General features: G+C 37.1%; 1 protein-coding gene across 1 annotated transcript; it reads left to right on the top strand.

Annotated features, from left to right (window-relative positions):
* Positions 1-24,512: 24,512 nt before the first annotated feature.
* Positions 24,513-71,355, top strand: ZFAND3 (zinc finger, AN1-type domain 3). The gene is made up of 4 exons (XM_010006160.1): positions 24,513-24,720; positions 34,864-34,929; positions 53,085-53,255; positions 70,962-71,355. The coding sequence occupies exons 1-4, from the start codon at positions 24,513-24,515 to the stop codon at positions 71,114-71,116; spliced, it is 600 nt and encodes a 199-aa protein (XP_010004462.1). The 3' UTR covers positions 71,117-71,355.
* The last annotated feature ends 734 nt before the right edge of the window (positions 71,356-72,089 follow it).

Genomic DNA, 72,089 nt, shown 5'->3' with positions numbered 1-72,089 from the left:
AAAGTTTTCTTCCAGAAAACATAGTGTATAACTTGAATGACAGCCAGCTTAGGACTTATTAATTATCACACTAAAACAATGCATGTGGTCAAGAGATTATCTTGTTTTCATCACTAGCTGCTAATTCTCTCACTTCTCATATGTCTTCTTGCGCCTTTGCCTTGCTCTTGCATGCTGTGAGTATTTTGAGAGTAGGAATGACTTTCCAGTTATGGAGCTATGATGTATCTTGACTTCTGCTGTAGTCTACACAGTCCTTATAGTCTGCCATAATTGTTTAAAAATGCTTTTTCTTGACCATATCTGTTAGATTTTGCATTGTTAACTGGGATGCATGCTTTAATTCTTTAAATTCTGACTTCTATCCATACATGTAGTCAGGATTGCATGATGAGCTCAGATTAAAAAAAAAATAAATAGTTGAAATAACAGAAATACTGCAGTATACCCAGTGAAAACATGCTTGCATATCCCAGATTGTTCTTCAGGCAGTGAAAAAGGAATGCAGCTGTGGCTTATAGCCAAAAACAGAGGGAGGTGATTCTCACTGTTCTGGATGTAAGAAAAATAAAAACCCCCAGATATTTACTATAGTGCTTCTAAATCTAAATAAATAAGTTTTATTCAGAATAATTTTATATTTGTGACTTAATTTTTAGAACAGTGGGTAACACTGTCTAAATTATCCAAAACAATAGGGTACTTTTGAGAAATATAACCTAAATAACTGGCCTTGTACATGATATATAGTTCTGAAGTTTCACTTACACAAGTTTGTATTTATTAATTTTCAATATGATAAATTAGAGGGCAAATAGTAGAGACTTCTATTGTGGGTTTTGTGGACAAGCAAATAGGAATAATGGAAAAATAAGCTGGTTTTCCTGCTTAGCATTCATTTAGACTGTCTTTCCATTACAGAACTACTTCAGCTGATATTTGGTTATTAGTGTGCTCAGCCAGCCATGTATTCAGTGCTTTTGAAATACAGTCTGAAAGCTTGATCTGCTTAGTTCCACTATATCAGTGTTCTTGGTTTTGAAAACAGTGAACTGCCTCTCTTCACTTTGTGCGTACAGGGATTCAAGATGAATTCTGAAATGTGATATTTATTCTTAAAGCTTTTTCTGTTCTCTCTCGACAGTGCAGAAGCTCTAGGAGGAAAACAAAATTCTGTATCTTTGTAGCTATCGCCTAACCTGAAGGCAAGAACAGAAAATCACATAACCTCTCAGAAACTGTGGAGCTCACTGTGCTCAGATTTCTCCTCCTGTTGTCCTTTTGAGTTGAACAGACGAAGGGATAGAGGTTTCTCAGGAGACAGTGACGTGACACTATGATGTGTTAGATTTTTTATCTCAGAGTTAAAGCCATCCTCTAGAGACGTAATGCTGTGTTTTATGTTGCCACTTTTTCTGTAAATCACTTGCAAAAAGCTTACACTCTCTGCTGGTTTTATCTGGTATCTTGCTACTCTGAACTGTTTTCCTGATTTTGTATTAATTCTGGGCATATCGTCTGCTGTGTAGAATTAAACAAATGGTGCTATAGATTGCTTTGTTAGATGTTTATGTATTTCATTGCTCTTCCCTCTCTTACCTGCCAAACAATGACAGCGCCTCAAAGAAGGCCTTAAGCTCTCAAATTGTCCAGTTTGCTCTTATATTGTCCCCTTTGGTTTTATTTTGTCGAGTTCATCAATAGTTGGACCAATCTGCCTCCCCCAACCTCAGCAGATGGTTGAAGGCAGAGTGCTGAAAAGTTTCATCTGAAGCTGTATGTGATGAAAGCTTTCTGTCTTTAGATTAATGAAATCAAGGTAGCTCAAATTTAAATAAAAAATTAAGTTGTACTTTATAGAGGTCCACCAGCGATATGAACTGGTAGATGTAAACCAAATTACAAAGCCTGACTTGCTGTTTTTCCTCTGCTAGTGTGGCTGTTTTGGCCACACAGGAAACTGGGGGAAAAATGACTCATCAGAATGCAAACACCTGGATGAGTTGTGGGTTTCAGTGTATTTTACCACCTCACAAATAACTTTGAGACCACAATGGATGGGGTAATTACACATGGGTTAGAATGGATGAGTAGTGTAAATTAATAAGCTAATTACAGACTAAGGTTATATTGTCAAATTATCTGAAAGTCAATTTAGTAGTAACTAGAGATGTCTTGATTTTGTCATGTCTGCATCCTAGGAAAAAGGAGCCAATGCTTATGACACGTTCTAACACGTTTTGGACAGGTTAATGCTTAGAGTTGCCTTCCAACCAAATTAATGCAGTAGTGAAGACCAGAAGATAAAAATAAATTCACAAATCCCCTTAATTATTTCTGAGAGAAAGTCAGGAAGATTGTGAAAATTACTGCACTGAGTCGGGTTGGATTCAGAACTTTGTCTGAAGTGGGAGGTATCCATGACTTTACTAAGAAAAGGAGCAAAAATATTATCTAAAACACAAAATGCACAACCATCTAACAACTAGTAGCAAAAGGAGGTTTGTTTTTGACTTTTATTGGCAACTGATTTCCCTCTGGAGCAGGAGGGTTTAGTTTGTAATTTAATTAATCTTTTAGATAGAAGAATTGTGAATGTTGCCTCTTTTAAATTGTTCTAAAACACTGGCTCCCATGTTACCTCTGGCAAAGACACATATGGTTACAAAGAAAGGAATTTTGTCCTTTTGCTAAAAAAATGGAAGAAGTGCTATTTGTGGAAGATGTGTGATTGGTTTTATAATGTTTGTTACTAATACTTAACTGTGTCAGAGAGACAGTAATGCTTGCTTACGGTTTGTAGAGTTACTTCTAAATGAAAAGTATATATATGTGAGTCTTATCTGAGACTGTCATACCAAAGGATAAAGAAACATAATCTTAAGTTTTGCTATTAGAAAGGTGATTAAACTGCATGGAGAGAGGTGGGAAAAGGTGAAGGATGTTGACATACTATGTCCAAATTGTAGCACAATTCCTGTATGTTAAAATATGTATGCCTCTATGTGAAGAAGGTGTCATTTAAGAAAACTTTACCATAAAGCTACTGAAGGAAAGACAACTGAAGTTTTTGCGAATGACTTCAAACACTCAAACATGACCACTCTGAAAATTCTGTCTCTACTTACTCTACAGATATGTGAAACTAGAGTCAGGATTTGATGTTTCTTCTACAGTTGGCAAAGTTTCAAGGACTTTGTTTTTTGCACCCTCCTCAGTGTTGCTTCCCCAGTTCTGTTGTGTAGCTGGATTAGGACTATGTGATGCTGACCAGAGTAAAAAAACATTGAAGACAAAAATGTGCTTGTTCTGTTGTGTTAGGTTCTTTGGGATGAGAGGATGTAGGGGGTTTTTTCCAACTTCAGATTAGTGTGGTACATCACACCATAATATTGCTACAGCTGAAGGTGCAGTGCAGGATGGTTGGCTGAGGATCATGCAGGGAAAGCTGCTGCAGCTGTTACAAGAAATGTTTTCTGAACTGTGGTGTGTTTCTCGATTCAGGATGAGATATTTAAATGATACAGTCATCTTTTTTGGGATACATTTTGGATAAAGAGTGCTTAGAGTATTTTGCATTGGATGAACTTTCAGAGTTTTGGCTTGTGTCAACAGTTGGGATAGAATAGCTTTAGAGGTGTATTTTTTTCCAGTTGGAGGAATAAAATATTCCTCAATTAGAGCTGAGGTGAAATGTATTTTAAAATTATTTCTAAAAAGTGAAGCGGGGGTACTTCTTGCTAAGTGTAAAAACTTTTTTTTCATCACTGCAGCATATAAAATATTTTTCTTTTTCTTAATGTTATGTAAGAAGGGAGAATGGCAAAGCTTACCATTAGCTACGTAATTCTAAAAGTTCAGGGAATGCTGGCTTTTTATACCATGAAAATATTTTGGGAGTTTATAGACTTCTTTCCTAGCTTCTTGGTATGCAAATAGTTCAAAGAGAAGGTCTTGACGAAGAGAGCACATAGTGGGTTTACAGTTCACTTCAGCAATGTGTGTTCTATGTTGGGAAATGTCAGATTTCAGAAAACAGACAGCCTGACATTTTTCTCATTTTAATTACTTCAGAGGGTTCATGGGCTTGAAATTTCATTACTCTTCAAGAGGAATCATGCTCTCAGTGCCACAGAAAGTTGCTTAAAAATGCTAATCAACAGGATGATTACCCTTTATACTGTATCATAAACCGGAGTAATTTAGTCTTTTATTTTAGTCATCACAAAGATGGAGTCCCACAGAAAGGCTACAGAAGACTTTGAACTTGTAAATTTACTACAATATTTGAAGTACACTGTCATATCCCAGACAGACCTTTTGCAGCCTTGCCTCTGCATGTTCTCTTTGGTTGAGATAATACTTGATGGTTATTCCTGTAGCATGGCTAGATAAAGAATTTTTTTTTCTTAGTTAAGTGTGTAGTAAGTTTTTTTTTGTTTTGGTTTTTAATCCTTGTTGGTAGTTCCTTCTCTATTTCCCAATGCTAGTAGTTGGTCATATGTCAATATGCTGGTTTTCTGTCAGTAATTACAATAGGTCTGACAGGAGTTGAGGTTTCAGTTTTGAAATCGTCATAATGTGAGAGACTCTAATTTCTATTACAGCCACGTTCTGAAGTGTCTGGAGAAAACATGATACGGTGGCAGTGTTATTAACATGAAAATCTCCTTTTACTTCAAGCAAGTCTATGACATGCTCTATCCAGGGAGCTAACAGATCTGTACAAAACCATTCGCTTTGCAAAGCAGAGGAGATGGTTTGTGTGCTGAAGCAACAAGGCTAAACAAAATGACTTGTGAAATTAAAGACTCCTGTCTCCTTGAAGAAATGCATCTTCTCATTTTCTCTCTCCCAGCCTTTACAGTCTTGTATTGTCCAGATTGCTGTTGGTCTCTTTGCTAAATGAGCTTTGTGTCTCTCAGTTAATTTTCTGCCAGCATCACTTTAGGCTGACGACTGTGCGTGTTTGTGTATCCATTAAGCATGCTGCCAGGACATATCCACGACTTGCCACCTCTCCCATTAAACAGCTGTCAGCAGGTTTACAAGAGCTGCTTTCTTGCTTTGCATTAATTGCTGCAACTCACTAGATGGAGCGAAAAGGACCTACAAAGAGAGAGTGCAGAGTTTACCTTGAAATCTCTAAAGGTAAATAGAAATGCCATCAGCAGTTAGGTCGGATTTCATATATAGTCGTATCAATATGATTAGCAGGAAAGAAGTGGCAATTCTTTTTAATTTTATTTTTTTTTCAACTACCCATTCTCCTTGAGTTCCCACCCGCTTAACAGCAGTACTGCAAATCTAAACAAGTGCATATCAGCAGATTCTTGGATGAGACTGTTTCATTGAAGTTGTATATAATCCCATGCTGAGATTTACAATTGGTTCTGAAATGAGAATCTGTTAGAATTAGATCAAGCATTATCCTAGCTGAGCTAAGCGGTGTGGGGAAGATTAATGATTTGCCCATGAAAGTCAGTATATGGTAGGGTTATTGCCATAAGGCTTTCCAACAGGCATACTAACATGGTGCTAGGTTAATTTGGTGGGCTGCAGCTAGTTCATTGCATATTAATATGGTGTATTTCTGTGGAATACAAAATTCTGATTCTAGTTCTTAAGACAAAAAAGGGTTTATTTATTTATGTAGTACTACTTGGGGCAGTAAAAGCCGTAATAAACAATTACATAATAATTTAGTACATCCTGGCCTGTATTGAAATGTTCAGTGTCAAAAAATGCATAGAAGGCCAACTCAAAGACATGGGAAAACTCAAGTGGTGTGAAGGTGAATCTGAAGATTTGGTGTGTCTGAGAAATTTTTGTGAGGGTTTACTATACTTAGCCTTATGCTCAGTGACTTCACACTTTTAGTTCATTTTAATTTGAGTTAACTTTTTAGGTTAATTCTGAGAGCAACTCATTTCACTGATGAGTTTCAAGCTAATTTGACAAGATCAGCATATGGAAAAAGGGAGAAGAGAGTCAGCTGAAGTGACTTGTGCAACATCATCCAGAAAATCAGTGTTGGAGAGCAGAATAGTTCCTACGTGCTTTGATACAAATAGGAATCTTCTGTACTGGGCAGTGCAGCCTTTTGAAAATTACTCCAATGAATGTTATTCTGTTAATTCTATTCCACTTTCTCTGTCTTCTCAAACTGCAGCACCATGAAGTTTTCACTCAGTGATGCTCCCTTCAGAATGTGTTCTTTATACTCCTTGCTGAGTATCACTGAATTGGTCTTTTGAAGGCTGTTCAGTGTTGCTTTTCAAGCAGCCACCTAAGGGTACTATTGAATGATCAGGGACTTACCTCTCCTGCCATACCTGCTGGGGGTAAGCTTTCTTCCACTGGTCACAGCATATTGGTGAATAAGCAATTTTTAAAGATGATTAAGATCTTTAATACCTTCTCTCACAGTAGTTGTGTTGTGTTTCATCCCCGTGCAGTATTTCTTTCTACCCAACATCTCTATGTTGCATATAAATACAGATATATATATACAACTAATCCTGGTGTAGGACTGAAATCTGCCTTGTCTCACCAGACGTGTTCTATTCTTAGTAGTTTCTAGGGCTCTTCAAGATGCCAGTATAAAACCATGTTCATTAACTCACTTAAATATTTTTAATTCATTTCTGCTCTTTAGTAATCATTGCATTTTTCCTTTCAGAAAGTTTTGATGAAAATACACACAGTTGCCCTCACTGTGCTGCAAGATGCATTTAATTTCCAGGGTCATAGTCACTTTCAGAGAGAAAAAGAAAAAAATCCACTGCTTTTTAAGGACATAGTATCTCAATAAAATAAAATCTGGTATCTCCTTTTTCCATCTACTCCTCTCATTCTAGTGGGACTTCCTTTCTTAACCAAAAATAAATACTGTATTTTGGGTATTCTGTAGTTTTCGTAACTATTCTTGGTGATTTACCTATTAAAAATGGCTGCTAATTTGTTTCTAGCCTCTGAGGAGGGTTGTAGTTTCATGACTGAAACATGATAAGTAATGATGAAAAGTGTTTTGTTGCATGCACCCGTTTTGAGATATAGATCTTATAAATGTTATGTACTCAGATTTTGAGAATAATAAAAAATATTCACGCAAGTTTCTGAAGTTTTCTGGACAGGCTTAAAAATTCTGTTGTGCTCTATGCTCATATGATTGGGGAAAAAAACCACCAAACAAAAACATCAACAAACAAGCAACAAAAACCTTGAAAAAATGATAAATTTCAGTTTTCCCATTTTCTACTTGAAATTTTCCTGTAATCTGATATTGCATAAACTTTTCTGTGATATATATTGCCTCTAAAAATCTTGGCAGGGGGCCTACCACTCCATCTTATCCAGCATTAGTTAGAATTCTATCAGCTCTGAGGCACATTTATATGACATTTTGTTATACAGGCTTCTTTACCATGCATCATTGTACATTTTGAGCATTTTCCAACAGTGTTGAAAAAGTGTTATATTTTCGCAACGACAACTCCCTAGTCCTTTTGCCTGGGGTAAAATCATGCACAGACAATGTGCTTTTTGTTTGAAGGGTTCTAAGGAAGGGATAGTACTGGGCAGGTGAAAGGGTATATAGATGTATGTTAAAATGGATAGAAAACATAGTTTGCATATATCACGGAATAGAGTGAGTTGGTAGTCATGCCTTATTCCTGAGGGAGTTCATTGTGGATTTTGATGAACAATTTCTGTGCTCCATTTCACCTATCAGATTTTCACTGTTAAAAAGTATTCTGTTACTCCAGATATTTGTCAGCCACTGTGTTAGTGCCATCTCTCATGGAGCACCTTTAAAACTGGGCTTTTTGAATATGATCTAAGCAGGTTTGGAAGCTATTTGAAGAATAAAGATGGATTTAATCCCACAACACCCTCTGGTTTATGAGCAAATATGCCTATGCGTATCTGTGCATCTGTGTTTCAGTGTATGCAGAGAACACACATGCAATAAAAACAAGGAATGTTATCCACTGAGATGGGAAAAAGCCTTTTAGCCAGTAGAAAATGACAGCCACAGTAACTGTTGTTTCCCATTTGTAAAGTACTTTAAAGATGAAAACAAAGCTCTTTTAAATGCAACCAAACTCCATTAGGAATAGAAAAGTCACCTTTTCAAAAGTGACATTTGAATCTCTTTACATTAAAGATGGTAGGATGCGCAAGTTTATAGTTATTTATGATCTGGGTTTTTTTCTGCTTTTAATGTGGAGATACATGGATATATGTTTATTTGTGCATTCACTAATTAGGGTTTTATATAGGCACTTAAGTCTATAAAGTGATGTTAAACTGTACAGTAGAAGAAACAAACAGAAGTAGGAAAAGAAAAGAATCCACACATGGGATTAGTTTGAGATTTCCCACAAATTACTTGACTGCTTTGAACAAAGTTATTTTTCTACTTATGTCTCATTTTTAAAATGTGTATTATGAGAAATTGGTGCCATTTAAGTATCTGAGATAGAAATTCAGGTCAGAATGACTTGTAAACACAGCAGCCATTGTAACATTATACTGGCTAGAGGACCCAGTAATTGTTACCTTCTTGCTCAGTAAAACCCTAATTAGGGTGAATAAGCATGGAAAATAGATACTAAAATACAGTAGATAAAGGTAATACTGTGCCACAAGAGAAAAGCTTTCTTCATTGTGACCAAATTCTGGCATATTAAAAATATTAAGAGGATTAGATGGGTGAATTAAATAGTTCTGATCTCATGCACCATTTACATTTGAAAAGGAGGACTGTGGTAGAGTTTAGTCATGACACTTCCCGGCCTACTCAAAGTGACTGCTGGGACACAGGGATGAGAATGGACTTACTGGATTTCCTCACAAAAATTTTGCTTGCCAGATCGTTTTTAGAAGAGAAGCAGATATGCATAAGCTTCATTAAATTTAAGAAAGACTTATTGATGCCTTTTGCTTTAAAGTGAACTAACCAAACTAAATGGCTTTTTTGGGTAGTTTAGTGAGAGCTTGGCACATATATATATACACTTCAATAATTTTGAATATTAATTAATCTAGATCTACTTAGTGCTTTCCTAAAGATGAAAAATTATTATTTTCTAAATAAAAGTGGTATGTATTTAGCATGTATTTACCTATTTAGCATGCTGTTATTGCAGTGTTTAATTGTGATGCCTGTTCTGATTTTTAATTTCTGATAGTTTTTTTCAGGTACATGATACCTCAGGAGTATCTTTTCTCTCTTGGTATAGCTAATTACTCTCTTAATTCTCTCTACTCTCATTAAATTTAGCTGCTGAATGGCATTTTAAAGAAATACAATGTTTAGGTTGCACTCTACAGTTTTAGTTGGAAAAAAATGCTTGAAGTTACTATCGTATGGTTGCTTTCTAATTGCATCTACAGTTTTCTAATATATGAATAATTATGGAGTAATCTGTTATTTTTAAAGAAACTTCACAAGGTATTGGATGTTTTGAAAAATGAGTCACTGTTCTTAAGTAGATACATATATATTCTAGTGTTCTTCATTTTTCTGGTGTGACTTACTTAGCTTAGATACTATTTTCAAAAATCTGGGGTTTTTTTATGTGGCTGCACACAGAATAAGTGTCTTTATCCTAAGCAAAGCATGTGTCCTCTGTTTAAAAATTTCTGAAATTCCCAGTTGTGGACTTCCTGCTTCTGACTCCTTCTGGAAAACTGGCCAAGCACAGGAGCTTGGAGGCATCAGTGCTAGTTCTGCTACATAACCCACCTTAGACGACTCTTGTGAAAAATTGTGATGTAAAAATAACTTGTAACTTTATCAGTGCAACAAAAATCTGCTAAGTAGTTGTAGCTTAGCAGTTTTGGATCAGTTCTGTTTGAACTTCAGTCAGGCAGTCAGTTCTTATAGATTTAGAGATCTATGCTTCCGACTAATACTTTTAAAAACACGTTTTTGAAGATATTTTGGTACTAATCAGGCATTGAGATGGTAAGCTACAGCTTTCTGTTCTTCACCACATGAGATTTGATTAAAGCCTTTCAGTCTGCTGTCATTGAACAGGTGATGAAGATATTAGAAACTGCTTTTTCAGCATCAGAATAGCAGGCTAATATTTGTTTCCTAAAGGAAACAATGAAAATAAGTTCAAAATAGCAGAGGGATAGCTCTATGCCTCTATTGAACTTCCAGATCTTCCTAAGCACGCTCCTGTGAGGAAACTCTGCTTTTGACAAGATTAAGGTGCTTTGGAACTGCATTGCATTTGACTAGTACTTGTTTGTTTCACTAGCAAAGCATCTTAAGAGCTTTTACTCACTCATAGCCTTGTTGGTTTTGTTTCTTTTGGTTTTTTTCTTACTGTGCTTGATAGCAGAAAAGAATGACTAAGAAAAAGTAAATTATATTCACATGAGAAGACAATACAAGTATGACCAACAATAGTCTTAACTCCCTTTTTGTACAATAAGTTATTGTTTGTTCTACATACTATCAAAAAGGAGAACGATACTTCCTGCAACTTGTCTTATCTATCGATGTAAGATCTGATACTGGCTCCCTAAAAATAAATCATGAAAAGAAGAGATGTAGCAGTAAAATACCTTTTACAACAACTGAAAGAAGTCTGGCAGGCAGGGGGGTAATGCAGCAAATTACAAACCTGAGTCTTAAATCTAGAAGCTGGTGACACATCATTTGTGGGCATGTACAACTACTACTTTCCCCTGACCAATGCCTGTCTCAGTCTTCAGCATGAATTAAACAGAAAGCTTGAGAATTTAGCATTGCAATGAATTTGACAGACAAGCCTATTCCTATTTCTTGTGAATGTAATGCTTTTTTAAAAAAAGTCATTACTTTTCTGCTAGTTAATTTGGATGTAGAAACTAGTCTGAAAATTCTTGAATAGTGTCATGTCTTTAACATGAGGGACTGCTGCAGATTTACAGACTGATGCAGTTATTCTTACGGTGTTGAAAGTCAATATTATTGTGCCATTGTCTTGTAAAGTAAGTTTGATGGGAAATACAGAGTCTTTAAATTGACCAGAAAACACAAGTTTCAAGGTCAGTATGATTAAGCAAGATAACATGGCAAGCCTCACCATTTTACAAGCCAAATGGCTGTTATCAGAATACTCATATTAATTGGTTTGTGGCATTGAGTTCTTCACACAGTATACTCCTAACACTATTCTTCCTTTGCTGGTTTCTGTTCTGCTTTCCTCAGCTTCATTCTTTTTACAGTGTTTCTTGCTCTTTTAAAACTGCTTCCTGAACAGAAGTGAACAATTCCAAACAATACTCGAAATTGAATAAAAGAATGTCTGTACTAGGCCAGCCAAAGCTATGACTCGCCAGGACCCTGTCACCAATTTTGGCCAAGGGTTCCAGCCTACAGGAAAATGGGGCAAGCTGGTCTCAAAACTTCTGAACTTCTAAGAATATTCAGAAAAAAAAAAAACCTTCCAAAATTTGAAATGAATGTAGGCTTCCTGACTTTGTCATGCATCTCCAGCATGAAATTGGGCAAGGAGCTTAATTTTCTTCATCCACAGCTTTTTCCTGTCTCTAAAGGCAGTTAGATATGCTTACAAAATGGTTATGAAAATGTAACAGCATTCAAAGTGTATTTGCAAACATTGTAAAAAATCAACAGTAAACACAAACTTTGCCTTCAAACATTCAATATGGGGCATTTTTCACTCAAAATGGTGTATGGGTAAACGTATAGCAGGTTGAAATAATCAAGTTGAACATAGCTACAGATGGTTGGATTTCATCTGTCTCCTCTGCCATCGTGGTGTCTTTTGGGGAACTGACGGTCTCTTGGGGCACTGATTTGTTTGTCTTTGGTTTTCAAAAGTTCTTTTAAATATGCCAATTTATATCTGCTGTTTCAAGCAGCTTCACAACCAGGACTAGGTTTCGTGGCAGTTTAATAAAGTAGAATTTAACTCAGGACAAACTAGGCCAGCAGCAGTAGCACAGCTAATATAAGTGTCTACAAAGCATAAAATAGTGTTCTTCTTAAAATTAAATATGAGGTAGTGAAATCTTGTAATTTAAAGCTGAGCCTCTGTAACAGTACTGTATATGTCAGATGCAGCTGATGTGTTCTGATATAGCCTGGGAAACTTAGAAATGAGGGACAAGCAGGAAGCCACACCAGTGTTGTGGTCAAGAGTGAATTCTATTCTGAACTGGGAACTGGAGGAGATTGCAGATTGAAGTCCTGAAGTGGTGTGAGAGGTCACAAATTAATTTAGTTCTAGGAAAAATACCTCAAACATTAGGCTGTGGACTGATGTAATCACCTGAAATACCCTCACTTTACTCCTGTTTTCAGTTGAGCTGCCACTATTATTTGCCATGAATCTTAATGTATTAATGTTTACAGAAACCTTGGACAAGTAAGAGCAGACATGTTCCCTAAAGTTGACTTTATTAATATCTACTAAGGCCCATTTTTTATTTAAGTAAATCTATAACACACCTTTGTGTGGAAGTAGAATTTCTGAAGATAATTCAAGTCCATAATATGAAAAAAAACAAGTCTTCCTTTTCCATATAGGAAAAAAAAATCCTTTTTCTTCCATTTTGACCTGTGCTAAAAGTATTTCATTGGTTGAAGTTTATTTTTTATATAGACATAAAAATGTATCTGTTGTCATATCTGTCACTATGGTCTTATTATATGATTATGAGAATAAAATCCATCCTTCTGAAGAACAACTTTTGAAGTTGATTGCCTTAGAGATATTTTAATGTACAGACAATTATGCATCATTAAAATGTTATATTACAGCATTTTAGATGAGGAAGAGCAGTGGAAAGTCAGCTGGAATACTACCTGTTAGATTTACTGTTGCTGTTTCAAGCAAAACCAATTTAATAGGGAAAACTTTATTCCCCTTTATTTTAATAAGATATATTTCTGCTTCTGCAGCAACATCAAATTTAACATTGGAGAGTCCCCTTGATATAAGCTACCATCTAACATGCATACAGTGAAGAACTGGTTGACTTTAATTAGAAATAACCAGTGAGGTGGATGACAGATTTTTTTTTTTTTTTCCTGAAGACTGGAGTTGGTGTATCCTGTATTTGAAGTGATACAGAAAAGAATATCTAATGCTCTCATTACCATCTCTATTTTATTTTGCTGTTGGTTTGAGTCTTGCAGGTGTTAGCTGTTAAGCTCTGTAGGAAGCATGTAACAGGGAAACCTATTCAAACACAAGAGGTTTGGTTTTGTTCCTTATATGTACAGAACAGGTGGAACCATTGTCAAGCAAGATGGCTAGCTGCTGGGATGTTGGTTTTTTAAACCATCCATAACTGAGTTACCCACTGTAGCTAACAGAGGCAAGTATTTCAAGAGAATGATTTAGGTACTTGATATTGCAGTAGTTTTTCTTCTTGTGTGAACACTCTGAATCTTTTTTTCCAGAGATGTCTGCCTCTGTCTACTCACTCTTGTGCAGAAATTAAATGCTTGCAGTTGACATTGTCGGCATCACTCCTTTGTCTTTTAGGAAACTGTATTATTGGTTATTCCCACAGATTTATTCAGCAGAATTTACTGAAGATCAAATGACATCTGTCTTTCTTCTTCTTCTGTTTTAATGTTTCAAATTTGATGATTTGCTGAATTCATTCATGCAAGATAGCAAGGTGATGCCACGTCACGCGTTTATGGGGTTTTTTTCTTCATTTCTTTGTTTATTTAGCTTATGATCCTAAAGTACCAATATATAAATAATGAATACTTGAAAAACACACTGTTAAGCTGGAGGAACTACCTAGAGGAATTGTAGAGAAGTTGCATCTATAACAAAATGCAGGATGCTAGGCAGAGCTCTGCCTGCTAGAAGTGTGTGGCATGCACAGCACAATAAGGCTGTTACTAGTAACGTGATAACTTGTTCTATATAAGGGATCTGCAAAATCCAAAATACCTTGGATAGTGAGGTCTGCTGCTGAAGTCACAGTTTCTATTTTGGAAAAAAATTTCTAATCATCCCTGCTCATATGGAATATGAGCATTTCTATTGTCTTTGTCTTGCGGGCCAGAAAGAGAGGATAGAGGGCAGGCTTTTTATTGATAATTTGAGATGGAAATTATGGATCAGTTACCAAATTGCTTCTGTTAAATAGAAAATCAAATTTACCATAGCAGTAATTAGTCCAAAGCGAAGAGGGGGACTCTTCAAAGTGTGTTTACAGAACGAAGGAAGCATGTTCCCCACTGATTATTAAATGGAATAGAAATCAATATGCAGGGAGGGAACTTTTTGGTAAGTGCAGTATAATAGAACATCTCCCTCTGGTGGTAGATATTGCATAGTTTAATCTGCTGAATCACACATTAAAACCGTGGGGGTTGCCTCTTAAACTGCTCCTGAAGAATAAGTAGAACTTTTCAAAAAGATAATTGAATTGCATGTAGGGTTTCCTGCCACTCCAGCTCTTTGAGTATGATGGGGGAGGTTTGGGCTGCTTGACTCCATTTATTCTGAGTTTGTCAGTTAATTAAATTTTTCTGCTGCCCTCCCCTTTTGCTGCTGGGTTCAGTTGCATTTTGCCTTCTTTGCTGGGCTCTGAGGGTAGGCTCTATGGATGTTTGTGCTTCAAGCAGGTAGAACAGCATGCTCAAAACTGCGAATAGCTTCTGTTTTCTAAAGTAATACCTGTAATTACTTGAAACACAATTAGCTACCCTAACTAGAGGAGAAAGGTGGGTAAGAACTGTTTATCTTGGAGTTTGTTAATGCCAGGAAACAGATTTCTAAGTTTTTCTCTATTAGCTTTTCAGGGATGGATTCAGTCTATAGAATGTGAGCCCCTAAAGAGGCTATACAATTGCTATTTCTAGTTCTGTTTTAGCATAACAAAGAATGCTTGAAAGAATTCTTTCAAATGCTTCTTGAAAGCATATTTTAGTTCCTTGCTTTTCATGGCCATTACACTTCAGAAAGTGTAGAAGAGTAGCTGAATGTGCAAAAATAACATTTTTCATCCTTGTTTTCCTTTCTGTTTAGTAAGCATTTTAGGATTATTTTTCCTGTTGTTCTTTCTGAGCATAACAAAAGTGTTTTTCTCCCCCCTGGCTCAAAATAATTTTTGCTTTTTTTGTATGTCACTAATAGAAGAACCTGCAAAACCTTGTAAATCTTCCCAAGGCTGTAGATGAAAAGTTTAACAGCTGAGGCTGTTTGGAACATGGAGGGCTAGCCCCAGAATCGTATCTTCATGTGCAGTATTCCAGCATTACCAGCATTTAATTAATGTATTGTTGAAGGTCAGCACATCACTACTTTCATTTAGAGATTTGTGGTTTGCTAGTGAATATTTCCATTAAATGGATTCAAAATCTATTATGCTCGGTAACGACCATTTGCACCCAGACCTTTGTCAACAGCACTGGTGAAAGGCAAACTTTCTCATCTCCATTAACCTGCAAGTGGTCACATCAAATCACAGATCATGGATGTGAGAAGCAAAAAGTTCTTTTTGTTCTCATGCTTTTTTGTTTATTTCACTTTTTCTTAATATCTGTATTAAGACATAGACAAGAGTGTGTGTTTTAACAAGTTTCAGCATTGATCCACCAGCACTAACAGGCAGATGGATCACTCCATCATCACAAGAGGTGCTTTAAGTTCATGAGTACTTGCTATATAAAAATAAGTGAACTGAGAAGAGTATTTATCCATCTTTTCCACTGGGGGGACAGGAATGCATCATTCTGAGGAGAGTAATTTTTCCACTCCTTTTTCCTTTTTTACACTTATTTTGATGTAAAGAAACCAAAGAAGCATCTAAATATTAAAATAGTCATCATTTATAAGAAAAAAAAATACATAAACTTTAAATATTAACTCACTAGATGGCTTCTTTTTGAAGCTATTATATACTGATTTAAAATTTTGTCAAGTGCTCCACCTATTTTCTTCAGGATTAATTGGCTAAGAATGAAAATGTGTTGTCATTGACTTGACTTCAGCATTTCTACTATCTTCTTCTAGAAGACTATTTTAATATGTAGGAATAAAAAAAAATAAAAATCTTTTATTAACTCAAAACTTGCACAGTCCTGAGCAATGTTTGCTTTATATAGGCAAGTATTTATTTCTTTATATTTGTTTATATTTATGCTTTTGCTCCTAAAATACAGGAAAAGAAACATATATATTTCAAATTTACTGAAAATAAATACCAGTGCTTAAGTTGGTGTTGGATTTCTGAGCCATAGTCATTCATAGTCAGAATGTGAGGTAATGCTGTGCTTTGCTCCACCTTCTCTTCCAGAACTACCTTTAACTCTGCCTGTGGGCTGTTCAAAGGAGATAAGGGAGGAGAGGCTGATAAATGAGTAATTCTGAGGGATGGTTTGGAAGTTTCATAATGGTAGTTATTAAGGTGCTTTAACTAGAGATGAGAGAGAGAGAACTGATGAGGGTTTTGTAGGTTAGTACTGGAAACCTTTAACTTATTGTAGAGCCTTTTTTTCCCTAGTGAAAATCCTGATGCTTTATAGTATAGTCAGATATTTGGAAATGCTTGAACTATAAATGTGACTGCTATTGACAGAAAATAAGGCAAACCTTTACTTTAATTGGAACCCTATAAACTAAACTGAAGGAATTAATTAAAAAGTAGTAGACATGCATTTTCAAATTGGAGGTTTCCCTCTAGGTATTAGAAAGGGCATGATAAGGTGACTTAACAGATAGGTCCAGTACAAGAAAAGTTAATTGAGACATTTCTTTTACTAAAACAATATTAGTTCCTGCATGCCTGGTGAACAAAGCATCCAGAGCACATGTGAATGGTAATTGAGTTTTATTTCTATCAGTTAACAGCCCCGTTTTCAAGATGTCTTGTTATTACAAAATCACCTTGAGAAGTTAACTTCATTTACATCATATTACTTGCTGCTGTTGCAAAGTGCTTGGTTTATAGATCAGATACTTCTTATCAAAATTGTTTCTCCCCCTTTAGGAGCATAGATTTTGATAGCATGACTCTGCACATTTAATTTGAAATAGGATATTTCTTATTAATTTGTTTAATTTCATAATGGGGTACTAATACTAGAAGAATTTTAGAGACAAAGATACAGAGGTTTAGGGGAATGATAGAGCTGTGGGTTTTTTGTAGTTTGTATGCTGCTCTTACTCAATTCCAGGCTTACACTTTTGATCACTTTGTAGAGTTTTGTCTTGTGTGTTTTTAAATGCTCATCTTGTATGTTTTCAAAGTCATCTTTAAGAATAAATCCTGTAAATCACAGCTGCTTAGATGTTTATTCTAGGTACTTTTTTTTATTTTTAAGCTCTTCTATATTTAATTCTGTTATATCTTCTCTGTTGTATTACTGTCAGATCATGTTAAATGATCATTCTCCTTAAGTGGCAAATGGATCCTTCAAATGACTGCTGCCAGTTAGTATTACAAGCTATTTCGAGAACCTTACGTCAGTTTACTTTTCCTGGCTGTTGGGTTCTTTTCTTGTTTCTTGCTAGAGTTGGTAAAATTACTGTCATTGCCATCTCTTGGAGAGAGTTGTCCATTTTGATAGATGTTCTGCCTAATATTCTTCTATATATTATTGAAAAATAAAATGTTTATTGCAGTCTTGCTCAAGAAATGGTCACATTGTTTTCTGTAGTTTGTTTAAAGCTCATTATTTCCCTTTGGATTGGTTTGTTACCAAAATTCATGGATACAGATTGAAGAATCCATACAGTCTCAATTAGTTGGATAATAAATTGTCTTAATTTCCTAGCTCCACTGTCAGATGCAGGTGCTATAGATAGTCCCTCATTGGCTTTAGGTTTTGCCATGTTATAGTACCTTTATGTAGTACTTTCTCACCATACATGGTTTGTAATGAATTAAAATACAAAGGCTAACTGCAGATATGGGGGATTCTCTTAACAGGAATTGTGAAGTGGGTTCTTAAAATAATAGTTTATTCTTCATAGCTTGAGTACTTTGGATCCTGTGATGACAGGCAATAATATTTATTCTTCTTTATGTTGGTGAATTTTATAGAATAATGAAATTTTAGTTGGGAGTAATGTAGGCATACCACTATAAGTAACAATATGGAATGGGACACAAGGATTTTTAAACTGTTATTAAACTGTTTTTAAACTGTTATTTGCAGAGGTTGTCAGTGACCTTCTTCCTGGTCACTACTGACTTAGCTACAGTAAGCAAATTGTCATTATCAGGCACAGCAAGGAATGTTTTTTCTGTGGGGAAGCTGCTATCAAAGGATACTTTTGTAGATTATAATTAAATATCTTTTTCATCAATTCAGGATTTAATAACTACTTTGGAAATGGTGGGATCACATGCTATAAAAATGGCAGTTTTTTAAATGGCAGTCATGTAAGGTGTTACAAGCCTGGCTGATATGATTAGTGTAGATTCTTCTACTCATCTTTACAAAAAACTGCATTTCTCTTCCATAAAAAGATATCTGCATTTATATTTATTAATTACTTGGATTTTACGTTGAAGGCTATCTGTAATAACGATATGCTTGTTATTTTGCTAGCCTTTTCTTATTAGGTAATCATTAATGTTCTTGCTAAATAGTAGGCAAAATCTGGAGCTTCCTGTGTAGCTTTAGGGGACAGTCATTTTATAGAGCCAGAAGAGAGAAGGCCTATCATGGAAGGTCATTGTTAAGCAGACAGTGTGTTTTTTAGGAGAGAAAAACACCTCAGAACACAATGTCATCAGACTTCTTGAAAAATAAATTTAAAAACCCAAATAACCAACCCAAAACAAACTAAATAACAAAAAAAACTGTTCGTATTGAACATCCTAGTAATTTTGGGAGTAATTACCCTAGTAGTGTGGGTCTTATTCTATAACTTGATCCCAATTCCTGAATTACAAATACATGTAATTTCAGCCATGTTCTCATTGTCCATTTTATCTCTCTTGCCGATCAGTGTTCTTAATTTTTTTGGTTTATTTTGCCTTTTTTAGTATTTTTCTGCTTTTTTGAAAAGAATAGGGGATGTATATGAAAAGCTCTATATAGGTAATGTGCAAATCACTATATTATTTGAACCTCTTATTAATAATATTTTGCCATTTTTAAAAGTGTGGCAGTCATGAAGGATAACTGAGCATAAAGAACTCCTTTGTGTTTCTCCTCATAAATAGAAATAAAAACTGAAAAACAAAAAAAAACCGGGAGGTTGTATTTTTAATAAAAACTCTAAAAGCTGAATGGTTTTCCTGTACCACATCCTTGCAATTCTAAATAAATTTCAGTTGTATAGGTAATCATCCTTCTAATATTTTTGCTTATTTTTAGCTCTCCATGTTCTTGGTGCTTAACTGGGAAAGTGATGAACTGTGCTGATAGCTCGTACAGGAATATACTGTAATAGTTATTTTCTGCTCTCCAGTCTAATATTCAGTTCATCCACCTATTGTTGCTATTATTATTGTGGATGTATTAAGAAATACCTCTTGATATATGTGTGTATGTTGTATATTGTTTATATATAAACATATATAAATATAATTTTGTACACTGCTTACTTTTGATTATTCTGTTTTATGACTTTGATTGTTTTCTAATACAAATGCTGGTGCAAACTCCATGGTGCATTCCCCTGAGTGTAGGATATCTGTGTTTATTCTGCAAGTGGACTAGTGCATCTTTTGTGTGTTATTTAAAAGGGAAAGTAAAATAATCTCCTCCCAAGTGGAGTTTCATTGCCAGTCCATTACTGGAGCTTTAGATTGCATTCAGACATCTACTAAAAAGAAATGTTTTATCAGTTTCACACTAATTTATGGTAGTTTTATATTAATAAAATCCTTTATGACATGCTGATATTGCTCATATTCACCTCTACCTCAGGTTTCAACTGATAGTAGTCAGAGAAGTAGCTGAAGGGTTATTCCCTGCTTAGTGACAGACCCCTTACAGCAAAAGTTGAGAACTCAGTATTTACCTAGGTATTTTGTTGGATATTGTTCAATAAACTAAATACTGGAACTGGGACCACTTTCTTTTTTTGTTTCACAGAATTGGGAGTATTTTTGATGATGGAAGAGGTTGAATGCTCTAAATACTTAGTAGTTTGATCTTGACATAATGATGGGTGAAATGAAAATATTGGGAATAGAATCATAGAATCGTAGAATGGTAAAGGTTGGAAGATCATAGGTTCCAATCTCCCAGCAATGAGCAGGGACACCTCACACTAGACCAGGCTGTATGAGGCCTCATCCAGCCTGGCCTTTAACACCTCCAGGTAGGGGGCTTCCACAACTTCCTTGGGAAACCTATTCCAGTGCCTTACTACCCTCATGGTGAAGAATTTCCTCCTAATATCTAACCTAAAGCTGCCCTTTTTCAGTTTAAAGCCATTACCCCTTGTTCTATCACTACCCTCTCTGGTGAAAAGCCCCTTCCCAGCTTTTCTGTAGGCCCTTCAGGTACTGAAAGGTGCTATAAGGTCTCCCTGGAGCCTCCTCTACTCCAGGCTGAACAGCCTCAACTCCCTCAGCCTGTCTTCATAGCAGAGGTGCTCCAGCCCCTTGATCGTCTTCATGGCCCTTGACTGGATCCTCTCCAACAGGTCTATGTCTTTCTTGTGCAGAGGGTTCCAGAGCTGTACACAGTACTCCAGGTGCTGCCTGACCAGACCAGTGCACAGGATAAGTTTTAATCTGTGCAAAAGATGTGATTTTATGTGACACCTCTGGTTTTATGGGTTAGAATCAGAAGCTGTAAAGGTAATGGTTTTCACTATCAATGTTATTTTATGAATATGAATGGACAAAAGATTGTCTTGCAAAGGATTTTGTCTTCTGAAGTATGGAAACAAATCTGGCTTCTTGCTGTTCTCTTAGTCTAAACTATTTGGATTGATTATACGTGTAGAATAGGAAATGTTTGTATCATGACTGTATGTGCACATAGCTGTTGGTTTGTTTACAAAGAAATCCTAAGTAACAAAACAAAAATAACACTATTAATATCCAGCACATGACAGCCCTGCCTGAGAATTTCTTCTTCTGCTCCGCTAGCTGAGGTGCTTGGTGCATCTCTTAAACTCAACAAAGCAGAAGAATTTTGGAGCTTATTATTGCTCCTGCTTACAACTAGCAGCTTATCTACCATGCATCAATTGTTTATTGGATGTATTTTATGTTTTTTATTGATAGTTCTTTCCTTCTGTTATTATAGAATTACAGAATCGTTAAGATTGGAAGGGATCTTAAAGATCATCTAGTTCCAACCCCCCTACCATAAGCAGGGAACCCTACCACTAGACCAGGTTGCACAAAACCAACCTGGCCTTAAAAACTCTAGGGATGGGACATCAGCATATTCACGCATGCAGATTTTCACATCTTGTTTTGGTGCTCGCTCCACCTTGTAACTATAGCAGGGATATCTTGCACTTGCACATATCTTGCATATCTTGCACAACAAACAACAGAAGAGCCACTACCACTGAAAAAAAAAACAAACCAAAAAACAAACAAACCTGAAGGCAGTAGAGAAAAGGGGAGAATGTTGAGAATAAAAGATAAAAGAATAAACATGTTTTCTGACAAATGGCTAAAGTTCACTTCTGCTAAAGCTTAGTACCAGTTGAAGTTTCTGTAACAGGTTGAAGTTGCACTTCATCAGCTAGGAGGGGAGAATGTGGATTTGATGGATTTTTGGTCTGTCATTGTGCATTTTGGCAAAGGTTTTGCTAGCATAGTGAAAGTCTCAGTAAAACTTAAGAATCATTTAAATGACTGTTGTTTGCATACATCTGTAGTTGAAAAGAAACTTCTGGAAATTATTATTAATGTCTTGCCAACTCTTGTTCTGTTTTTTCCTTTCTGAGACTATTATGGGAGGTCATTGTTCTGTCAACAGAATTACGTTACTACTCCAATCAGTATAAAGCCTTCCCTTCAAAACTTGCCAGGGTGTTCCCTGTATTGTGTATGTATTTTTGTTTTCGTTTATTTGTTAAGCAGTTACAGCTTAACTGAATTTATTCAGACACAGCTCTCCTGTAATCATTGCCAGCTCCAATTGTGCCTGGGGAGAGATCAAGGTGATCTGCAACTTGCTTATGTTGATGAGAGTCGTGGGTAACCTGCTATGGTGGATTTTGCTTCTGTCTGGCACCTCTGAACTGTTTCATTAGTAAGCTGGTCAGGAAATACTGTCACTGAATAGCCATTTTTGACAGCTTTTTGTGCTGTCTTTGAAGTTGGAGAAGTTATCAATAGGTTCAAAAGTGAACAGTTTTTCAGGAAAAAAGCAACCAGCCCCACCTTGGTCAATGTGTTCTTAAACTTGCAGATTTGGGAACAACAGTTTAGCATTAGTACTTACCATACTATCATGAAAGGGCTGTCAGGACTTCTATTATATACACAATTTTGTAAAAATAGTTTGGATTTCTTTGTAAATGCCTTTTGTGTATGACACTGAACTAGTGCAGCCTGAGTGAAGTATTTGCAGCTATCTAGCAAAAAATAATAGAACAGTAGCTGAGAATTTCTAACTGGCTGAATTTTAGTATATCTTATAGTGTGTTTTGCTCTTCTATACTACATGCTTTCTATTTTAATGCATTTTATAGATTGCTCCCAGTATATGATATTGAGCATAACCATTATTTTTGCTGCACTCCTTGAAGATGGGTTTGCTCCCATTTCTGATACATGCACATACCACAGGCTTATTCTGTGCACTGCCATGGATGCTGTATCATGTAACACACAGGTTTTGTAACCACCTTTATATTTGCAAGCAACATGTTAGATTAATTTATTTTCTGTACCAGTTATTTGGGTTTCAGAACATCTCCAGCTGTGAGCTTCCCTTCTGCCTCAGTAGAGACATAAAGAGCTGGGTATCTTCTGTGGTGGTGACCCTAGTTATAATCTGATTGTGGCTGGTGAATAATCCCAAGTGCTTGAAGCTTTCTTCATTACACAAACACATTAATAATATCCAGGAGCCCAACCTGGGTGAAACTTCATTGATAACTTGTGAGGGCCTGGGTAGGACGTCTTCCTGGCTCAAGGACTCATCCTTGACAAAGAGCATCCCACCAGTTTTTCAGATCTGGGTTGTGAAGGTGGGTGATTTCCTGTGTGCTGCCTCCTTCCTCTTCCTCTTTGGGTCTGAGCTTGTTCCTCTCCAAGCTGGACTTCTGGCTCAGTCTTCCAGAGCAAAAGTTTCTATAGTTCTTCCTAATCCCAGTGAGTCATGTTGACCTGTATTTCTAATGCATCATCTGCAAATATTTATGGACTATTCTGTTTTCCTCTCTGTCAGGACATAACAATGAGCACCCGCTACTGTCATGTTAGTGTTTGCGTAATGAATAAATTGTGCCTTTGTATGTAGTTTTTTAAGAAGATGTGTTTATGAATACCAAGAGTTCAGCTGTCTCTTTACAAGGAAGATGTGCCTTTGCATTGTGAGAGCAACTGAATCTTAGGCAAGCCAAAATTCAGTTGTCTGTGAGGAGTGTTCTCTGGGGGCATCCAGTGGCAGAGCTGTGCCGAGCTGAAATCCAGTAGTGTAGCTGGGAGGAACTGAGACTGATGCTATAGTTAATCAGGTATCAGGACTGTGGGTTTGGGAAAGCCCTTGATTTGCAAAAGGAAGAGAGTGTTTCCTTCAAACCTGAATCTGGTTTGGAGGCAAGGTAAGCATGAGGATGGCACCTATCAAAGACATAGAGTTTGGACTGTGAGGACAGTTTTGAGACTTAGCATGACTTGGTTCTTGCTGAACAAAAGGAAAACTTTGAATTCAAATAGTTTGTCCATAACTTTAGTGTGTTGTTATGATTTACTTCCCATATCTAGCTCTATGGTCTTAGATCAATGAGCAACTTTTAATACTAGTGTTGGAGTAAGCAAAGGAGAGAGAAGGAAAAAACCCATATGCACACACAACCCCCACACACCAAATCTCCGTCAAACAAATGTTGCAATTCCTTCATGCTAACCTGGAATCATAGCTGTTTACATTAGTTTCATAAAAACTGTTTCAAGTGCAGTTTTATAAAACAGCAGTGAGAAGTGTTTAAAGAAGTGTAGCTATTTCTTATACTTGTATTACATGCTTAGTCCTTCCCCTGCTCAGATGTTTGCTATTTTATGCTTTTGTACATGCTTTGTGTGAACTATTTTTAAAATGTAGCTATGTGCTGTATACTGATACACAGTGGTAAGCTTTGGATGCTCTTGAACAGCTGTGGAGACAAGAACTTTGTGTAGTTCTTCCCAGAATCACAGTCACAGAATATTAAGGGTTGTAAGGGTCCTCTGAAGATCATCTAGTCCAACCCCAAACAACCCAAATACAAGAACAAATAACTTTAAAGATACTTTAAATCTGAAATAATAACTTGAAGGCTACTCTGACTTGGTGTTGTATGAGATATGGTGTCATTTTTGTTATGCTCAGGTTTTTTGCATGGCATTGGATATTAGATTGAGCAAGTGGGATGACATATGAAATCTTGGTTTTGATAGATTTCCAGAAGAAACAGCCAGATGATGACTCTACTCCCAGCACAAGCAGCAGCCAGTCAGATTTGTTCTCTGGAGAAACGAACAGTGACAACAGCAATACCTCTCTAACCACGCAGGCCGCTAACTCCAACCAGCAGCTTTTGACAGAACTGAATGTAACTTCACCGAGCAAAGAGGAATGTAAGTGCACAAGTCCTAAGTGACAGCAAAGAAAGCATAAACATTTTGGGTTTTTCTCAGGCATGTATTTTACTGACTCCCCTTGAGAGTAAATGTCCTGTCATTTGGGGCAAAGGGAAAGGTTAAAAGTTATTCACAAAATAAGCACTGATGGCTTTAACAGAAGAAGAATTTAAAAGGGTTGCAGGAGCTTTTCAACTAGCTTTACAGCTCTTCAAACCACAATATACAATTTAATCACAGTTTTGAGGCACTCACATTTTAAAAAACTTTTTCTCATCTTGCTGGTAAATTAATACATATATTCTAAGGTAAACATCAATGTCTTGCAAATGTTTGCTTAAAAACCTTTTTTTTTTAATAAATGCTGTTGCACATAGCACTTTCAGTAATGCATGTTTGTCTAGACTGCTACTAGGTTACTTGCATAAAATTTAGGTTTCATTAGGTAATCCATCTCTTGTTTCATGACCTGTCTTTCTTCTTTATTGAACTCAGTAAGGCAAAAATTCTCCTTGAAGGTGAGATGTTGAAGATGTGAGAAAGTTATCTTGTAAGTTATCCTAAACCTCTCTATATGTCCTGTGTCTAATACATGGAGCTTTAACATCTACATTCTACAACATAAGATGAGCTATCTAATTTGCAGTTTCATTTTCCTCCAACTATAGCTTTATTTTGGAAGATGCTTTATGGAGACAATCCTTGAGAATACCTCAGCTTGTAAATAGGTGTATGTATCTCAAGAAAAACATGCTCATTTTTTAGTAGAGAATATGCTAGCGCTGCTCTGGTTCTTGAACTGTGGCAACTGCTGGAAGTAGCAATGCTGACAAAGCACTAGGACTAAAATAATCTTTGATACAATGCCCTTGTTTTCATATGTGTTAACTATTTGCATAAAATGGTTTTGCTGAGTTGCCAAAGTATTGATTCTGTTTACAGGTATGTAGACTTTGCATATATATTCTTCGTGCTTCTGCAAATTGGCGCTGGACAAAGTGCAAAGTGTTATTTTGGGGTTGTGGTAGTTTTAGACTAACTAAAGTAATTTATTTATTTTTTAAATTGGACTATTGTTTCCTCTCTGTATGTAATAATATTGTCAGAAATACAGCAAGGTTCAAATGTTAACTTTCTCATATGAGTTCTTGTAACACAAGTAAGCTTGCAATGTTAACTCTTGTCTCTCCTTCACATACACAGCTGCTGTTGACCACCCATCATCTCTTCCTTCTGTCCAGCGCTTCTTCAGGGGAAACCTGTAGTCTGCTGTAAAAACAAGGCCTTAGAACAACCTTCCTAGAGAATTCTGCAACACGTTATGCTTCAGCAATACATTTGGGCCTTAGGGCAGAGGGCTTCAGCACCTCTACTGGCTTACTAGCCAGGATCTACTGTTTGTTGTTACAGGGTGCTTCTCCAGTGCTTACTGGGTCACATTTTCTGAAAATATGTTCAGTTAGGAGTAAAATATGTTACAATAAAGTGTTTCTGCTGTGGCTGAGAAGGATTTGGGGGTCAGCAGGGAGTTAATTACAGGGATGTAGAAGGAGGGAAGGAAATTTAGTGTCCTTTATCCTGAATTGCTGTAAGCTTGTGAAGATACACGGAAGGTGATGGATATTAGGCAGCACAGCCTGAAGAGCATTTAAAAATATTACCTGTAAAAAGAAGTCTTCATGATTTTGTGAATACAGCAGTGAAATTTATTTACAGCTTGAGCTCTCTGTCTTTTCTCACATCCCCACTATCTCTTTAATGAAGCTTAATATAATTTATCAGAAGTAATTACACACAGATGGAGATTTTCTGATGGATAATGGCCCTAGCATAGAAGATTCTTTCCCAAAATTAATAATGCCCAAACTTTAAATGTATTTTTTATTTTGAGGGTGTCTCTTTCTGTGCAATATTCATTTATTTTTGCAGCAAGTTCTATAAAGTATGCACTGTTCTCATTACAGCTCTGTTCTTCAAAGATTGGTATTTTGCAGTGCTGTGTGATGAGGTACAACTATGTGCTGTTCTGAATGGAGTAGTGGTCGTTCACCAGCAATCAATATATGGGATCATTAAGGTAATCCCTATCAAAGAGTGGAAAGATTGGAGGACTGAGGAAGGATTCTCATGCTGCATTTCTCTCCCCTCTCTTCTCTTTCAAGCTTTTGAGAAGAGTCTCACATCAAGGCATTTGCCATAGTGCTTGAGTCCACAGGGTAAGCAGATGGCCCAGAATTACACCAAGTCATTTAGGCAATTAAGAAATTCCATTCACGTTACGACAGCTGAAAAGAACCATAGTAATCTCATGTGGTAAGATTCATATTTTGTGTTGGAGAAAGTGAGGGGGTTTTTTTGTACTTTTTTTATGTACACATTTCCTGTTTTAACACAGTGAATGATACAGGAGAAAAGTTCCTTGAACTGGATTCTGTAGGAATTAAATTTGTCAGTATGCAAGTAACTGCCTTTTTTTGTTTCTGTTTAGATTTTCTGTGGGAGTTGCATTTGCATTCCTGCAGGTCTTATATACACCAACAGATGCAGTGACTTTTTATCTCCTACCACCCTCAGTTCTGAACAATCACCTACCCCATTGCTGCTTTGCTGATTAATATCTCTTCCCCTAGTACACGAAAAAGAGTTCTCAGTCTTACAATTCCAGTCAACCGAAATACCTTAAAGATTTATGTCCAGCGACAGTGACGCAAACTTCAGGGTTTTTTTGTCCTCCTTCACATGAGTTTTGTTTTTATGAGGTATTACTTATCATGAATTTACAAAAAATGCTGTTGTAGCATAGGAGCAGGAGGGCAAATATTATTAAGAATGGTACCCTTCCTCTAACCCGTCACCCCCACACACACACCCTGCCCCACATGCTTCTTGAGTTGCCTTTTTCTGTCCAGACACTTCAAGTCTCATCAGTTGAAGTAAGATTTTTTTTTTAATAAACTTTCACAGGCAAGGAGCATATTGATATTGGTATAGCTTTACTAAGTCTAAATTGTATTGGATTTTAATAATCTGTTTCTTAACAGATAGTAAAATCAGTTTACCTTTTATTCTGCTGCTGCTTTATGTACAGATAAATTTTGCTGTTCAAGTTCTTACATAGTTTTCATCTCTTCTCATTTTTGTGTTCCACCTCCTCCCTTTGTTTAGGAGGTAGTTATGGTAGTTATTTCAGTGTCAGTCACCATATGAGTCAGTTGCTGTTATCAAAGATCTCCTTTTCTTATGGGGTAGCCAGGACTGTTTATTTTTAACAGACAGGAAAAACAGGATTTGACAATGACCCTTACTTCTCTCTCTCTCTCCAGCCACCAGCACTCTTAAAAAAAAAAACAACTTATTAAGGTTCTGTATGTTTTGATAAAGAAACAGTCACACTGCATGTGGAATAATTTTGCTTATTTTTTTAGGGGCTGTCATATTATTTTTCTGTCACTGTTTGAGCAGACATAAAGCTGATGCTGTGCAAGTTTAAGACTGTTGTTATGTAACAGGTGAAATGGCAATGTGAGCAACTCTGGCAGCTGGATCAGATTTTATAGTTCAGTAGTTCTTAGCTTTGCTTGATATTATTTTATTTTAATTATGTCCTTAACTCTTTCAGACCTCCTTGAATTTGTAAGAATCACAACTGAAAAAGGACAAAAGAAATATCCAATGTTTTTAGAACAGTTAGATGCTCTACATTTCTATATTGAAGACTTTGTAAGAAAATACACAAAGATCTGAGATACTGCTCTAAATGTCAAAAAATATATGGGGATTGCAGCCCAGAAAGGTGATAATCACTGACCACACCTTACGTCTGTGTGTGCTGAATTTTAGTTGCCTAAGTATGAATTTTAGGACTGAATGACTATAAATTTGGGGTACCCTCCAGAATTTGAACTGTTGATTTTCACAGAATCACACAATAACAGAATCACCAAGGTTGGAAAAGACCTTTAAGATCATCAAGTCCAGCCTATGATCTAACACCATTACATTGGTTAAACTACGTCAGTGAATGCCACATCCAGCCTTTCCTTGAACACATCCAGGGACGGTGCTCCACCACGTCCCTGGGCACTCCATTCCAGTATCTAATCACCCTCAGCATGAGGAAATGCTTCCTAATATCCAACCTAAACCTCCCCTCTGTTTAAAGCATCATAAGCTTGTCTCAAAAACTTATACTTGCAAGACAAGTTTCAATAATGCTTTAAAACATGGTTTATTTTGTTAAGCATTTGCATGTACTGCAAACACTGATAAACCCCCAAGTTTGAAGTTATTTTAGTGAATTTACTTTATGTAAATCTGAGACAAGAAATGCACTAAGCTTCTGCAAAAGATCTCTAGCAGAAAAATGAGAGATGGTTTTTTCTACTGCACTTACTGGATGTTTATACTTTTGAGTTTCATGGGTTCTTGAAGCATGACTATGTAAAAAGCCACATAGGCTATAGTACTAGAAAGGTTAAAAAAAAAAAAAAAAAGTACGTTTTTTCAACATAACCTTATAAAAAAGGGTTAAAAACATGCATCCTCTCCTTTTTTGTTGAATGGCTTTTTTTTTCACACTATGCAAAAGGTTTCTACTGCTTTATGATGACTTCACCATTTTTGTATTCTGGCTGGGATTGTCAGACATGACAGCTTTCCAATGTACACTCTGAAAACACTTCCTATTTTGAAGCCTGATTGTAATATTCTTAGTTGTGTTTTCTGCCTTTTAAGTAAGGACAGTGGTTTTCTTAAAATGACAATTTCTCTTGGGTGCTATCCATTATATACTTTTCTAAATGCTCTGGCTTTGAGAATTCAGTTGCTCATCACAGTAGAAGACAGCCGAGTGCTTCCTGACTGGTTTTTCTAATTCTGGCTGTGGGGAACTTTGTTTTCTGGCTCATCTCTGACTAAAAGTTACATGAATGCCCACTTCTGTAAAGTATTAAATGCATCAACAGACCAAACTAGCTGCCTGGTTTTGTCTTGCTTTTCATAAATGGTTGTAGAAAATAATTCGCTTTGTTGCTAACCTGATTTATTCTGATAGCACCTTCTTTGTTTTTCTCTGATCCAAAACAATGCAGTAACTGTTAAAATTATGCTGAGCTGCAAAACTAGCCTACCTGACCCACATGATTTAAGATTGAAATTAAATGTGTACCCAAACATAATTGAGAAAGCTGCAGCTGTATGATGGTGAAGATGAATCATTCTAATTTTCTTTAGCAACTCAGAAGATTGTTGTTTGGTCTTTCTTCTTGTACTCAATTTTCTGTCTCTTCTATTGGAGCTAGAGGGAACACATCTCTAATATCAAAAACCAGCTAGGTGCATATGCTGTATAATAGTCATCTTTGGATTTCTATGCCACAGAATAAGAACTAGCTATTTTTCCAGGTGTTAAGTTAGAAAATAGTAAAAGGTGGTTTACAACTTAAGGATTTCTTAGGGGTTTTAGCCTTTTTTTCATTAGGTGCTGTGTATAAATAGCATTTAGGTACTGTTTTTAATATAAAAATAACAGTAATTCAGCTTTTCATTTGGATTATCATTAAACCTGGATTTTCTTGAATACTCGTCACAAAATATGTATGTTATTATTAATGCAAACACTTTTTCTCTGGAACTTTGCAAGAATGCTTTCAAATATATAAAACCAGTTTGAGTTATTGGCTATTTGAGTTGTCATTTTAGAAATGTCACCAGTGTTAGGTGCCAGTGCAGAACATACAGGCAGTTAGAAATTTGAACAAAACATTTTGTTCTGTAAGTTTCAATCTAATCTGCAGTCCCAGTTTCATTTCAAGAACATTTCTGGCTCTTCTAACATCTTAAGCAAAGATTTGGCACGTGAATTTTGAATGATAATTTTGAAACACAATAAAGACCAGTGGAATAGTACCACTGTTAGTTTTTCCCTCTGATTTATAGTCACTTCAAACTGCAGAGAAGACAGTGTATCTAGGGTCTCATTTATTAAAGTGAGAGGACCCCATGAGAGGTAAGACAGAAACACAGTCACGTAAGAAAAATGTGGGTCAGAGCTGCTATCATAGCTACCTAAAAATTATTTTTCAAAATATAATTTAACTGCCAGTTTCAAAAGCACATGTTTACACTTCAGCTTACACCTGTAGCAACATGTCATGTCTGTTTTACAGATGAGGAAACTGAGGAAAAGCAGGTAACAGTGAGGTCATAGCAGGGGAAAAAGTGGAATCTGAATCCTCTCTACTTATTTCATTATAGTAGTTAAATTTACCAGCAGTTCAGCAGCAGCAAAGGAGTCCAGGTTTCACTTCTCCAGAAGCTGCATGTAGATAAAATGTCACAAACATAAATAATGGCAAATTTGTAAAACTGGAATTCAGGAAGTATGTGGTTGAATGGGATATAATTCTTTTGTTTAGTAATGACATAAATTATCATGCATCTTATCCATTCTGCAGCAAACAAGCGGTTCTTAAGCATTGTAAAGTTATGTTGCCTTTTTTTCCTTAAAGAGAATGTCTTTTGCCTGTGCAGACTGAATTTAGAGATGTATGTTCCTGTTTATGTGTTGGTGTTAGTAATCAATGACTGTTTTCAAACTCAATTGTGTAGATTAATTAGATTATGTCTGTACCAATTCAGGGAATGCAGAGCTAAATTACTGGTTTGGACAGGTTACTAAAGGTGGACTCTCTCCTGTATTGGAAACAGCCATGAAATTCTTCCTGGCCTGGCTATGACACTGCTGTCCAAGGAAACTCAGCTTTTGCTTACTAGCATCTTCCAGACTGTTGCAAGAAAGGAGTTGCTGTCTTTTTTCTAGGAAGGAACAGTCATGGAATTGAATAGTCCAAAGCAGCATTTCGACATGCTCGTATAAATCTGATCAAGTGTTACTTCAGGCTTCTTCACTTATTATTTATGTTTGGTCAGTAGCTGGCTCACAGTTTTTGTATTATCTGTAATCGTTGCAGTATATTATTGTAATCTTAGGCTTTGTAGTCTTTGACAAGCTTAGTTTCACTCCATTCTGCATCTCATCCCCTCCTCAATAAGTGCTTCCAGGTGCTCTTCAAGTAAACCTGACACATGAACTCTTGGTGCAAATTTAGAATTTCCTCAAATAGCAAAAAGAGTGGAGTTACCCAAGTATTTAACTTTTTTCCTGCACAGGAAGTTCTGAGTGGGGTCACTTCACTTTACAAATACTTCAGGAAGGGGAAACAAGAAGTTACTCTGACTCCGAGTATGTCCTGCAGGACAAGTGCTACTTGGCAATTACTAGTGTCTTTCAGGAATCAAGGTGGATAATGCAGAACAACGTTCTAAAGATCAATTTAAACATACAGAAATTATAATAGTCTATCATAGTAAACAATAAAAATATTAGCTTATGTAGAAATATAAGTTATACATAATGATATATGTAGAAATAAAAGTAATAGAAAAATAAGTTTTAAAAGAATATAGAAATAGAAGCAATAGAAAAATAAGTAATAAGTAGGAATAAAAATATGTAATAATACAGTAATAGGAGTAATAATTTTATCTATAGAGAGAAATATATCTAAAGTAAAAAATTAGTAAGCTCTAAGTATATATGCATAAGAAATAGAAGTAATTTTAATAAGTAAATTATAGAAAAATACCTAATATTAAAAAAGTAATAAGAAGTAGCAGAGAAACTAGTTTTGAACCTTTCTTCCAAATGTATATATTTGTAGTACAATTAAGAGGAAGCTACAGAAAGCTAGGGTTATCTGAAGCCTAAAACATAGCAGCTATGTTATCAAGACCTTTTGCTTTAATATGTTATAATGTTTAAGTTAAAGGATCTTGTTTTGTCCTTCCTTAATTCTGTGTTTGAATTTGCAAACTGGGTGATTCTTACAATTCTTCTAATTGCTTCAGTAGCTTTTAGTATTTTTGCATTTTTAATCATCTTCTCTTGGGATTACATTATTGCTGTGCAGTGACTCCTTTGGTTTGGAAGAGGAGTTGCAAATGCCAAAAACCATGCACTGGAAAAAAACAGGAGCATAAGCTGTTGCTTGTTAATTGGATATAGAATAGAAAGATATCGTCATTCTTCCATTTTAATATATTGTTTGTGGTGGAAAAAAAATAGCAGCATACAGCCTTGTGGGTGACATTAGAAGCTAGACACATGTGGCCTTTCACTGTGCACTGGAGTGTTTTATGTAAATTCACCTGAAACACTTTTTTGGGGAGGGGAATGAATGTGCGTATGTATTCTGAATCATGCCAAGTAATAAGCCTACTGTTGTGTATAGCCAAGGACTAGTGTTCTGCTGATCTGACTTCCCTTTTCCTTCATGCAGAATTTTTATCAAAGCTGTGGGAAATATGCTGGCCCTGTTTCAAATAATACAGAGATGCCTGTATTAGCCATTACATATACCAAAAGATGCAACTTAATGATTTCCACATAGAATTGCACAGTCAAGCTCATACTCATACTTCACGGTATTGAATTATGCATGACATTTTTAATGGTGGAACAAAAACAGTAGCAGAAGGAAGTGCTGCAAAGGACTTGAAGCCCTTTCTGGTTATTAGGCACTGGTGTATGTGCATGCAAATCCCAAGATATCCTTTGTTGAAACTGGAGCTGTGCTATACAAATCAAAGGTTTATGAAAGTAATACTAAATGAGGGAAGATTAAATAAAAGAAAAACTAACACAGGGAAGCACAAAATACGTACCAACTTATTGGACTTGAGAGTGAGAAATAAAAATCTTCTATTTAGTTGGAGGTTGAAAGTATCAACTAGTGCAAACACTACAGTAATTCCAAGGATTAGTCATATTTGATAGTCTACAGTCATGGTGCCTGTCAATGTGTATTCAGTGAAAACTGGGAGAATGTAATTAAAATTATTTAAAGAAGAGCTGCTGCATCTTAAAAGACAGCTATGGTCTAAACTCAGTTAATTGAATTTCCATACCCTTTTGAAATATTCCACATCCTGTTCTATATATTATTTACCCAAATTCTGTACTGCAACCAAATGCTATACATTTGGTGTTTGAAAGTTGAGACTGACTTAACAAACCTGCTGTTAACAGTTGAAGGGGGGCCACCTCAGACAGAACCAAGACAGTTTGCTACCAGGCCAGACTTGAAAGTATTTGAAAAAAGAAAGCACTGGCCAAGCCACAGTGCTACTTTTCAGATATGTGAAGACAGAAAAAAATATTGTTCAGGGCTTGAACAGTTATGTTAAGGATTATCCTGTCATATTATGTTCTGTTTTATTGCCAGCATAATGCTACTATATCACCAGCATTCCAGAGCAAACTTGATTACTGGTATTTCGATAGCCAAACTCTACTGGAACTAGCTTGATTTCAGGCTCTTTAGCATAATCCAATTTATAATACCCAATTATCAAAGCTATGATGTGTTATTACCACTGGTACTGCTACTGTTAATTTGTCTTGGCTTCATATATGGGGTTTATTTTTACTGCAAGTCACTGAGTACACTCAACTAGTTGCTTTTTTAACAAGATCTCTAGAGAACTCTTCAACAATGATGCATGTTAAGAAAAAAGCCAGAATGCAATGTACTACCAAGCAGAGACCAGATGAGTCGGCAAGAGTCCAGAGTTCAAAAAAAAAACCCCAAACCTTAAACATGGGAAGAATTTGTTAGGATATGCACTTTGAAAACATAATGAGAATAAAATAAGAGGCAAAGTCATTATCTCATTGGAATCAATGATACGGTTTCTGTTGACATCAAGGAAGCGATCACTGCGTCCTTTGTGTTACTTGTGGGATAGTTAGATACATTTCTAGCATTGTTCTGACAAACAGTACCTTTCTCAACATTGGAAAAAGGGCAATTACAGTGTGTAGTTTCCTAAAACTGTCTCTTAAAGTATTTATAAAGTATAACCTCAACCTCTTATCCAGATGCCCCAACCTCTCATCCAGTTTTTCAGTGCAAAACCTATTCAGATTTGACTGGGAAAGAAATACTGAGATTACTTCCATATGTGCTTTCGAAAGACAAGTGCTCCTCAGCGTTTTATATTCCTAAGTATAACTCTGATGTGGTTGTCAATGTTAAATATCAGTGGTGTTTTGAGACATACAATTTTCTCTGTTTCCAGGTGGGCCATGCACAGGTACAGCTCATGCCTCGTTAACCACACCAACCAAAAGATCTTGTGACTCAGGTATGTGTTTTGTGGGGGCTGAGAAATTAGGTTTTGCATGGTACATAGCTCTATGGTTATAGTTTAATAGTCAAGGTTAATAATCTGGTGAATGCCCAATGAAGTATTCTTGCTTTGCTGTTAGAAATGTGTATATATAGAATATATATATATATATATATATATCTGTGTGGCAGATAGTTCATCTCAAAGTCCTGTTAAATGTAATTCCATGAATATGCTAAGACATCCAGGAGTAATCGGTTTGATTTAAGTCTAATGATTGTGATAGTGTTCTGGAAATGCAAAGTATTGAGTGGAAAATGGAAGTATATCCAGAGTTCAAAAAAAAAACCCCAAACCTTAAACATGGGAAGAATTTGTTAGGATATGCACTTTGAAAACATAATGAGAATAAAATAAGAGGCAAAGTCTCATTGGAATCAATGATACGGTTTCTGTTGACATCAAGGAAGCGATCACTGCGTCCTTTGTGTTACTTGTGGGATAGTTAGATACATTTCTAGCATTGTTCTGACAAACAGTACCTTTCTCAACATTGGAAAAAGGGCAATTACAGTGTGTAGTTTCCTAAAACTGTCTCTTAAAGTATTTATAAAGTATAACCTCAACCTCTTATCCAGATGCCCCAACCTCTCATCCAGTTTTTCAGTGCAAAACCTATTCAGATTTGACTGGGAAAGAAATACTGAGATTACTTCCATATGTGCTTTCGAAAGACAAGTGCTCCTCAGCGTTTTATATTCCTAAGTATAACTCTGATGTGGTTGTCAATGTTAAATATCAGTGGTGTTTTGAGACATACAATTTTCTCTGTTTCCAGGTGGGCCATGCACAGGTACAGCTCATGCCTCGTTAACCACACCAACCAAAAGATCTTGTGACTCAGGTATGTGTTTTGTGGGGGCTGAGAAATTAGGTTTTGCATGGTACATAGCTCTATGGTTATAGTTTAATAGTCAAGGTTAATAATCTGGTGAATGCCCAATGAAGTATTCTTGCTTTGCTGTTAGAAATGTGTATATATAGAATATATATATATATATATATATCTGTGTGGCAGATAGTTCATCTCAAAGTCCTGTTAAATGTAATTCCATGAATATGCTAAGACATCCAGGAGTAATCGGTTTGATTTAAGTCTAATGATTGTGATAGTGTTCTGGAAATGCAAAGTATTGAGTGGAAAATGGAAGTATATTGACTTTTCTTTCCCTCATCAAAGATACAGTACAGACTGCTGAGTATATCTTACCTGCTCTGGGTTCTTTCAATGACTATTTCTTCAGGGAGGATATAGATGGTTCATCTTTCAGAGAGCTAGTGTCTGTAATTACATGGTAGATCATTGCCAGGCTGAAGCTGCTGGTTCTGCTCTGGATCTTGCATGGAGGAGCATGTGAGCACTCACTCAGACAGGCAGGCAAGTTACCTGCATTGGCTCAGATCTTTTTCAGACTTCAGTTCTGCATGGATTATGGAGTGCTTGTATGATCCTTTCTACCAGCACCACTGTGGGAAGCCATAAGCACCTGTGGAGTGGCAGTGACAGATATCTAGGGTGTAGTAATGTTCTAGCAGTCTGTGTTTCCAAAATAACTTTTGGCTATATTTACATTTATGTACCAGTTGAACTGCATAGGATGTGCAGAAAGTAAGGGCATTTTGTGTTTCATTGAGGGCTCTTCTTTCAGAAGGTAGAGGTTAATTTCCTCCAAAGTCATTCTTTCAAGAAATGTTTCAGGCTATTGTATATTTAGCTGAACTATTGTTATTGCATATATGCATGTTGTTAGCTCATAGTGCATGTCTCATGAGGCAAGCTGACTTGGTCTGCAGCAGAGGAAGGTTAAAGAGAAGCAATGTTACCTTGCACTTGATGCAGATACAGACCTCTCAAGTAATGCATGATAATTTGTGACAATGCTGTGAGTCTTGTTTGCCAAAGAATTTTCTAAGTTTGGTATTGGAAGATACTGGATCCAACTTCTCCACAGTAGGAAGACTGTGGATTTTCTTTTCTGCATCGCCAGGGAGGTGTACCTGAACAGGATGGAATGTTTGCCAAACTAACCTGCTTTGCTTATGCTGTGATTTAATTGTATTTTCTTTATACGTTAACTGTTGTATTGTTGAACTCTGCTTTTCATTGCAGGGTAGTTTAGAAGCTGTCTACGATGCCATAAATACTGAAAACTGAGAGTAATGTTTGAATATTTTTTAAAATGCGCTTGTGATTAGCAAAAAGGCAAGTCTACTATTCGGAGTGTTAAGTGACAACAGCAAAAGCTCCTTAGAATAAAGCAGATGAAGCTACTAGACATTTTGAAAAGTATCCATTAAATGGTTGGCTCAGTAGTTCTCTTATTTTTGATTTATGGTAATGTTTAGTCCTTTCATGCTTGTATGTTAATCATTTAGTGTGTTTAGCAAGAAAATAAGGAGATCTTCTTAATTTGATGCCACAAGTTTCATCTTCAGTCAACTAAACCTAATGAGTCTATATTACTTTGTTTTCCCCCAGTGTTTTTTTTTCATTATTTGCTCAGTGATCTGCATATTTTGTTTGTTGTCCCTTACACTAATAAACATGGTAGCAGGAGTTGCAGTTATTTTCTCCAGAGCTTAAATTTTCAGCAAACTTTCATTTTTAAAATAAACGACTGTGTTTTCAAAGTCTGCATTTGGGATTCCAGGTAGATACAGGAATTTAAAGCATTGGCTATCAAAACATTACCCAGAAATGGTGTGACATCTTGAGGCACAAGCAGCAGACCGGGTAGGATAATATTTTGCACTGCATTCACTTCAGCTTAGTGTCCCTTCATAGAAAACCATTTAAATGATACAAGCAATATTTGTCAATACTACACATTGTGTATAAGCCTCTTTTGTCTAAGTATTCTATATTTCTTCTACCTGGAAGACCTTCGAAGGAAGAATGTTTTGGTGGAATTCATCTGTGTAATTTTTTCTTTCCCTTTGAGCATAGTTTTTCCCTAAAGTCTGCCATATATCAGCATTTAAAACAGAAAATTAGAAAATTGACCTACTTATCTTGTATGCAGGTTGCCATCAGGAAGATATTAAGGCAGACACAAACCTTTTGTATTTTTTAGCATTATTATAACCACTGAAGAAAGATCAAAACAATAAATCTGCCAAGATATGGGAAAAGTTCTCTGAAAACGAAAAAGTTTTTACCTCCTGCTCTTGTCATCTTGTATGCTGGAGGAGCTGTTCAGATAAAAAATTGTATTATGACACCAAATAGTGGGGTTTTTATCCTCTTCGGTAGAATCATTGCTGTGGTAAAAAGTATTTCTGTTCCAAAGTGTGCCTGTAGGACAAGCGTTATAATGAAAAGAATGAATAAAGGCTTGCAGTCATTAGTCTGGATGATTCTTTAAAGGTTTTTGAGAGCCAGGAGTCTGAAGATTTTGCAGTAAAAAAGGAGGGAGTCTGTGGCCTAGTGTGTAGCTTCTTACGGAATTTGATTTGTTTTGTAATGTTATGGTTGATACCAGATACTTTGAGGCTTGCTTTAGTCACAAGTGCACCCAGATCCCATTTATATTGGGTGCCTGTGTTATGAAAGTGCAAGTGGCATATTACTTTTCTTTTTCTGCTGCAACTTAAAGCTGGTTTAATATACAATTCTAAACACCCAGGTCTTAAAACATTTTCATGCAGCTGAAAGAAATCTGAAAAAAACTGGTAGAACCGTGTGAGTGCACTCAGTTAATTTTTAATTGTATGGCAGAGAGGGTAGTAGAAAAAGGCAGATCAAAATGCAGTAATTAAATATTCAGTTCATACATTATAGCCATGAAGTCGGTGAGTTTTAAAATACTTTATTTCTCAGTAGCAGATGGGCATCTTTAATATTCTATATAGTTACATGTGCAGATAGCTCACATTTTCTGAGGATATCTGTCCTAGATGGGTGTGGTGGTGTTTATATTGTGTGAAATTACAGTGCTTGTCTCATTGCTCCATGCTTTTTCTAGTTTAAATTTGGGTCTAGAAGATGCAAATAATTCTTTCAGTGCTTGAGCAAAGAAATTAAGCAGGTGTATGGTCTTTTTTGAAGTTTTGGGTTTATTGATGTGTTTATACAATGCTTTGTGGCTGAACTTACGTAACTGAGAGGGCAGCCCCTTAGGAGTTAGAGAAAGGACAGATTGTGGAAGAAGTACCCACATTTTCAGTCACCCAAAACCAAGAAATATTTACCGTTGTATGATCTTTTTTTAATCAATCTTTGTGTTGAGTAAGACAAAAAGATCTAGTACACCACTAATTAAATTGTTTTAAAATAGTTCTGAAGTGTTAAGCTCCTGAGCAGAAAATATGCAAAAATTATTGAAAGGGTTTATAACATTTAAACAATTTTGAGGTGTATTTTTCATTGGTGTTCCAAGGGACCTGCAAGGTATTATTTAGTGTTTGACTTCTGGAGGGCATTATGTTAGAAATCCAACCTTCTTGGAGCTCTCTCACTCACAGGAAAGTGGTGATAGAACAGCCTTTGAGCAGCATAAAATATCACCCAGCCCTGGCAATCATAGTGCCCATTAGGGATATACTTCTTTTTTTTTTTCCCGCCTTGGCTCCATTTCCAGCTGTACTAATAGAACAGCACATCAAGCAAAGCTGTAAATAAAAGTTATAACCTAATAGGTGGGTGCTGAAGTGGAACGGACAGGAGCTGGGGCATGAGAGCCTTATTACTGCTCATCAGCAATTATAAACAGGATAAAGTGTCTGGGACTTGCACTGATACAGCAAGAACTAATAGGGGCTGTGAGATAACACCATACCGTGATCAGATGATGTATGTTGACAGGTTTTTACTATCTCATTTTATTGCCTATTTTGGTGATGTGTTGTATTATCTGTTCTGTGCTTCCATATAAATCTGGATGGATTAGAAGCTTGAGCACATACACTTTGCATTAGTTGGCAGCACTGGTTATCTGAGAGCCTTTGCAAAGGGTTATGATTATTGTAGATTAAAATGCTCCTAATGGTAAGGATCATCATAGTCATATCCATAAACAAATGTAAAGACTTAATGCAATTGTAGGTTTTATTTTCACCCGCACATTATTCAACTGTACAAAATCACCGTAATTTAAAAATAGTGGATATGGTCACCTGAATCTTTTATGCTAAATGCATCTCATGTGTTTCAGACTAAATGTGTTATAACCAGTGTGGCTGGAGAATTGAAAGAGATGGGCTTGGGGTCAATGCATCAAAAAGTTTTTTTAAAAGTCAGCTATAGCTGTGATGATCCTTGCCTCTGAGTTATAAAAACTTCAGCTGTTCCTGGGAAGGTTTTTAAGAGCTTATTAGCACACAGTAATTGGTAATATTCACAAAAAAAGTCTTTTTTGATCCTTTATCTGTCACAGACAGTCTAGCACATTTCTATGCTAGACATCTAAATCATCTCTTTACTAAACCATTGTGAAAAAAGGCCTTGAAATTTAGCCTGCACTTGCTTTAATCTAAAGAGAAGTTTTGCAGGCGTCTTCATAGTTCATACATTAATAACTCATGCTGTTTACTTCTGAAGAAAATTTTCTTCCGAGTGGTGGGAAAAAATAGAACATTCAGAAGTGGAAGGGTGTGCAGCAGCATGACAGCATGTGAAAACAGTGACTCCTATCCTCATCTATTCAGTACAGCCAGGATAAAATAAATAGATTATTTTTCTATCGTGACATTAGGACAGGAATACTTACATCTGCCTGTGTTAAAGTACACTAAGCTGAGATGAATGGAAATCCATCCTTTTGATAGTTGGTCTTTCTTTGAAATTATCTTTCATACTTAGTGCTTCCCAGGTGTTCCATTCCTTTGCATCGTTCATAAAGTGAGGAAGCTAGATAGTTGAAGTGGCCAAAGGGACAGAAAAAATGTAATGCAACTGTGGAACCTCTAATTCACATGCTGTATAGATGAATTAGAAATGCCTACAGACAGTGTTTTGAAGATGTTTATAAAATGTTATACTAATTTCTTTCAAGGAGTAACTCCTTTTTCTAATCTGTCTCTTGAAGCCATTCATGAAAGGATTTCTGGCCATAAGAAAATAAGGTTACTGTTATGAAATAGAATAAGTAGCTGAACAAGATAATTTCTGTGCCTATTCATGTGTCTCATTTTGTATTCCCCAAGATTGTACTAACTCAGATTCATTCTCTTAAGAGCATGTAAGGCAGTCATATATAATCTCCATGTTACTGGTGCAACCTTTCTAAAGCCAACAGGAAGACCTTAGAGGATTGCTGCTTTCCCACTGTGTGGTAGATCAGTGAATCTTTGTAGTGAGCTGCCTCATGCAGCAAGAGGGGATTCAGCCTACGCTAGTGTGAGTGGCAGGAATGTCCAGCATCCTAATAGAAAATGTCCTCCAGGTACTTAAAACTCTTACTCCTGCTACCTCTGTTTATCCTTTTAAATCACCCAAATTCATCTTCTTTTATCCTTTGTGTTATTTGGATGTACCATTGAACCTACCTCTTTTGTTCTTACTTCACCAAATAATCTGCTTTAAGTTCTTTTTTGATTACTTGTAAGTCAATTTCTGAGCATTCACTTGTCTCTATCTCTTTTTGCTGCTCTTGATTCAATTTTTTTAATCTGTTTTCATTTCCATATCCTGAATCCCATTACAAAAAAGACCACATTCAGTGTAGAACAACCTTGAAGAAAGTGTGCTTGAGTCAAGAGGACTGGATGATCTCTTGAGAGGAGTTCACATTGAATTATAAGCCAACAGGAAAATTCTTTAGAATGTCAAATTAAAGGTTGTACTAGAAGATAGGAGTAAATGCCGTCTTTGGCTTAACTGTGTTAGGAAGAGTATAGCCAACAGATGAAGGGGTAAGACGTCTTTCCCTTCTAGCTCGGACTAGAACAGGTACCCACAGAGGCTGTGAAATTTTAGTCCATGGCAGTTTTTGAGCATGGACTGGACCAGGCCCTGAGCAACTGGATCCAGCTTTGATATTTACTCTGTATCAAGCAGGAGGCTGGACTATGTGTCCCCCAGAAATCCCTTCCAACCTATTTTTTCAGTGATACTAACAGAAAACAACTATGATCTGAGTGATTAAAGGTATTTAGTCTGACTTCAATAGCATTCATAGCACTAAATGAGAGCTGAGGCAGGCACGCTGTAGAACTGCAGGTGAGCATTTAGTGCTTCAGGCACTGCAGAGAAGGGCCAGAAGAGAGACTCTTGAAAAAGTGGGAGAGTTGGAATGGTCAATGCAAAGCAAAGAGCTGGGAATAAGGTCCTTGTAGCAGGGTTCTCTAGTGCCATAAGCAGGATAAGCAAAATGCACTTTAGTAAATAAATACTCTGCTATCCTAAAAAATGTTATGCTGCTGCCCTTACAGCTTTCTCACCACTTTTTCTGTATGGTCTGATAGGTGGTTTTCAGTCTGGTTGATAAAATTCTTGCCATAAGCAAAACTTTGTTTTTAAGATCATTATATTTAAAATTCAGATGTGACCACATCTTTGTATTAAAGTCCTAAGGAATTATGTCCTTGAATTTTTTTAAATATAAGAGTAAGGATTTTATTCTCTCTGTATATTTTTATTACAATGAAACAACTTAACTTGAATATTTTTAGTGGTTTCATGCCATGTTTAGTTTTCAGAACTATCAGGATCTCTTTGGTAAGTTGACTGACCTTTGACTGTAGGTACATCATTCTTATTAGAGAATATACAACTACTAAGCATACTTGGCATGATGCTCCCAACAGCTCTGAATTCCTTGTTTCATGACCAGCCTCCACCCACAGACTGCTGGAAAGCCATTCCCAAGTAACAAATTTGCAGCTCATAACTTTAAATAAACCCTATCTGCATTAATTATAAAGGCAAAGAAATCAGGGTTACATGTCTAGTATTTCCCACCTACAATCCCTTCCTAAAAATTAGTAAAAATTATCTGTTGGAACAGGACTGGGTGGGGGAGCTTAGGGTTTGCTTTAATTTTGTTTGGCCTTGGTCAGTAGCAAGAGAATATGAATAATGTCACAAAGAATAGTTGAGATCATTTAAGTTCAAGCTCTATGAGGAATTCTGATCCTCTCAGCCTGAAGAACTGGATTGATTTTACCTCAGTATGTTGCAGTCAGCACCTAGATCTGACCTGCACAGATCAAACAGCTTTCTTACTGGTATGCTTTAGCAAATGGGACACAGCTTTTTATTGGTTTAAATGTGTTATTTTATTGCACTGGGGTTTTTTAACAAGTTCAGCATTAAATAACTGACCTGAAGAATATTTTAAAATGCATAGCCACTTACAATTTTTTATTCTTTTTTTTTTTTAATTATCTTAAAATATATGTAACATGAAGGGAGCTAAACTATGATCCTGTTACTGCTGTACTTTTTGAAGTGAAGGCAGTGTCCCAAAGGTTCTGACTCTTGGTGAAGGCCTCTATTCTGACTAGTTATTTCTGTGGGCATCAGACAGCTTTTAAGGAAGTTTTCATTATTTTCCATTTAGATACTAATTTTCATAAGGACCTTAAAAATACATGGCAGTAATTTTAGAGTGTCTTGAAAGTATGCTTAAGTCTGTTGAGCATACACTTGGGAAAGTATCTTCCTACAAAGTGAGTGGTTTATAAATCTTTGTATGTTCACCAAACCGTCTTGCAAACAAGTTATCTGTTGTTCCAGTTCATTTTCTAAGTTACTTTCCATGACAAACTTCAGAGAATCACTAATGAAACCAACACCTTGGGGCAGAAGAGGGTTGAAAAAGAGCTGGATTAAAGATGCAAGATAGTGCATATGCTGTTGTATCCTCTTGAGTTCTACCTCTTCCTTTGTGTAGGTCTGGTCCTTTGGTTCAGGTTAGTATAGGTGCTTCCCAGAAACTTCCTTTCAAAATAGTACGAACAGCCCAATAAACCAGCCTGACTTCTGATGTATTGTAGACAGCAATCAGATGTACAGAAATTGTCTTCGGTGCTAGGGCTGGTTGTTTTATTCCTACAAAAATTACTAGAAAAGGTAACACAAAACATAAACTTGATTTTTAAACTTTCTTTAAGATAAGTGAATCAAAACCTACTGTTTTTTGAAGATAGATTAGCTGTACATTTCAGAACCTACTCTTTATGGTTGGACCTGGTGATCTTCAAGGTCTTTTCCAACCAAGGTAATTCTGTGATTCTAATGCAGTCAGTAAAATTTTTATCAAAATACAAGAGCTCTTAGGATTTTTCCCTCAACATCAATCAGTTATGGTCCTTGGAATTATAGTCTCTCATTGCAAGATTTCTGTTGCTAATGGCATCACTGAGGTTCTGCAGTTAATGACAAATAAGTTTTTTGAAAGATAAATATGGAAAATTATTTTTTCACTGCTAGCAGGCGAGAGTTCTTCACAACCCCTCTTCTGAATCTGTGTCTTAGCCTTGGAAAACCATCACTACAGCAATGAAGGGAAGGCTGTACTAAGAAAAACTCACTGTATGAATGAAAAATAACAGAGCAAGTAGTTTCTATATAGGACTGTTTTTAGGCTATTAGTTTGAAGAATTACCTTCCTGAATACTGCATACCATCTGATTGATGAGGCCAGAGCTGGAGTGTGCTGCTTGGATTTTGAAGCGGAGCACTGCCGCTTATTTATGCACTCTTGAGCTATCTAGCAAATATGCATTATTTATAGCATTATCTATTCTTGTTAATCCAATATTAGAGAATTTCACAAAGCATAAGAGGGCTTTCATTAAAGCCAGCAAAACCAAAACTGATATTGCTGAATGCTTTTGAATTTCCCATTTTATTAGAACCAGCATAAGCCTATTTGTATGTGCTTGTATATATGCATCAATATATCTAAATATACATATTTGAATACTATTAAGTAGTTTTCAGGTGCCGTGGAACGGCCAGGATGTTCATTATTTGCCTTCATATGTATATTTCTGTGTTACAGCTTTTTTTCTTCCTTCTTTCTTTTCCATTTAGTTAACTGTGTGTGTGCCTTATTCCTTCACCTAATAATCCTGTTCTGAATACCCAGGCCACTTATGATAGCAATTTTTCTCCAACTGTACTGTCACTAGAATCTCCTTTCTCCGTCTCCCAACCCTGACCCTATGCTGCTAAAATACAAAATTTAATAATGAGAAAATAAGTTCAAATTGACACCTTTAAAATATTTTTTGTAAACTAGTGAGTTTAGCATTGTGACTTTTTTTTTCAGCCTTTTTAAGGTTTGTTCTTTATAATAGTCTGAGTAGATGAAGGACTTGAGATGCTGTTTGTCAACAGCCACCTCAGCTTTTTTTAACATCCTTAGAATAGTATCAAGCTTCTGCACTGCATAAATTGCCCCGAGTAATCAAGACAACAGGAATTCAGTCTCATGCCTACACACACGAGCAGTTGCTGTCTGTGTCTGATGTTGCTCTCAGCAGCTCTTTTTTAGCACATTCTTCAGCTGTTTTCCCCCTGTAGCAAGAGATGGGCAGTGAGCAACAGGCTGAGTCCTCAGCAGGGCTGTGCAACCTGATTGCTCTCCAAAAACCCATCAGTGGTTGTGGGCTCTGGAGTTTTACAAACTTGGCCTGTGGGTGTAATTCAGGAAAGGCACCCCGTTCTCCAGTGTTCTAAAGGTCCTGCTTTCAGTCAGCAGCAGTAGGGGTGTCTTTGCTGTAGGAAATGGTTCAACTAATCGAAACACAGGAAGTTAATCCATCAAAGGAGCTGTACAGTACAAGTGCCTGAATACTTTTAAATATGTACTTCTTCAAATCAATTTGGTATATAAGTAAAAATGGTTGAGAAATAAAGGAGTATTTCCATTCACTAAAGACATGCCAACATCAGAGAGTATGGGGAAGTAATGCAAGAATTTAACTGTAAGACAGGTGTGGTACAAGGAACCTAAATACAAGATGAAAACTAATTAGGTTTTCTCTTAATTTAGCAATTATGCAATTTACTGGGGAAAAAAAAAAGGATAATATGCATTTTCACACTTCTAATTATAACTTAGCTGAAATGCATGCAGTAGCCCGTGTAACTCGCTATTTGTCATATAATTTTCAATGTACATTTCATTCATCTGGGTTACTGGCACTAAATTAGTCTCTTCTGTTTCATTAGGTTGTAGTTAATAGCCTCATTAAGTCACACTGCAGTACAGTATACTTCCTTTTTGACATGATGGTACCAACAATACAGAGGAAAACAAAAAATTGTCAGAGGAAGGAAGGAATTAGAATGTAATTTTTTTATGTTTTCCCACCCATAAATCTCAGAATTACAGAATAGCTGAGGGTGGAAGGGGCCCCTGGAGACCATCTGGTCCAACCTCCTTGCTCAAAGCAGGGTCAGCTAGAGCTGGCTGGGGGCTGGCCAGGTTTTGAGCACCTCTGAGGATGGAGCCTCCACGACCACCCTGGGCAACATGTGCCGGTGTCTGGTCACTTCTTGAGTAAAAAAGTGTTTCCTTATGTGTAAGTGGAATGCTACTAACATTCTATGGTTATGCTCCCACTTTTTTCTGCTTTCATGAAGTCATATGCCAGGAGTAATACATGCATTAATACTCATTCACACACATACAGAAGATTTTAACTAGAGAGTGTTAAGTTGTGAAGTTTGGTGATAGAAAACATAAATTAGATTGATGCAGGTAAAACACTGGGAAAAGCAGTTCCCTGGTTTCCTAAGGAAATAAGGCCATGATAGATTTGTCCCACAATAACTTCTGAATCTCTTGGCTTATTTTAATCAAATTTCACAAAGATATTGGGGTCTTGAAACACACTAATCCCACATGCAGGTCTTGTGAAAACTGGCATCTTAGTACTTGGGGAGGGTACATGTGTGATACGACAATATTCAGTGTCCCTATTGAACTAACCTTCAGCTGTGGCTGATCTCCCCTCCTTATCAGGCCAGGCTGCTTTCCGGGGGGTGACTGGTGGCCAGGGGACCCACTTAGCCCTGCGTGTGTTTCAGGTTATCTGGATTCAAGTCAGGTGGAGCTGCTGGGCTGTGTTACTTGTGTTAGCTCAGCCACAGTCCTGTGCTGTTCGGCAGCAGGTTTGCTTAAGCATAGCACTGTACTTGTGTGCTACAAGACATGCTGTCCGTTAACCACCCACGCAAGTTCTGTGATGCCTCTGGAGGGTTCATCCTTGTGCTTTATAAATGCCTGTTCTAACATTGCAAGCAGAGTGCTTGGTACTGCAGCAGTTTGTTTTTCCTCTCCTTTACTCGCAACACATGCGTGATGGATGCCAGCTCTCATTTTGGGGAAATTAAGCCATGCTGTTGTTGAGCTCAGATATAATGCTTGCACTCAAAGCAATATACATGCTGAATGTCGTTTTTTAACTGTTTTGTAGTGTTCATTAAAAAGAAACCAAACATTTTAAGTCACTGTCTGTATCGGAAGCCTTGGCCTTAATCTCTATGCAAAGCGGGACAGACTGTTTTGCTGGCTGAGCTTGAATCACATCAGGAATATTTCACATTTGAAACAACTTGTGGCAACTCTTTCCATTACGTATATCAAACAGCTAGGCTAAAAGTTGTGAAGGGGTTTTTGTTGTTTGGCGGGTTGTTTTTACTCTTTAGGGCTGGAAACAACAACTATTGAATGGTTTTGGTAATTGATGTAGAAATACTAACTTCTGTAATGTAACTTCTGGGCATTATCTATAGTCTCCGGAGTGATTTCACATGGAGCCTCCTGAGGCAAAGAAGGTGCTGGCAGAACTTGAGTTCCATAGGCGCTATTCCTATACAGTCTCTCCACATTGTTTAGGGATGAGTTTTAGTGCAATGGCTTTTCAACTCGGGGGAGGAATAAATCAGTGAAATGGTGATGCTAAGGGCACTATAGTGATACTGGAAAGCAGATTGTGTGGTTAAATGTTACCACAGGGTTCATGTAAGAATTTTTGAGACAACTGTCTGTAGCATTTAAGAAAAATTGGAGTGAATTCACAAGATAAATTAATTTCTCCTGTGCATGAGTGCTTCCAAAGAGGTGCACGCTTAAATTTCTGATGCAGTATTGATTGTGTAAGAGGATGAGATGTTCATCTCCATGTAAATATCAGAGTTTCAAAATAACCATTTCCACAGCATTATACAGCCAACAGGGAGGAACTGAGGTGGTCTTAGTTGTCAAACTTGGCTCCTAATGTGTTAATCTTGAATTTCTGTCACTTCATTAATAGTCAACAAGCAAATGGAGTTTTGGAAAAACATAGGTTTTAGGTTCATTTGAAGTACAGAAGATAATTTTAAATGATGTTTCTGGTAAATGTGGTAGGAAAGATTTGTAAAGACAGTTTCCTCTAGATGAAATTTCTAATATATAGTCAACATGCCATCTGAAAATGTAATCATGAAGAAAAAATATCCCTAGAAGCTGGCAAGAAGATATTGCTCAAACTTTAGTTAATCCTTGTAATGTAGTTATTGCCTGTGACCGTGTAAGTTTCTTCATGGACAGAGGTTTTAACAGCTCAAGCTCCTCTTAAAATAGTTTCAGAGGAGGTAGTGGTGATGTTTGAGGGTACATTAATTATTGCTCTTACTGGTGTTTGCACAGGCAGCTGAGATCATAAATGCCAGTCTGTCAGTGTGATGGGTTCTTTATGAAAAGGAAAAAAAAAAAACAAACGCCTAACAGAGTGCTTCAAAAGCTGTCATCAATCCCGAGATCAAACAGATCCATCTCATTCTTGAAGCAAACAGCACCAGAGGAGGGAGGGTTTCTCTTGCTACTCTACCATCTCTTCCTTCCTCCATCCCTGTAATATTTTCTCAGCCCACACCTCTGTTGGGTTTAGAGCTTCCCGCCCTCTCCCCAGAATGCCATGAAAGGGCCATTGTTAGTGAAGCCATGCACATACAGCCTGCAAACCCCTCAGTGGCAGGTGAATGAGAGAGGGATTCAGATCTGACAGTCATAACAACATTGATTTGGAAAAATTTTGAGGGGAGAATGTGAGTAATGAAGATAAGAACAGTGACAGTAAGAAACAAGCTTTAGTTTCCTTTCAAGACATAGCAGAATTTTTAAGAATGCTGCTCTGCTGCTGCTTGTTTCCAGACAAGTCTCTGTTTTCAGTCTTGTTCAGCTGAATTACATTGTTCTCTCATTTGAAATGGGACTTCAATAGAGTTACTACAGTTAGAAGAATCTCCATCATTGGATACAGATTAGAAGAACCTGTGTCTCTTAACACTGAGTTAATATGACAATGACAGAGTGACACTGGCAGTTATCTTGCTGAATGATTTCTTTGGGAAATTTTGGGGCTGTCTCATCTCTATTGTTTTTCTTCATTTCTGCAGAAAAGTTTTACTATTTTTGACACTGCAGGTAAAAGGAAACCATTCTTTTCTTTTTTTTTTTCCTCAGACTGGAAATTTGTTGGTTTTGGGTGTAATACTAAAATGTAAGTTGAGTGTGGAAAATGTTTCTTAAAAGCAAAGTAAGAAATCCCTCTTGTTGACCAAACCATCCTTCTAATCAAAGCTAGTGTCAGTCACCTGCTGAAAGAATCCTCTTCTCTGTAGCCATTTTTTATTGTTTAATATTTCACACTGTGAAATTACACTTGAGTCCAATTGCAGCACTTCACCCTTGTCCTGGGGTGGGTTTTTTTTCTGCAATCCAGGTAGTAAAGCTTTGCAGGACCTTTTTGCTCTACGTCTGAAGTTTTAATGTTGCAAGATTCCATTTGCCGGAAGATTTATGTTGCATCCTGTATTGCTTGGGTTATTATTGTGGAAGGCAATGTGAACTAGAAGAAACTCCTGCATGACTGAAACTAGAAGTTCTGATTTCTAATCTGTGCTCTCTCCTCATTCTTTGTACATGCCCATGAGAAGATGTGAGCATGGGTGCTGTTGGTCTGTTTTGTAATGAGTGTTAGCTGGTGCTTGTGTGTTCAAGGCTCTGTACAGCCAGAGATCAGATAGCTGGCAGTGTCCCCAATAGTCAGGCTATTTTTGCCTCAGTTTAACATTGTTCAATTTATGGAAAAAAAAAAAGCATTTTAAACAATCAGATACCTAAATTTTCATTTCTGTCATATTAACCAATTTATGTTAATATTCAGTTAGTCACTACCAATTAACAGGAAATGTATAATTAAATATTCTAATTATAGAACTACTAGCCTGACTTGGAGTAGCTGTTTTTCTCATTAAGGCATATGGTCTCATTACTGGATTAGAGACTGGTTGACTCATATACATGAACAGGGGTATGAACAGGGGTACACCCTCCTGCATTCAAGGCCAGGCAGCTCTTCATGTGCTCTGAAAGCAAGTGCCTGTGTCATAGGACTGCTGCCTTGGACTATGAGTTGGGATCCCTGTGGTCTGCTTAGAGGATCTTTCTCTTGGGTCATCTTCTGCAGAGATGTGATTTAAGCCAGGACTAGTTCCATGATTGTATTAATTCAATATGCACTATTTTCTTTTCCTTGTCAAGGCTCCTGCACTGCCAGGCACGCAGAGGTGAAGCATGTTACATACTGAATGTTGGTTTAGGCCTAATAGATGTATTTTATAAGGTGTAAGTTGTCATTTACAACATTGATCAAAAAGAAGGCTGAATTGAGGCACACATCAGATAAAACTATTGCAGCTTAATAAAAACTTACCACCTATACAGGTGTGTATAGTTGTGCAGAAAGCAGCTTGCTTTTCTATTCCAAGTGAGATGTGGGGACTTTGTACTTACTGAAAAGCCAGGCACGCTTTCAGCATATCTTAAGAGCAGTATGACAGAAACAAAGTAGACCCAAGTGAGCTAAGTTGTATATTCATAATGGCTGTAATATTGGTGTCCAATAACTGGAAAAACACTGTGAGGTGAAGTCTGAAACACAGGTAAGAAAAATTGATTAGTATGTGAGGAACCAGGGCAAGTTAACAGAGCATACCCTGGAATGGTATTGCTAGTCTTGACTTCATTAGATATTTGGTCAAGAAAAGGAATGATACTGATAAGCAGCGGATCAGATAAGATCACTGAAATAACAAGGATACGGACAATGTTTTAGTCATGATGGTTAACTTTTCCTGGCTAATCCAGGACAGGTAACACAAAGTAGGCATGTTTTCCATAAGCTCAGGACATCATACAATGGATGCTTAAAGGTAAAAACATGCTCAGTAGAATCATAGAATGTCTTGGGTTTAAGGGACCTCTAAAGTTCATCTATTCCAACGCCCCTACAATTGACAGGGACATCTCACACTAGACTAGATTGCTTAGAGCCCTGTCAAGCCTGACTTTGAATGTCTCCAGGGATGGGGCTTCCACCACGTCTCTAGGCAACCAGTTCCAGTGATCTACCACCCTCATATAAAAAAAAATTCCTAATGTCCAACCTAAATCTACCCTTCTATAGCTTAAAACCATTGCCTCTTATCCTATCATTGCATGCCCTTGTGAACAGGTCTTCCCCAGCCTTCTTATGACTCCTTTCAGGTGTCAAAAGGTCACTCTGAGGTCCCCCTGGAGTCTTTCTCTTCTACAGGCTGAACAACCCCAACTCACTCAGCGTGCCTTCATAAGGGAGGTGCTCCAGCCATCTTGAGAATTTTTGTGCCCCCCCTCTGGACATGCTTCTATAGATGCACATCTTTCATGTGTTGGGGACACCAGAGCTGGATGCAGTACTCCAGGTGAGGTCTCACCAGGGCAGAGTAGAGGGGCAGAATCATTTATCTCAATCTGTTGGCCACACTTCTTTTGATGCAGCCCAGGATGCAGTTGGCCTTCTGGGCTGCAGTTGCACATTGGTGGTTCGTGTCCAGCTTTTGATCCACTAATACCCCCAGGTCTTTTTCCACAGGGCTGCTCTCTAGCATGTCTTGCCCCAGCCTGCATTGATACATTTTTTTTCTGAAAAGATACAGTTACTGTTTATTTATTGATTAATGTTTTAATGGATGGTTTTAACTGAACTAATACTTTTTTTCCTTTATCACTCTGTTGCACCAGAATGCTGACTGATTGCAATAATGGCTTCCAGCAGTTAGTCTCCTTGTAATGCTACTAAAAAATTAAAAATGAGTACAGTTTGGATTACATTTATTTGCAGCTTCTATTAAACACAGAATTGATTCTGCTATGCACATGCTTGGCAAGGGAAAAGGCCTTTTTCTAGCCTGACCTGACTCAGATTGCAAAGCAGCTGATCTGCTGAAATCCACTGCCTCTGACATGCCACAAAAGGCTTGGGCATCCCATGTTCCAGACACTACTGTGCATTTTGCATGCTCCTCTGAAGTCCCTGTCAACATACTCTCCATTGTAAAAGGGGTGTTGGGGGAAGGCACAATGCTATCTATAGTAACACTTTGCTGAACTTTAACTTCTTAATATTTTCCACACGCTCTTTCCTTATAAGCTGAAATTGATAGTTATTAATGCAAACAGTATTCTGACTAAATATCTAGACATTTCTGAGCACTTTGAATTCATAGCATGCATGTACAGGTTGGGCTTATTTTGTTTGGGTTTGTACTGTTGGTGTATACTAATTTACATTTAAATTGTTATCCACGTGGAAAGAGAGGTAAGCACGGTATGGTGCTTTCATGTGCCGCCTTCAGTCGTGAGAGATGTTGTTCACATGCTGTGCCTTAAAAATCTCCCTCCTGCCCAGGGAGAAAATAGGTCGAATGTGTGTTCAGTTGTTTTTCATCAGCAGCCTCCTTCAGTTAGTTTGTGCAGGGAGAAGGAAGGAGATGCACAGGAGAAACTAAATGAGAGGACAGATGAAGCCTGCAGTTGTTTAGGATGTTGTGTACTCTACATGTGTCTGTCTGTGACCCAGCCACGGCTGGAAGGAAGCTAATCAGTTCGTTTTCTATTCAGCATTGCCAGCAGGAGGGCTTCTTACAGGGAACAAACATAATTTGTCCTTTACTTGATGCTCGTTTTGATTGTTAAGAAAAATGTGTATATGCAATAGAATGGGAAGTATCACGCTGCTTGGTGGTGACCCCAGCTGAAAGCAATATACCTTCAATCTGCCCAAAGGGATGCCTCAGCAAGGAAGTTCTAATATTTTTCCTAAAATATTTATTGTGAATACAACAGATTCACAGTCGGAGAGTGAGGCTTCTCCTGTGAAACGGCCGCGGCTACTGGATGACAGTAATGACAGGCCTGAAGAAACCAGTCGATCCAAACAGAAGAGTAGACGCCGATGCTTCCAGTGCCAAACAAAACTGGAGCTAGTACAGCAGGAACTGGGATCATGTCGCTGTGGTGAGTACTGTTTGTCAGTAGCGTCCAGCTTTCTAACGCAGCCATGCTCAGATCCATATCAGAGGTCAAAATACAGAGAAGACCTGTGTTTTGTATCTTTTAACGATACTTTAAACAGAAGCTACGGCTTCCACTGGTAGTAAAAAGTTATAATTAGTTCCTGTCTAATTTCCCCTTTAAAACTTTGGCCTTGATGTATGTACTGCGTTGTCTCAAGAGATCTCGGATGTTAATGAATTGAGCTTCTGAAGTCTATGTAAGGCAGGAGAGTGTTGTACCCACTTGACAGGAGAAGAAGCACAAAGCACATCAGTAAATATGCAAAGAGAGCAAGGTTTTTACAGAGCTTAAAGGAACATAGGTCACTATATGCATTCTGCATTTTATAGTTACATTATTATTAAAAAGTTAAAACAAAAAAACCCCTCTAACAGAAAATGTTTTCATTCTCACAGTTGTTGAGGGGGGGAAGACTTGTTCATCATATACTTAAAGTCATCCAACCTGCCACTTCCAAAGTCAATGTCATTCTACTGCTAATTGAATTGAGGATGATAATCTCATGCAGACATCTGATTTGGGGTTTCTTTTCCATGTAAATAATCTTTCTGAAATAATAATTAATGTGACTGGATTCCAAAGGAAATGCTCGCTCCTTCATGGAATAATTCTGCTCATAACTCGTTTCAGTGTGCTTATCAGACCCTGTGATAAATGCACATGGTAATTTTACCTGCTAATTATTTTTTCATAGAATCATTAATTGAAAGTTTACACTTCCACTCTCTGACCATGTTTGTATTGATACATTTGGAGAAGTTTGTTTAGTTACTTTATTGTGTCTCAGCGGGGGAACGGTTTCCTAAGGATTTGTGTAGACAATAAATGCAATTCACCTTGCACCTGTGAAATGTAGGACAGTGTATTAAAATGTTTTCTGGACAGAAGGTGTGTCCTTCTGAGCAGCAGTGGGGAGAGAAAGGATTGGCTAAGCTAATTACAAAGAACCAACTAATGAATTCCATACTGAATACCTAATATTAAGTAAAAACAAGGTGACATCATTAATGTTTACAAATATATTAAGGGCAAGTGTCTGGAGGACAGAGCCAGGCATTTTTCAGTGATGACCAGTGATAGGACATGGGGCAGTGGGTGGAAACTGGAACATAGGAGATTCCACATAAACATCAGAAAAAACTTCGTTCCTGTAAGAGTGACAGAGCACTGGAACAGGCTGCCCAGAGAGGCTGTGGAGTCTCCTTCGCTGGAGACATTCAAACCCCACCTGGACACGTTCCTGTGTGATGTACTCTAGGCGACCCTGCTCTGGCAGGGGGGTTGGACTGGATGATCTTTCAAGGTCCCTTCCAACCCCTAGGATTCTATGATTCTTGTGAGAGAAAGCTGCAAAGGTGACACGTACATTTAGTTAGTTTCTTTCAAATTTTCTTGAAGTAGTTCCATAATTCAACAGTGTGGCAATATAAATGTTGTAGGAATTATTCTTTAAATTGTTCCTACTGGATGTATGAATCTTTATTGAAATATTTTGGTTGAAGTTCATAAAATGTGTTAATAAAGCATGAAGGTGAAACAAAAAAATCCTGAGCTCCTCAGCAGTAAATGAGGAAATGAAAAATTGCCTTCCTGCATTACATATTACATCCTATATGGTTTAGAGGATATATATAATAAATATTTATATTCCACATATTTAATGAGAGAAGTGAAAGGCAGAAGTCTATTTCTATATTTCAAAAATGGCTTAAAAGACTGGAGGACTTTGGTTTATCTGGGCATCTATAAGGTTTCATTAATCCTGTTTTCACTACATCTGCTATCTATAATGAAATGTGATGTGAAAGTAGGTGTTTTTTTGATCAGGACTTTGGACCACTGCTTTTAAATTCTTGGCATCTTAATACTTAATTGAACAAATGGGAAAAAACATGGAAACAAGACCTTAACTTTAAACATTAACAGGAATTTTGATAGTCAGAATCAATAAAAAGGCAGACACGATCTTTAGAAGGACAAATGTGCCTGTAAGCTTGGATATAAGGAAAAACGATGAACCACATAGATATTATGTTGTTCCAAAGCTGTGTCTGAATACACTGTTGTTAAAATCCAAATTAACTCTTTTAAGACTCCACAGAACAGCATTTTTATTGTTTGCTGTTACACATCTTCTTGTCCTGATCTTAAAAGTACTAGAAATCATGTTTTTGCTGATGTGTCCTGGTGACATTTACAGTAACGTTTTTAGCGGGACATAGAAGGAAAATCTATACATACTGGACAATGTCATAATACACCAGCAGTTACTAATCCACTGTAACTGAGGCTTGTGCAGTGGAGCACGACCTTTTTAAATGGGGACAGAGAAGGTGGGCTGCTGCTTTACGTCAATGTGGAGATCTTTGGGAAACTGCCATACTAGCTCTGCTGTCTCCTATATCCTGTCCAGAGAGAGGTGATGCTGCTGAGCTTGTTCCCTTGACACAACATAGAATTTTAGACAGACTTGACAGAGCTTTTCCATGAAGGAAAACAATTCACCATTGAGAAGGGAGTTCCAGTAAAATTCAAACAACATTTTTCAGATGTAGAAAGAGTTGTTTTTTTTCATACATGCAGACTCTCAAAATCTTCTTTAAGTCTGCTTCTACTATGTACAAGTTAGTAACTGCTGACAAGAAATTCACTTCTCATAAATAATGCTTAAGAGCCATTGCTATATAAATTGAATGTGTTATGAATCGTGATGGGCCTTTTTGTAGCATTTTGTGCCTGGAGCAGGAAGAACAGAGGATGTCATTTTCATTAATTTCTAATGAGGTGCCAATTAAAGGCAAGGAAGGAACTCAGAAGGGAAGAGTCACAGAGCTCCCCTGAATCCTGTACCCTGGGGCTGTCAAATGAGTGTGCTGCCAAGCCTCCTCTGGAAGTTCCAGTGAATTACAAACTCATCCAGAGCGCACACAGACAAATTCAGTTTCCCTTTGATCATCAAAAGAGCAATTTGTAAGATGAGTTCACAGCGAACTGGGAAAAGTGATAGGAATTGTTCATTGTTGATGCACTTTGCAAGCTTCAGTGCGAAAGAGAAATTTTAAAATGAATTCTCATTTTGTGCCTCTCTGACTGAATAACCTTAAAATCAACACTACTAGAACAAAGCCAGCTTCCTCTGAAATGTTTCTAGGTGACAGTTACACTAGGTATGTTTTCCAGACAGAAATGTTCTAAAGTTTTGAGTGGACCTTACAACAGTTCAGTGTCTTATGATGGATAACAATTCTATTGTAATAATATATTTATGTTATCAGAATTAGTAGGCAGTTATATCATCAAGGAATTAGAGGAATCATATTCTTCAAGTTACATTCTACTATAGCATTTCTACTGGAAGGGTGAACAGCTTGCCTGTGATTCTTGATCTGAAAATTGTCAGTTCAGTGATGTGATAAGCAGGTTACAGGCTACCACAGACTTGCTTGAAAACTATGGGCAGCAAAAATTTTTGAGTTAAAGTAGCTATATAACACAGAGTTCTGGAAATGTATTTTAGAAAAAAGGTTGATTATTTGCAAATTACACTTGAAATTTATGGTCTGTGTTTTAATTACTTAACTAGATGTATAGCACTACTAAATAAAGTGGTGTGTATTTTTTAAAGATACTGAGCTGTAATCCTCTAAGCCATAGAAATTATTTGCACAGAAAGCATCGCTTAGTTTTAAGTTTTAGTATTTCACAGCAAAAAGTAGCTCTGTTAACACTTGTGTAAAACCAACATACATAAATCTGCAATGGTCTTTAATATATTTGGAGTTGCATAAATTGGATTAAGATATTCTAGATGACCAGTATTTCACATCTGTTATGTTAGATGCAGCCGTAGTCAGCAACTAAAGAAAAATTGGTACAGTGTGCCAGCTCTTCAGCAGCTTTTTTTGCAGAATGTTTGCAACTGTAGGCCACATCCTAGTAGACATGTCTGTAGCTCAGGCTCCTACTATCCAAAACTTTTGACAGTCAATGGGGTGACCAAGTTAATGAGCCCAGGGAAATAAACCTAGCTTTAGCTTTCAGTAACTGTGCCTTAGAGACATGTTGCCAATTTGTTTGCATGCTTCTCTGGTAGGAATCTCAAGTTTTTTTAGTGTTCTTTGGCCGGAGTAGATGGGAACATGGGAAGATGTTGAAACCTTGCAGTTTCATCAGCCTGTATTAAAAGACAACTGCTCAGTTGTGGTGCAACCTGACCAAACAGCTGCTAGCAGAATTTCTTGCCTGTGTGGAAAGAAAATATTTTTGGGGGAGTTTTACTGGCCTAAGTTGTGTTGCCACAAGTTGTAATTTCCTAGAATGCTGACAGATTCGGGCAGTTATGTATTTGTTGCTGCTCTTGATGGAGACTCTACAGTACCTACCAACTTCAGGCATGGGTGAAGGCAAACTATGTTGCTTTGCAGCTTTTATTTGTGAGGTGTTGGCAAGTACCGATGTTTGTCTGGTTCTTGATTAGAAGGGATGCTCAGTCACAAGTGGCCTCTATAGTGAGGCTCCAGGCTTTGAGTCTGGAAACAAGAGTCTCACTTGGTCAGTTAGACAGTGAGTGCTGCCTCACTGTGCTGCATGTGTGGAATGAGAGCACAGGACATTGTTGGAGCACACCGTGGCCTGCACCTTTATAAGGGCATAACTTTCCTTCCTGATTAGTTAGGAACTTTATGTGGTTTATAACTTTGTCTACGTACATCATTGTCCACTCCTTATTGTGACTGAGATCTAACTACTAAAGCATATTTCTAGAAAGAGGATCCAAATTTCAGTTGTTGTAGAATACAGTTATTGGAGATGGTGCTAAATGTGACTTCAACACAAACTGGATAAATGCCATGTTAAATTTTTATTAGTTGGTGAAATGCCTCATCAAGATATGGTGAAAGTGGGTAAGATTGTCGTGATAAAGTGTTTCTAGTTGTAACAACTTCAATAGAAAGCTGCTTGCTACAGCTTAGTAACGCAGAAAATCAACATCTGAATAGTTGTTAACTCAATTTGTACTCAACTACTTTGAGGCTTGTTTCTTGTAAGGTTAATGCATAAAACCACTTAAGGTTCTGCAGTCTTTGCTTAGATTAGAGGAGAGGAAGAATGACAAAGAGTCCATAGTAGTACAAAATGTACATGTTCCATAGTACAGTTGGCTTGGATGACAAATTCATTCATATAGGAAAATGAAAGAAAGATAATGGAGAAGCTGAACTGTGAAAGAGTATAAAATAAGGAGGTATAAAGCATTTGAGTAATCTTAGGACTAGTTACCTAGAGGGGAAAAAACCCATGTAAATTTATGTTTCACTACATTGTTTGAAAACAAACAGGAAAAATAGGAGCAATGGGACAGGCAGTTATAAATGCCTATTGCATAGATGAAAGGAATTGTCGACAGAAACAGGTACTGTGGATTATTAAAATAAGAGGAAAAAAAAACCTTAAGACAATTCAACAAACGTATGTCCCAAAATGCATATGAAGATTAATTTCTATACAGTTATCAGAGCATCACATTCCTTTGTATGTGAACAGTGATCATGAGGGAATTAACTCATAGGAACAAAACCAGAAAGTTAAAAAGTCATTTGAAAAAGGTAGCTCAAAGGAAAGCTGACCTTAAGGTGATGATGAGGGAATAAACCTGTGGGAAAGACATTTATCTTACACTAACTAGAACAATGTTAAAAACAAACTGGCATTATATCTCTTACAGAATATCCTACATCCTAAGTCATCTTTTGACTTGTCTGCATTCTAAAGATAACTTGAGCTTCTGTTTTAGTCCTCCACCAGACTCATATCAAGCACTGAGCATTTCTCTTAGCCATCAGGAACAAAATGTGTCCACACAGAAGAGACTGGATCTTTTTTACAGATACTGTGGCAGCAAGTCTCACTGTGATTCAGTAAAAAATGGGGAAGAAAAACAGGTGCAGATTCTTAACTTGTATAACAGAGCTGCTTGTTCATAAACACAGGAGATGAGGCATTTGTTTGGATTGTGCCAGAATAAATTTGGAATTATTTGATTTACTCAATTAATTTAGAAATTATCATTAAAAGGACAGGAAGAAAGAAACAAATTTGAATAGAAAAAAAACCCAAAACACAAAAAAAACCCAACACACACAAAAAACCCCCCACCATAACTCTTAATAACTTTTTCATCTGTAAAGTTTTTCGACATGTATTGAAACGTTTCTATTAAAACTCAGTAAAATATTAAATTATGATTCCTTTTCCATGGAACCTTTTTCTGTGGAGAAGACTGTAATGGCACTGGTAAATTCACTGTCTAGATGGATAATTTTTATCTGGTACAAGCCAAAATGGCTTGAGGCCATGATTATGTATTGGTATAACATGTACTTCCATTGATTAAAATTAAATATGCTTACTGCATCTGGAGATTATGAGTCAACCAGCTCAATAAGAGGTAATCAAGAAAAAATAAATCTTATTAGTAAGTGGTTGCATACTACAATGCCAGCAAGTCTGCCTGCCAGGCCTCAACATGAACTACAGTCAATTTTGACTGTTCTCCTAAGATAGTTGCTCTCAGAATAGTACTTCTGCCTCAGCCATTCCAGTCATGCTGAGCAGCTTACATTGCTGCAAGGATTAGGAAAAAAAAAAAAAAAAAGAAAGAAAAAAGATGTTTGAATTAAAACCCAGAAGGGTTTTTTGTTTTATTTTGTTTTACAGGGATGTTATTCCAAGACTGTAATTTAATTGATAGGGAACAGGACCTCTTAAGTAATGTTGGTCTCTGAGTAATATGTATTCTGAAAATACTGGAAATTAAACAGTTAAAAGTAGTTGAGTAATTGGTATATTGTGGGTTCCAAGGATAGGACCCAGAAAAAAACGTTAGTGCCTAGGCTTTGGAAAAGCTGTCCACAGCTTTGGAAGTGTAAATGGAGTTCATGGTCTGCTTATAATTAGGAATCATGAAACAGAGCTTGGAAAGGCTCTGGTACCCCAGCCTGTTCAGCTTAGGTGGGTTTCTTACCACATGTACTGACTCTTGATTTCTTCCACTGTGCTACCTAAAGTTCTGCAACAGGCAACTCTCTTGATTTAGTAATGTATAGTGAGTCTTCTAGTAACCTTCCTGTAGTTCCAATCAATATGTGTAGCTGAAACAGGTGAGTCAGTCTCTTAAGTCCTCGAGTTCTTCTTAAATAAGTTAGCATATTCCTTTAAATTAAAATAAATATATTTAAAGAGGTTTTATTTTGACACTACTGTTGTGCTAAGTCCTTCGGTATATAACCTGCAGGGTTGTTTTGGGTTTTTTGCAGGAATACTACTATGGTAGGAGAAACAAGTAAGTATTTTGTTGGTGTGCTGCCTTAGGTCTATTCTTGCATACCTCTGCTGTGGTTACAGAAGCAGCAAGCCCATACCTATAGTAAAAGAAGATCCAATTTTTAATTGTCCTCTATACACGGGAGGCATATGGCCTAGTGAACTTGAACATAAAAATCTAGCTGCAACTACCTTATTTCTAATTTCATCTCTTTCAATACTGTTAGGGAAGTAACCTGTTCAGTCTTTGAGACATGTTTTTCTTATTGGAAAAATGAAGATAATAGCCACCTGTCTGCCAGATGTTGAAGGAAACATTTTTGAAGGTTGAAGCATTCTGTCTTTCCTAATCAAAATTCTTTATTTACAGTGTACTTACTTATCCAGAGTCTCACAGGCATGTTGTAGCTTTGGCAGGAGGCTGCTGCAGTCTGTTTTCAGAAAGAAAAATCCAGCCTAGAAAGCTTCCCACTCCAAATGAATCCAACATATTTGTCCATATGTTAACAAATAGCTATGCACACAAGTACTGATTTTACTTATGTGCTTGATATTTGAATAAACCCAGAAGGCTCAAAAAATTGCTGTGATCATCTGACAGATCCTGAAGCCAAGTTACCAGCTAATTAACTGACCATGAAGTAAGGCTTAACTACACAGGTGTTCGCAGACGTTACACGTTCCTGAGTTGCTGCTGAAAGCTGCTCAAATCTGTGCCTATGTGGCACAGGGGTCCTGTCATATTCTGAAAAAGCAGGAGCAGGGAATGTTGTCTTAAGTCTTTGCAGCTAAAATAAAGAGGAAGGGTGGAAATGGACATCACTGTTTTTTTTCCTTTATGTTATAAATAGAGCTTCTGAATGCAGCTATTTCCCCTTGGCTAGAAGAAGAATTACTCTTGACATAGGTAGCAAGAAGCTACAGGAATAAAAAAACTGGCATGGAGTAGAATATGTAATCTTAGAGACCCTGGACACAAGGTCTAAATAGGGGATAAAGACATAAAATAAATTTCATTTAGATTTAAAAGAAATAGAGCTGCTTCTCTGCAGTGATTTAGCCAGCAAGTCTAGCTGTTGTTAGCCTCTGTGGATCAATATGGTGCAACCTCTAGAAAGCTATTTAAACCCAAGGCATAAATAATATAATTCAGGAAATACACTGAAAGTCAAACCTGGAATCATATTCAGCAGGTGATGATTTGAAGTTGAAAGACATGCATGATCCAGGAGAACAGTTAGAATTAATACAAGTACAGTATGTTAGTATAGACCCTTTCATTATTAATTCCAGTTCTTTATTAGTAGCCTTATCTTTTCTTCATTTTCATTGGGCCTAGCAAAATGATAGGCATACATTATTGAATCACTTAATTAAATTACTGGGTGTACTTTGGCTTTTAATTAAATCCTCAGCTTCTGAGAGGAGTGTATTTGCTCAGGTGGGCTTGTTGTAGAGAGAATTCTAGAAGCATTACTAGTCCTCTAGCTCTTCTGAAAATATCAAACACTGCACCCAGGCCTTGCATTGATGAGGTAGTTTTTCATCCACCTGCCCCTTCTCAGGAAACTTTTAATTTTTTAAAATTTCACATTACTCTCAAATCAAAATGTTCTTGGCAGGCAATGAATACATTCTTCTTTCCTGGTACAGCCTATGGAAAATCTTGTAGGAGTACTACCATATGCAACAGTATTATCTATTAGTATGGTTTACTTCTACCTTATTAGGTATCTGCTTTTGGACACTGGGATGCCTTTTTGGCATAATTCTGCTTTTTTACTGTATATCCTGTTCTTTGGATTAATTCTCCCACATCCTACAAGACAACATCTTGTGAAACTAGGAATGATACAGCAGATGCAGTGTTGTTTCAGTGTGTTCATGGCCCTACAATACATGGCAGCGAATGTTCCTTCTATAAGTGTAGTGGTGATAAAAATTCCTCCTGCATATATCATTGCAAGATCACATTTTTTATTCAAAAAAGCAAACTCTCTTCACCTCCCTAAAGCCTAAACTTTTAATTTTGAACCTAGCTTTTCCTCTCCCTCAGGTTAGTCGTACATTGACACTCACTGCCTGACACCCCTGCTGATGCTGGAAGTTGTTGGGAGCAAAATGGTTCCTTGAAAAATTCTCTTAAGTTAAACTTTAAACATCTTAGGAGAAAAAATGTTTCTTTTGCTTATACTGAGAAAGAATGTGACAAATTAAAATGCTAATTTCTGTGAGGTTCCATCTACCACCACAGAGGAACTGAGATTGTACCCCCAGTTCTACAGATGTTGCATAAGAATAGTGCCCCACCGTTTGTGCTAGCTGGTGGGTCAGCTTGTGGGGTCACAGTCACTGCTCGTGCCTGACTGCTGGGGATTGCAACTGAGACAAAACATTGAGAACAGCGTATAGGATTGGAAGCGGGAAGCCTGCAGATGAAATGTGTAGGTCAGTGACTTCTGAGGTATAAAGCAGTTTAGTATCTCATGCTGTCTCTCTGGCAGTAATCATGTACTGAAGTTGCTCCATTGGACTGTCTCCAACAGATATTGCCCTTTACTCATGAATCCATAGTAGGGTGAAGAACTCATGATGTAAAAGTAGTTACTCTAATGTGCATGTATTTTGTAGAGCAAGGAAAAGATTTGCAAACGGAAAGATTTAACCAGCATTATTTCATAGCACATGGTGGAACTGAGATAAGAGTCTGACTGAGAGCTGACACACAGCAAACTTCTTTTAATTGCAGTTAAGAAGCAGGTATGCTGTATTTCTTTCTTTGATTCATTGAGGGTTCTTGGAAATTCAGAAATCATTTCCTGGAAACCTCAGTTCTGTTCCTGAAGATGCTTTCCATTTCTATGGAGTTGGTATCCAGTAGAGGAAAAGCCAGACTTGAGTCTAGGAGAATGCCGTATCTTAATTTTTCCCACTCCAAATACACTGTCTTCAAAAAAACAGGAAGAAACTGTTAAGAGTTCTTCTTAGTTCCAAAGTCAAGCAGAAGACAGTCTTTCATAGAACTTCTTTGAGAATTGTCGATTCAGAAAAAAGCCCTAAAACATCAGTCTGTGCTCTGTCCTCAAGCAATATAAAAGTCTCTGTTCAAAATTTGTATTGCATTTAATGCAGGAAAAAAAGAGTTTGACAGGTTTCTGTGCAAGTATTAAGATAAATAGGAAAGTGAATTTGAAATTAGCAGATATTGGGATAAAAGGTAGTTTGTTCACAGAGCATTCACAGTGCAAAAGTGCATCTCTTGTGTGCTCCCTAAAGCAGCTTCCCAGGCTTATGATCTTCAAGAAAATAGACAGAAGACACTTTGAACGCAGGTTTACGTGACTCAACTTAGAAATACAGTCTTTGCCTTGCAGTCTAAAGACTTTGTGCAGATCCTTTAACCATACCTGTCCAGGGGCTGTTAAAGGATTAAGATGACATAATTTTATTTTATTTTTGTATACAACTTCCATTCATTTCTTGGGCAGCCTTTTTCACTAATAGCTTTTTTGTCTCTAATGCATGCCCCTGCATATTCCTTCACCTTCTTTGTGGCAGACAGCGAAATAAAGCACAAAAGGAAAAATAAATTTTAAAAAAATCTGTTTCTTTCTCTTCTCCTGACCATAAACCTAGTAGTAGAAATATGAAATAAATCTGCAGGAGATTGTAAGCATCCTGAGTCTCAGGTATAGAATTTTATGTAGGTATCATGGAGCTGTGTGCTTCTGGCATGAATCCTGAGATTATGACTGAAGAGCAGGGTGCAAGTCCCAAATGGACATTCAGTGCCAGGGACAGACTGGCAGATTGAAAGAAACATTCTAACATGTCTTACACAACCTCTTTTGTTTTCCTCTTTTTGATTCAGTTATTTATAATTTTGGTAGTCATGAGTAAGTACAGACAATCTACCTAAAAAAGAAAATATTGAAAGGCAAGTTGTAGTGACCATAGCAAATGATTAGGAATACAATTAATAAGTTACGTAACTACTGCATGTTTCCTGAATCTTTTGCAGCTGTGGTGTTTGTGAGGGAACATGGAACTGAAATGCCTTGAGAGAGCATTTTATAAGATACTGTGCATTAATATTTAGAGACTTCTAACTTTGTGTACTTAGAGTTTAACATTCCCCCTCCACTCTTCTTGGAGTGGGAATGATAGAAAGGACCACCTCAAGCTGTGTTTTACAGCATTCTAATAAATATATCTATTTGGTTAAAAAGCATCACCATAATGTGGCTTACTTCCCTTTTTTCCTGGGAAGGAATGACAAGATTCCTAGCCAAGTTATTCTGAGCTACTTAGCACTTAATCAAAGTCCATGACATCTTGCAAAGCTAGAAAGGGAAACAAGAGACTCGCTCACGTATTTCCAAAAGCTTGTTGTTTAGCTTGTTGGGAATTGGGTTTGGTTCGGTGTTATAGAAAATGTCAGTAAAACTGAATGTTTCTTGAGTTTTGTAATGAAATCTGACAATGCCAATGCAGAGCATTCCCCACAGACGAGAGAGAAAATTAGTGTATGCAAGAATGGAGCTATCTAGAAGGAGAATAATACAAGGTATCAGCAGACTAAAATATTTTTATATTGTAAAATAGTAGTGCATGCAAGCTGCACTGGAACTTTTTGCTAGGCTGGACTGGAAAACAGTTCCTTCCATTGCATGATGTTATTTTTCGCCAATCTCCAAAATATTAGGGGAACAACCTAGGTTATATATTGAAATCCAGAGAGCAAGTGTTTTCTGAGGTACTCGATTTACAAGTCTTTAGGACCTTGGCTTTGTGTCTTGGTAGCTATTTGTTTTATTCCTACATTCATTTCATGCTTTTTCCGTGTCTTGAAAAAAGAGAAGAAAACTGTTTCACTTCCACACTGGTTAGATAGTTTTATTGTTAGTATCATTTACAACACATGAAGTCATTGTTCCAGTTGGAAGGGCTGGAGGAGATGTGTGAAGTGTTGTTTTGGGAATAACTGTATTCTTTTGAGGAATGATGTCCAATTCTTCTGAACAGTGCTGCAGCAGCAGGTATCACTGCATGAGCTGGTCTCTGCTGCTTCATCTGCCTGGTTTTGCTGTATTGTATGATACATTGTAGATATGTTAATCTTTTAAAGATATGTTAAAAACCTGTTCTTGCACAGAAATCTGCATATAGATGCACACGTGCCTTGTTAGATAATACACCTTTGATAGGGAATTTTTGCAGCACCTCGATCTCTTCAGGTTACAAAGTTGTTTTATGTTCTGCTTGAACCTCTTGTTGATTAGAATTTCAAATTAGCAAGAAAGGTAAAATTTCTTGTGAAGAAGCCAAAGCATACAGCACAGAATTCTGCATATCCATAAGTCTATGCCGTTATTAAGGCTACTTTTGAAAAGGCTTTGTATAGGGGATCTATCCAAACATAAGTTGCTTATTAAATAAAATCTGGAAATGGCTGAAAATTTTGGCAGTTCTGAACATCTGCTTTTTGACTTGGGAATTAAAATAATAAATAGCAGTAGTCATGGGCAGGTAAGATGATTTTAAAGTGTCAGAAGCTCTGATATTGTATGGTAGTTGTGGCAGCATCCATCCTCTTTTTGAGATGTTTCCAATAGGACGCTTTTAAATGCTTTTAAGCCACTTTGTAAATGTGGAAGCTGCATAAATATTTAATCAGCTTGCTTGGCACTTTCACCACTTCTAAAAACATGCTCACAAAGAAAACAAACCTGTCCTCTTTTGTCAGCTTTTTTGAATGTCTCATCAGTCTGATTAGGACCAGAGTCTTGGGCAAGAGCAAAAGGAGCTTCCTTTCTATTGTGATGCTATTCAGCTAGCAGGGATCATTATATTTATTATATATCTTAAGTAACAGTGTGATGTTCTCTGGCAGTACATTAAAAAAGTCTGGGACTATGCCATGCCTGGCCTTGGACATCCACTAGAGTAGTGCCACCACTGTGCTGTGCTTCTCTGTTGGTATTTTGCAGTAATCCAGTTATTGGACACTTGTGCCATGTTCCAGAAAGTCTGACCACTTTCCCTTGAGTTAACAAAGAGAAAAAAGACATTTTGCAAAATCAGAGACCTTCCAAAATTGTAATTTGTCTTTTATGTTGTGGATTATTATGCCATTTAATTAAATTTTTCTGTTGTTCCACAAATTTTTTTGATGGTATTTTAGCAGTGTACTGTTTTCAGAATTTGAAGACAGAAAGTTAAGAATTAAATGTAAGATTGAGTTGAAATATTTGTTTATTGTCATTCCATACTCCCATCAAGCCAGTGCTCTTGAATCCAAGTGAGGAAAATGCAGTAATTTTTCATCATTACCTACACAGAGCAAATTGTAGGTCTGTGGTATTCTCTAATGTTGAATATGGAAGATTTTTTGTTGTTTCTATTCCTGTTCTCTCCAATTGCCTTTTCCCAGCAGATTACTCAGGAATGATGAAAGCAACTTCACAGTTGCTTGTGTATGATCTTAAGGCTTCCTTTGAATGATGTCTTTTTGCATTTCCTATGCAAAAGACACATCTGCATGGGTACAAGTTAAGGCAGAGATGGCACACTGCTATATGGCTTTAGCCATTTGTGCTCTAGTGCTGAAATGGAAGTGTTTTTTTAATTATATATTGTAAAGTAGTTGCTAGGGTTCTTAGAGGAGCTCAAAACATGTTGAGGCATTACACAGTGTTTTTTCAAGATGTTTGCATTAGGGACCTAAGAATCATAGCATCATAGAATGGTTAAGGTTGGAAGGAACCTTAAAAGCTCATCAGGTTTCAACCTCCCTGCTATAAGCAGGGACACCTCACACTAGACCAGGCTGCATGAGGCTTCATCCACCCTGGCCTTTAATACCTCCAGGGAGGGGGCTTCCGCGCCCTCCCTGGGCAACCTATTCCAGCACCTTACTACCCTCATGGTGAAGAATTTCTTCCTCACGTCTGACCTAAATCTTCCCTCTTTCAGTTTAAAATTGTTACCCTTTAGAATCATAGAATCATTATCAAGGTTGGAAGTAGGTGATAGTTCACTTCTAACATCAGAAAACAACTGCAATGCTGTGAGACGTATTACTACATTTATTAGACTGAAATCTTCTAAGCTTGGAGTTGAAGACTGGCATATTTTTATTTGATGATGAGGGTAAAACTAACTTCAGCTGGCAGATGGATTTCCTTTTCCAATGCTCTTTCCCTTAGCAGAGAGTTATTTATTTTGACTTTTAATGATAGTGTGCCAAAAGAAGTATTTCTGCAGTAAAATCCTTTAGGAGAGACAACCTGTATTTGTTATCTTCCGATAAAGAACTTAACAGTAAATACACCATAGGAGAGTTCATTAAACTAACTTGCTTCATAACAAAAGGAGAGTTCTCAGGAGAAGAGGTTTTGCTACTAAATATGGAGTGGTTTTAAGGATCAAAATAGAGGTATTCTATAAGCCTTCTGCTGCAGTGCACCTAAGTTCTAAACCAGTGGTCTTGATGTGTCATCAGGCACTTGTGCACACGCAGACCACAGAATGTCCACTCTGATTTCCAGACCAGTGAGTAAGCAAGGAGTGAATAAAGCAGTAATAATTCATTTGAATTTATGCACTCTGAACTAAAGAAAAATGTAGCTACAACATAGCATTATTCAAGTCCTTTAAATTTTAAATGAAACCTACAAAAATACAAGTTCCAGTCTTTAAAGTGACCTAGGCATTCAAAGCAATAGGACTAAAGATCTGAAGTCTCTTTTGGGAATGAGACTTCCAGAAGATCCCCATTGCTAATTCAACAAGAATAAACCCTCTCCATAAAAACAGCCAGTATATGCAAAACTATCAACATGTGCTCAGGAATTCTTTCATTAGGTATTATCAGTTCTAGTTAGTAGTACTTACTTAATTAGATATATAAATAACAGATTTAGATCATTTATTTGCTGAAATTAGAAATACTTCTCCCATAGCCTTGGAAAATGAAAATCATCTGCCATTCTTTGTGGAATTACTGGAATTCTCTTCAAGACTTCAAGGAAATACTTGTCCAACAGGAAAAAATAATAAGTTTCATCTGGAAGAAAAACAGCATACAGTACAGCTTTTCCTAAATGAAAAGTGCTCTAAAAAGATTGAAAGGATGTTCAAAAAAGAAAGATATAGCAAAGTACAGAATAGATTGCATTGAGGAGGATGGCAAAGAAGAAAGGAAAATGGTGAAGTTATACTGGTCTATAAAAGGCAGGAGGCTTGGTAGAAGGCGAGGAGATGGGGCAATTGAAAGGTCATGTTCAAAAGTGATAAATCATGTTAGATGTATTTTTCTTATTAGACTTATAGAATTGTCAAAAGTGTCTTGCTGAAGTTTTCTAGAAGGTTGTATACATGTTCAAGATATCTTATAGATAGTATTAAATAGCATTTCTAAATATACTTGTTGACCAAGTGGAGAGGATTTGGAAAACCAGCAGGATTTAGAACCATTTCTTACCTACCAGGGACTGAAATTACTTCAGCCCAGTCTGTATCTGCAGGGTTTCTTGCATCTGCTTCTTACACACCCATTGCAGATAAGATGATGAACTTCATTTTTTGAGCTCATCTGGTCAGGCATTTATGTATTCTTGTGCCTGCAGAGGACACTAGCTCAGTAATTTGAAGTCTTATTTCTTGAAATAAGGGAAGCCTTCAGTCCATGCTTTCTGTAAAGAGAGAACTGAGTGAAATGCCTGTTCAATATTGAAACCATAATCCAAGGATGTTTTCATTTTAACAATCAGACCTTGCATTTTTGGCACCTCAAGAAGGTGTCGCATTTGAGTGTGGTATGACCCAGATTGTGACTGAAGTGGAGGCAATGATCACAAGGGGCAAGAGATATATATATATATCAATTCAATCTGCATCTTTCCATCCATATTTCTGTATCACATAAACCAGTACAGAAAGCTTGTCTTTTTGGCTTTGTTCCTAGAACTGGATTTCAAAGCCAGCCACAGATAATAGCAATGTCTTTTCATTGCTAGTGCTATTGAAACAAAAAAGTTAAATCAATTTTTCTTCACATTATTTTTTAAATATAATTCCATATGTGATATTTTTGTCCTTTTCTGTTTTCTTAACAATCACACTAACATAAAGGTAGCCTGTTGTTCTCTCCTACAATTGATGTTTTGTAGTACGAGAGCCTGAAATATTTCACATTTTTAGATGTGTGTGTATATATATGCACAAACACACACTTGATCATTCACTCATTTTTAGCCTTTTCCATCTCTTACAGATCATCATTTTGTGGGTTTAGAATCCTTTGAGCATTAGAGGAGCAGCAGTAATGTAAAGCATTCAGTGAGAGGCAGAGGGATGCTCTTTGCACCATAAGGCAGAAAAAATATGGCAGCGTGGGCGGTATCGCACTTTCATACTTTCATACGCAGCGGAATACATGAACCCTGTAATTGTGTGACTCGTTTTGCTGTGTAACATTCATTTTAGTGGCAGGAAATCTGAGGCAATTTCTTTACTGTTATAAAGTTTTAGGGCCAAATAAGAAAAAAGCTGATTTTCTTTGTAGAGTAGGAAGAAGTGGTTGTTGAAGATGCCCTCCTCACCTGTAGGAAAATCTACCGCCGTGTGTTTGTGTGTCACAGGTTCCCTGGAAAACTAAGTAACACTGACAAGCTTTAGACAGACAATAAACTTCCATCTTTTCGGCTCCAGAGCAAGATCATGTGGCATGATACGTCTGTTTGCCTGTTCACTCCTTGTGCTTAGATTCAGAACAGCTGATGAAGGGAAACTTCTGAGAACTGGAACAGTAGAGGAGCAGTGACCTCTCCTGCAGTCCCTGCCAGCTTGAGGTGCTGGCAGTAAGGAGGAAACAAGATGCTTAGATTTAACAGTTCTGACTTAAATGCCTGCTTGGGAACTAACTCTGAAGTACCATAGAGATGAATTTCAGAAATGACAACCAACTCCCCATGAAGTAGAAAATACTTTAGAGATCAGCTTTTTTTTAAAAAAAAACACATTAGCTTTGTTGCTATCTGGGCATAGCTAGTTTAGATGATTTGGGGGGCATGAGCCCAAACCTAATATAACTTGAGCTTTGATAGTGTGTTGATAAATACTCAAGAAAATGTAGTAAATAATCAGATATTTATTAACACCCTGTAAGGAAGATCAGTAAAAACTTAAAAGTTGGCATTTACTGTTGAGAACTGAGCGATCCCCCAGTAGATGTTCCTTCACTTCTGATTCAGGTAAGATTCTGCCACTTCAACCACATCCTTAACAGTATTTGCTTTTTTCTCTCCCTGTCCACATCAGGTTATGTGTTCTGTATGTTACATCGCCTGCCCGAACAACACGACTGCACGTTTGACCACATGGGACGTGGGCGTGAGGAAGCCATTATGAAAATGGTGAAACTGGATCGGAAAGTAGGGAGATCTTGCCAACGCATTGGCGAAGGATGTTCCTGAGTACAAGACTGCAACCAAATGCTGTTCTCTTAGTTCACTAATGTTAGCCTTATTTAGGACAAAGTCAGCCAGACACCTTGTACTAGGCAAGTTTCAGACTACAGCCAATCAGTTTCCTTTCTTTAGCCAACCGTCCTGGTACTGTAGTTTAGGCGTTGATGGTGGTTGAAATTGATTTCTGGCTGGTTACTAAGGTGCCTGCTAGCCACCGTATAAAAACAAAACATGAAGAAATATTATTTTTGAGCATGGCTAGTGGATTTAAACAAAAGGAGAAAAATCCAAAGGCTTCTGTTATTGCTGGAGTCACTCTAAAAGCCTTACGCTGGAAACATTCCAGCTGCAGAGTTAAAACAAATAGTTGTATAGAAGCTGGTGTAAAAGTTTGCTATGCACACGGCTTTCGGGCAAACTGTTTCATGTGCAGCCTTTCACCTCTTCACTGCTAGTGAATCCTGAGGAGGTGAAATACTACTAAAAGCAGCAACTGCAGCTGCTTAAGCCCAGAAGACCTGACTGGTCACTCGTGCCTTCATCGCGTGTGGCTTTTGAGTTAGGCAGTGTCACCAGCATCAGGGATTCTGTTGGGGTAGGAACATCTTTCTGGTTCTTCCCAGGAAGCCAAAAAGAAAGGGGGACAGAGATTCTTATGAAAAATTTTTATATCTATCTTAGTGTAAAGAACCTATCAGGGTTTGTTGTTTTGGGGTTTTTTTTCTTTCTTCTCAGTTAAATTATGATCTCACTTTAAAGCCAACTGCATCCCAGAGCAGTAAACGGTGCATACTTTTTTTCATGGCATCCACAGAGATTCTTCAAGTTGTGTGAACAGATTCCACGTATCTTGAGCAGTGCAGCCATTCCCACCGGCTGAAACCTGATTGGCTCTTGTTTGCCTTTTGCTAAGTGCAGGTATCTGATAATTGATCAAATAAGGCTAATTCACAGCACAGTAGCCATGGCTGGATTCTAC

Source organism: Chaetura pelagica, unplaced genomic scaffold (assembly GCF_000747805.2).
Source record: "Chaetura pelagica isolate M959 unplaced genomic scaffold, ChaPel_1.0 scaffold271, whole genome shotgun sequence".
In the NCBI taxonomy this organism is placed as follows: Eukaryota; Metazoa; Chordata; class Aves; order Apodiformes; family Apodidae; genus Chaetura; species Chaetura pelagica.
The sequence above is the reverse complement of the archived record's forward strand: the minus strand, read 5'-3'. Positions and strand labels throughout refer to the sequence as shown.

Excerpts from the sequence above, each read along its gene's own strand:
- ZFAND3 (XM_010006160.1), top strand. The coding sequence starts at position 24,513 with ATGACATATGAAATCTTGGTTTTGATAGATTTCCAGAAGAAACAGCCA. Across the intron at positions 34,930-53,084 it reads CAAAAGATCTTGTGACTCAG|ATTCACAGTCGGAGAGTGAG; the intron begins GTATGTGTTTTG and ends TGAATACAACAG. Across the intron at positions 53,256-70,961 it reads ACTGGGATCATGTCGCTGTG|GTTATGTGTTCTGTATGTTA; the intron begins GTGAGTACTGTT and ends TGTCCACATCAG.